The 72,089-nt window shown below is 45.9% G+C and overlaps 2 protein-coding genes across 8 annotated transcripts; one reads left to right on the forward strand and one right to left on the reverse strand.

Annotated features, from left to right (window-relative positions):
* The first annotated feature begins 22,084 nt into the window (after positions 1 to 22,084).
* Positions 22,085 to 26,567, forward strand: LOC109768469 (U3 snoRNP-associated protein-like YAOH). Its single transcript, XM_020327184.4, has 7 exons — positions 22,085 to 22,604; positions 22,781 to 23,117; positions 24,304 to 24,528; positions 24,870 to 25,083; positions 25,376 to 25,548; positions 25,667 to 25,732; positions 25,973 to 26,567. Exons 1-7 carry the CDS (start codon positions 22,159 to 22,161, stop codon positions 26,066 to 26,068), a joined length of 1,557 nt encoding a protein of 518 aa, XP_020182773.1. The 5' UTR covers positions 22,085 to 22,158; the 3' UTR covers positions 26,069 to 26,567.
* Positions 26,568 to 26,973: 406 nt separating this feature from the next.
* LOC109768467 (uncharacterized) lies at positions 26,974 to 31,647 on the reverse strand. 7 transcript variants are annotated; one of them, XM_073499775.1, is made up of 13 exons: positions 31,409 to 31,647; positions 30,380 to 30,467; positions 30,227 to 30,292; positions 29,970 to 30,143; positions 29,755 to 29,889; positions 29,515 to 29,657; positions 29,341 to 29,426; positions 29,119 to 29,244; positions 28,875 to 29,033; positions 28,692 to 28,790; positions 28,337 to 28,483; positions 27,750 to 27,856; positions 26,974 to 27,497 (listed from the first exon to the last, which is right to left on the reverse strand). In XM_073499775.1, exons 8-12 carry the CDS (start codon positions 29,164 to 29,166, stop codon positions 27,773 to 27,775), a joined length of 537 nt encoding a protein of 178 aa, XP_073355876.1. In that variant the 5' UTR covers positions 29,167 to 29,244; positions 29,341 to 29,426; positions 29,515 to 29,657; positions 29,755 to 29,889; positions 29,970 to 30,143; positions 30,227 to 30,292; positions 30,380 to 30,467; positions 31,409 to 31,647; the 3' UTR covers positions 26,974 to 27,497; positions 27,750 to 27,772. The 7 variants fall into 6 exon arrangements, 4 of the variants coding, with proteins under 4 accessions (XP_073355876.1, XP_073355875.1, XP_073355878.1 ...); XR_012184041.1 differs by having other exon boundaries at positions 26,974 to 27,856; XR_012184040.1 differs by having other exon boundaries at positions 30,227 to 30,467.
* Between the last annotated feature and the right edge of the window lie 40,442 nt (positions 31,648 to 72,089).

The following is a 72,089-nucleotide window of genomic DNA, read 5'->3' on the forward strand; positions in this document are numbered from 1 at the left end:
CAGAACAAGGGAGTACCTTGCTCTGATACCAATTGAAAGTGCGTTAAGTCGACTAGAGGGGGGTGAATAGGCAATTTTTAAGAATTCTTCACTGAGGAATTTCAGGGTGAGGAAATTCCTAAGTGAAGAACTACTTGCAGCGGAATAAGTACTCAGATGCATACATAACATAACATAACATAAACATGGACATCATGATGAAATGAAAACAGACACAGAGTATAGAAATTGTAAGCACATGATAAAACAGGATGAAGAAAAACAGACTGAAGCAATTGAACTGAGGAAATTGAGAAAGTCTTCTAATTTTTGGTTTCGATGTGCAAAAGCAAACCATTTCTATCGGAAACACTCCTATAATGAATTCCTTAGGAACCTTCATTATAAATGGAATATACCGAATTGTGATCAATCAAATATTGCTAAGTCCTGGTATTTACTACCGCTCGGAATTATATCATAAGGGAATTTCTATCTACACTGGCACTATAATATCATATTGGGGGGAGATCGGAATTAGCAATTGATAAAAAAGAAAGTCTTCAGTCAAAGTCTTTAAACAGATATGAACAAGCACACAACATAGTAATGAGGAAATGGAAGGGTTGAGGAAATAGAACCAGTTAGCTCGGTGAAGACAATGATTTGATAGACCAGTTCCAACTGTTGTGACAGTTGTACGTTTGGTTGGAGCGGCTAGGTATTTAAACCTGAGGACACACAGTCCCGAACACATAGTCCTCACTGTATTCTCCTTGAGCGAAGGTCACACAGACCTCACCCAATCACTCGTGGTAAGCCTTCAGGTGACTTCCAAACCTTCACAAACTCGGTCACTCGGCGATCCACAATTTCCTCTTGGATGCTCTAGACCATGACACCTAACCGTCTGGAAGATGCGCAGTCTTCAAAGGTAACAAGCATCGGATCCACACAGGAACAATTTCTTCAGTGATGCTCAATCACTTGAGTTTGTAGGTGTTTGGGTTTGGGTTTTCCTCACTTGATGATTTTCGCTCAAAGTCCTCGGAGGATGGGATGCTCTCAATGACAAGTGTCAGTGTCGGGTGGTAGGTGCGACATATGCCAAAGGATGGCTAATCATTGTGGGAGCCAGTAAGACATCGCCGGTGCCTGGAAACGGGATAAGGCGAAGACATGCACGCCGGCGGATCTTACCCAGGTTCGGGGCTCTCTGTGGAGATAACACCCCTAGTCCTGCTTGGCGGGGTCTCCACATGATCACTAGATCGATATGAGTAGCTACAAGAGGCTCCTTGAGCTGTTCGGTCAGAGGAGGAAGAAAGGCAAGGCTAGCTCTTCTCCTCCCTCTACGTGGTGTGTGTAACTCTAAGAGATCAACCTTCGAACCCCTTTGCATGGGAGCCCTGGGGGGTTTATATAGGCCTACCCCCCAGGGGTACAATGGTAATCCGCCTGGATGCGGGTCCAGGCCATCAGTGTCTGTATCCGCCTGCTTCTCCGCCGGCTGCTGGGGCCCATCGACTGGTGGGTCCCGCCGACTGCCAATCACTGTAGCGTCATCCTGATGACGTGGGCTTCGCCGAGGTAAGCGTGGCTACAGTGCCGCCGTCCGGCGGGCTCTCACTGTAGCCTTACCTGGTCTTGTCTCGTTTATGGTGCACATACTTTGAGGGAGGGGAGTAGCCGGCTACTGGGAGCCGACTATACCCCTGGCCGACTGGAGGAGGCCTGGCCGCCTTCGAGTGTCTCTCTGGCTGAAGGGGCCCGCCGCCTGTGGGCCATACTGACAGCCTGTCATGGGCGTCATGATTCACGTGGCAACAGTGCCGCGCCGGACGGGGGATGGTCAACCCGTACGGCGCACTGTAGCCACGCGTGCTCCGGGATTCGAGGGTGGCAGGCTTCACTGTAGCCACGCCCCGTCTCGTCGTCGTTATGAGGATGCAAACTTTGAGGGAGGGGAGTAGCCGGCTACTGGGAGCCGGCTACACCCCAGGCCAACTGGAGGAGGCCTGGCCGCCTTCGAGCGTCTCTCTGGCTGAAGGGGCCCGCCGCCCGTGGGCCATACTGACAGCCTGTCGTGGGCGTCATGATTCACGTGGCAACAGTGCCGCGCCAGACGGGGGATGGTCAACCCGTACGGCGCACTGTAGCCACGCGTGCTCCGTGATTCGGGGGTGGCAGGCTTCACTGTAGCCACGCCCCGTCTCGTCGTCGTTATGAGGGTGCAAACTTTGAGGGTGCAGTCTTGGCCGGCTTCTTGGAGGCGGCCCTCTCTAGGCTGGCTTCTTGGAGGCGGCCCTCTCTTGGCTGGCTTCATGGAGGCGGCCCTCTCTTGGCCGGCTTCTTGGAGGCGGCCCTCTCTTGGCCGGCTTCTTGGAGCCGGCCCTCTTGTGATTCTCTTCGGGAAGGCTTCTTAGGGCTGGGCCGTCTTCCTGTAGTCGGTTCGTGGGACAGCCGGCTAGGGGAAGGCGGCCCTGTCTTTTGGGGGCTTGAAGGCTCGATCGTCCTGATAATTTTCAAAGAGCCATGGGGAGTCGGTTAGGCTACCCGTGGCCATTTACTCCGACAGTAGTCCCCGAAGCTGGTTGGGCTTCGAGGCTGAAATGAGGACGAGAAGCTCAATCAGCTTCCTATCTTGAAGAGCCAGCAGCTAGGAGCCGGCTTCGATCAGGTGCGCCGTCTTGGTGAGGCTTTGAAGTCTGAAGGCGGGAGCCGGTCTATGCCCACGCCGGGTTGTGGGTCGGCCGCTCGCGCGATGTGGCGCTCTCCAGCTGGAAAAGCCTGCCAGCCCACGCACGTGACGGGACACCGCCGCAGGCCGGGGCCCACTACTCCCACGCCTGGGCCTAGGCGCGGATTTTCTGTGGCCCGGGACGGGCCGCTCGCCTTCCGGCGGCAGTTTCTGCACGCCGTTAGGGCGCAATAATCACGGGATGTGGGAGAGTGGGCGCAGTTGATCCCACGTTCCCCCCACGCCTCGCCTCCTCGGCTTCGCCGCACGAGGCTATAAGTAGGGGAGGAGGGGGAGCGGCAGACGCTCGCACGCTCACCCTCGCTCCACCGCCCTCCTGCTCTTCTTCTTTGCTGCAGCAGCCCTCCGCCGCCGCGCCAATCTTCGCACTTCCCCGCAACTTCGCCGCCGCGGGGTCGTGCTTTCCTTGCTGCCGCGCCCTATCTTGCCAGCTTCTTGCCATCATGCAGCACGGCGGAGACTGGGACGGCTCCCTCGTCCATGCGGACCATGTCGATTTCCTCCGCAAGACGCGGCGGTTGCCCGGCGAGGATCGGGTGCTGGTTCGTCTTGCGCCGGCGAGGGAGATCACGCCGGCGCCGGAAAAAGGCGAGCGGGTAGTCTTCCGCTCGCATTTCCTGCGCGGCCTTGGCCTGCCCGCGAGCTCCTTCTTCTGCGCCTTTCTCTAATTCTATCAGCTCCAGCCGCACCACCTCACTCCAAACACGGTGGTGCTGCTGTCGGCCTTTGTCACCCTGTGCGAGGGCTTTCTTGGCGTCCTCCCCACCATCGAGCTCTGGGGGGGATTCTTCCAGACCAAGCTCGGCACCCGCATGTAGGGCGTGCCGGCTCAGAGCGGCGCCTTCATCGCGATGCGGAGGCCGGCCGCCGACAACCCCTTCCCTGCCATCACGCTGATCCAGTCGGTGAAGCTCTGGCAGAAATCATACTTCTACGTGAAGAACGTCGCCCCGCAAGGCGACTACGTCAACCTGCTGGCTTATGAAGCCGGCCCGCCGGCTGGGAGGCGGCCCCAGTGGTCCTATCGGGCCAGGACGCTGACGCAGGCTGGAGCCGCCGCCGTTGCCCGACTCCGGGTAATGATCCAGTCTGAGGGCCTGACGGGGGCTGACCTGCTGGCCGCCTTCGTGGTGCGTCGGGTGCTCCCGCTTCAGAGCCGCCCTCATTTGATCTGTCAAATGAGCGGCCAGCTCGATCCGAGTCGGATGTGCACCAAAGATATGCCTCACGACGAGGTAGCTCACATGGTAAATTATCTCGCGAACTGTAAGCTCTCCGCGGAGTGGCAGTTTGGCAAGGAGCCGTACTCCCGTGCCAATCCCCCGCCTACGGTACGCTTTCTTTATCTTCTCTTCTTTAGTTTTGTCGCCGAGTTTTTCTTGGCCGGCTCTGACTAGCCGGCTTTTCTTGGTAGAACCCCCTCCTCCAACCGGCGGCCGAGACAGCGGGGGCGGATCGCTGATTTCTCCCCGACCGGGTGGCGCATGACTTGGAGAACCCCGACTTGGGGGCGGCCGCGTTGGAGGACAACACCGAGGCGGGAGGCGGCGAAGCAGGCGACTCCGGGCTTGGGGCCAGTTTCGCCAACTGGCCAGATGATGATGAGGCGGAGATTGTTCCACGCCGCCAGCCGGCGACCGATCGTGGCGCGGGCTCGTCTGCCGCGCCGACTGTCCGAGGCGGCGGGCCGAAGCGCCGGGCTGCGTCGGGCCTTTTCGGCAGTCGACCGAAGAAGCCCAAGAGCGGGGCGGCGGCAACCAGGCGGGAGGAGGCGGCTGCGAAGGCGGCCCACTTCCGTAAGGTGGTGAAGGAGCCACAGAAAGTTTCGGCGTAAGTGTCAATCTTCTCGCATATCCCTTCTTCTTTTCTTGACATGCTTCTGAGCCCTTGTCATGACTCAAAAAACATGGCTCCACTTTCTCTTGAGCGAGTCGCCGCCGCCTCCGTGGTTGGGGAGGCGGGAGGATCTACAAGCACCCGCCGCGTGGATCCCCGCACCGAGCTTCAGGCGGCTACGGAGCGGAATGCGCGGGAGGCGCGGGAGGAGCGGGAGGCGGCAGAGCTGAGGGCGGCCGCTGCCAAGGCGGCACAGGAGGCGACGGAGGAGTCGGCGAAGGCGCAGGCTGACGCGGCAGCCAAGGCTCAGGCGGAGGCTGAAGCCGCAGAGGCAGTAGCGGGGGCCTTGCTTGTCACCCCCCCTGCGTGCCGTGGCGCCCGAAATTCCGGAGGCCCCACCGGAGGAAGCCGGCAGCGACCTGCCGGGGATGGAGAGGGAGGAGGGCGACGTCGTCGTCCAGGAGAGGGAGACGGCACCGCCATCGCCGCCTAGGGCGGACCGAAGCAGCCGGCCTAGCGCGCCGCCTGCGCAACCGGCTGGGGGCGAGCCGGCTGCAAGGGCCGACCTCGAGGTTCGTTTACCATCGCGCCGGCGCGCCGGGAAGGCAACTTCGGCGCCGGACCCGCAGAAGGCCGCGGGCTCTAGCTCGTCGGCCCAGGATCTGGAGGCGGCCAGCGCCAGCTCGGAGTGGATGCCAGGCGGCGGGACGGCCGTGCTGAACGCAGCAGCGCAAGAAGTCCGAACTCGGCTTCAGTCCCAGGCCGCCATGCCGAGGCAGTATAATCAGGAGTTCCTCACGACACGGTCGGCCGTTCAGGTGAGTCTTCCCGCTTTTGTTGTTTCTTTGATCTTGATTTCTTCCGTGGGGGCGCGTCAGCGCACCCACTGGGTGTAGTCCCCGAGTTCCGAGTCGGCTGCTGAGCAGGCGGCTTGGAACTTCTTGGTAGACTTTGTTTTCTATCTTGCTCTTATTCGCTCTCTGTCCGACTTGCAGGACTACCACAACCTCCGTGCGGCTGCCTTCAACTCCCAGGCTCAGGAGCTGACCCAGAAGATGGCTGATCTAACTGAGAGCCAGAGTAAGTGCTTCTCCTTTCATCTCACGTGGGGGCGCGTCAGCGCACCCACTGGGTGTAGTCCCCGAGATTCAGGCCGACTGCTGAGCAGTCGGGCTGGATCTTTCCTGGCGACTTCTTCCTCATTGCTTTTTCTTCTTTGCCTTATCTGCAGAGGCCAATGCCGACCTGAGGGAGCAGCTGGGTGTGGCTCAGACCGCCCTTCGCGCCAAGGAAGCCGAGTTCAGCGCCTTGGCCCAGGAGCGTGACCGCCTGGCCAAGAGGCTGGCCGACCAGGAGGAGAGCCACAAGGCGGCCCTGAAGGCGGTGCAGGACAGCGAGGCCGCCCTCCAAGCCGAATACGAGACCGAGGCGGCGAACTGGGCGGATGCTAGGCAGTCGCTGATCAGCGGCTTCGGCCAGATCGAAGACTTGATTGACGGTAAGCCGCCTTCTTCTTAGTTCCTTGCTTGCCGCTTGCCATTTGGTCCATTTTTGACTTTGTATTTTTTTTCTCTTTCTGCTTCCTTTCTCTCTTGTGCAGAGTACTTCCCTGGTTACTCTACTACTGCCAATCAGGCCATCGAGGCCCGCCACAAGGTGCAGAGGCAGGCTGGGCTGTGATCGCGCCGAATGCTCGTCGGTCGCTTGAGGAGCAGCTCTTGGTGATCCAAGCCCGCCTCCAGCCGGCTCACCGCATGCTTCGCCGTCTTCAGCGCATCGAGGCGCAAGTGCTGGCCGCCCTCTGGCCCGGCGAGGTGGTTCCCCGTACCCCCAATCGGACTGCCGACTGGCTGGAGGTAGCGGTTGGCCGCTTCGAGGCCTGGAAGGCTTCTGCGGCCCGATGCGGCGCCAGGCGGGCGCTGGAGTTTGCCAGAGCCTGGTACCCTGGGCTGAGCTTGGACCAGCTGGCCACCTGGCGGCAGGAGGCCGACGCGGAGTTGGAGGCGGTGCGGCCGGCTATTATCCAGCACGCCTCGGCGATCACCGATTACACCGAAACCAGCGCCTTTGCTCCTGAGGTGGATGACAACGGCGTTGCTCAGCCGGAGGAGTGGTTCGGGCTGAACCCGGCCGATGGGGAGGACTCGGCAGAGGAGATCGACTCTAGCGACGAGGGCGAGGAGAAGGAGGGAGAGGACGGTGAAGACACCGTGCCAGATGGCGGAGCAACCGGCCAGCCTCAGCTTGACCGCGCCTCCAGCAACGAGGCGCGCGCAAGCGCGCCGCCTGCAGCCGGTGATGACCAAGCCGAGACCCGCCAGCCAGCCACTCCTTCACCGACCAGCCCGGCTCGCCTGCTGCACCCTTAGCTTGATCTGTCGCCTTTGCTTTCCTGTCTGTTGCTCTTTGAACAATATTTATGTTAAGTTTGCGCAGTTCCACCCACTGGGGGTGTATTCAGACTATGTTTTACTGCCGGCCTGTTCAAGGCTTTTTGTGTAAATATAATCATGCATGTGTTTGGCTTCCCATAGTTCTTACTTTTCATCCTTTGGCTATTTCCTTTGCCGCCCTCCCTTGGTCGCCGCCTTCCCAGCCGGACAGCTGCTCTGCAGTCTGTGGCTGGAGAAGTGCTTGGCCGATTGGGAGGGAAAGTACTCTAGCTTATTTGGATTGTAGCAACGTGAATGGGAAGCCGGCCAGCCGGCTGTTCTGACAGCCGGCAGGCGTGGTGGGAGGCCGGCTTGTGTTATATAGGTTCGTTAGTCCTTAGCCGTTTTTCATGTGGGCATCCTTTCCTGCCTTTGGCTCTTGCCAGTCGGACAGTCGGTTCTTCGAGCTGTGACTTTCAACAAGAGAGGGCTCGGGTGCCGGCACACTACTTGTCTGACTGCAGGTAGAACTTTAATATAACTCAAGGCGGCAAGTCCCCGGGCCGACTGGTCGAACCCGGTGCCGGACAGAAAATCAAATGAAATAGTACAGACATAAGTATGACACTCGTCATACATAGATAAAAGATGGCAGTCCCCGAGTGCTCCTCGGGGGGGCCATAGTCTTGTACTTAATACAAAAAGGTAGCGTGGTACATACTGCTTTTAACTGTAAAATCTCCGGAGGAGATTGGCGTTCCATGGTCGTTCCGACTCCTTGCCGGAATCATCTCTCTTGCGTGCCTTCGGCTTCTGCGCGTCGATGAGGTAGTAGGAGTCGTTGCCTAGGGCCTTGCTGACGACGAAGGGGCCTTCCCAAGGGGCCGAGAGCTTGTGCTGGCCGGCTGTTCTCTGGATCAGCCGGAGCACAAGATCGCCTTCTTGGAAGGACCTTGGCTTGACCTTCCGGTTGTGGTAACAGCGCAGACCCTGCTGGTAGATGGTGGACCGGCTGAGTGCTAACAGCCGGCCCTCTTCCAGCAGGTCGACGCCGTCTTCTTGTGCTTCCTTGGCCTCCGCCTCCGTGTACATGGTGACCCGAGGCGAGTCGAACTCGATGTGAGTTGGGATGACAGCCTCGGCACCATATACAAGGAAGAACGGAGTGAAGCCGGTCGACTTGTTCGGGGTAGTACGCAGACTCCAGAGGACAGCCGGCAGCTCATCGAGCCAGCAGCCGGCCGAACGCTCCAATGGTACGACCAGTCTTGGCTTGATGCCGGAGAGGATGAGGCCGTTTGCTCGCTCGACTTGGCTGTTTGACTGCGGGTGGGCAACGGACGCTAAGTCCAATCGGATGCCCAGTGTCGCACAGAAACGCGCCAGTGCTCCCTTGGCAAAATTTGTGCCATTGTCGGTGATGATGCTATGTGGTATGCCATACCGGGTGGTGATATCTGTGACGAATGTCACGGCAGTCGGCCCATTCAGCTTCTTGATCGGTTTCGCTTCGATCCACTTGGTGAATTTGTCCACGGCGACAAGCAGATGTGTCATGCCGCCGCGTGCCGTTTTGAATGGGCCCACCATGTCCAAACCCCAAACGGCAAAGGGCCAGGTGAGGGGGATGGTTTTGAGTGCAGAAGCCGGCAGGTGTTGCTTGGAGCTGAAGACTTGGCACCCTTTGCAGTACTTGACTAACTCCGTGGCATCTCCCAAGGCAGTCGGCCAGAAGAACCCATGGCGGAAAGCTTTGGCGACAAGTGATCTTGAGGCCGCGTGGTGGCCACATTTGCCTTGGTGGATGTACCTTGAGGATTGTTATGCCCTTCTCTGGCTCGACGCAGCGCTGGTAGACTCCAGTGATGCTGCGCCTAACGAGTTCTCTGTTGACTATCGTGTATGCTCCAGCTCGGCGTTGAACTTGTCTTGCCGAGGTCTCGTCAGCCGGCAGCTCTCTATTCACCAGAAAGTTGAGGATGGGTTGGGCCCATGATGGAGCTGCGACTTCTTCTACTGTCAATACGGCTACTGCGACCAGGGTGTGCGGGTTGGGTGGTGAAGAGTTGGAGTCGGGTGCCGCTTGCTGTGTCGTTGCAGTCCTCGGGCCGACTGCTGCAGTCCCCGGGCCGGGTTTCGAAGTCCCCGAGCCGGGTGCGACTACGGCAGTCCCCGGGCCGCCTGTCGAAGTCCCCGAGCCGCCTGCTGGGTTCCCCAAGTTGGATCCGACTGTGTCAGGGTCATGCGGTACGAAGATGGACTCTGATTCTGGAGACGGCTTGACAGACGGCTTGAGGAGTCGTTGGAGAGAGATGCCGGTTGGTATAGCTTGACGGGTGGAGCCGATTCGTGCCAGGGCATCTGCTTGGTCGTTGTCGGCCCGTGGCAAGTGAAGGAACTCGCACCCTTCGAAGTACCCGCTAATTTTCTGCATGAGGAAGCGGTAGCTCGCCATGTTTGCGTCCTTGGCGTCCCAGTCGCCATATGATTGTTGGACAACCAAATCCGAGTCTCCATAGCATAGGATCCGGCGGATGCCAAGCTCTTTGGCCAGCCGGAGTCCATGTATGAGCGCCTCGTACTCGGCCACATTGTTGGAGGCGGCAAAGTGGATTTGCAATGTATATCTGAGTTTATCGCCCTTGGGAGAGGTGAGGACGATGCCGGCTCCCAAGCCGGTGCGCATCTTGGACCCGTCAAAGTGCATTCGCAAGTGAGTGGAGTCGGGAGCCGGCGGGAGGTACTGGGTCTCGGCCCAGTCGACAAGGAAGTCGGCCAATGCTTGGGACTTGATGGCGGTGCGGGGCTGGTAGAAAATCGTGTAAGGAGCCAGCGCAATGGCCCACTTGGCCACCCGGCCGGATGCATCCCGGCTGCCTATGATCTCGGCCAGCGGGGCAGTGCATACGACCGTGATGGGATGCTCTTGAAAGTAGGGCTTCAGCTTCTGGGCGGCGAGGTACACACCATAGCACATCTTCTGCTAGTGTGGGTAGTTTTGCTTCGAGGTGGACAACACTTCGCTCAAATAATACACTGGCCTCTGGACTAACTGAGCTCGGCCTTCTTCTTGGCGTTGGACCACAATGACTCTGCTGACCACTCGGCTAGTCGCGGCGATGTACAGGAGCATGGACTCTTTCTCAGTCGGCGCCGCCAAGACAGGCGGCGTGGTCAGCATCTTCTTCAACTCATGAAAAGCTTGGTCCGCTTGGTCGTTCCACTCGAAGTGGCTGGATTTCTTCATGAGTCGGTACAGGGGGAGCCTTCTCTCCTAGCCGGCTGATGAAACGGTTTAGGGAGGCCAGGCACCCAGTAAACTTCTGGACGTCTCGTAGCTTGGTAGGAATCGCCATTCTCTCGATGGCCTTGATCTTCACTGGATTGCACTCGATGCCGCGTTCGGAGACCAAAAAGCCTAGGAGCTGGCCGGCTGGCACTCCGAACACGCATTTCTCGGGGTTGAGCTTGATCTGGAACCGGCACAAATTGGCCAATGTTTCTCTGAGGTCTTCCAGCAGGGTGCCGCGCTTCTCCATCTTCACCACGATATCGTCTACGTAGACATGGGCATTTCTGCCGAGTTGCTTGAGGAGGCATTTCTGCATGCAACGCTGAAAAGTGGCACCGGCATTTCTCAAGCCAAATGTCATAGTCAGGTAGCAGAAAGCTCCGAATGGCGTGATGAAAGAGGTCTTCAGGCGGTCGGCTGGGTCCAACTTGATCTGGTGGTAGCCAGAGTAGGCATCCAAGAAACTCAACAGCTCGCATCCGGCTGTGGAGTCTATCACTTGATCAATCCGAGGCAAGGCGAACGGATCTTTGGGGCAGGCTTTGTTCAGGCTAGTGTAATCTATACACATGCGCCACTTGTTGTTCTTCTTCAACACTAGAACCGGGTTGGCAAGCCATTCCGGGAAAAACACTTCCATAATGAAATTGGCTGCCAAGAGCCGGGCTATCTCTTCACCCACAATTCTTCTCTTCTCTTCCGATAGCCGGCGGAGAGGTTGCTTGACTGGCTTCGCGTCAGCTCGAACGTGCAGCTTGTGCTCGGCGAAATCCTTCGGAACACCTGGCATGTCCTTTGGGGACCATGCAAAGATGTCCCGATTCTCACGGAGGAAGTCAACGAGCTCGCCTTCCTATTTACTGTCCAGGTTTGCACCAATGACAGCAAACCTCTCCGGGTTCTCCGGGTCCAGGGGTATCTTCTTCGTTTCCTTGGCCGGCTGAAAGGAACCTTGAGCGTCATACTCCTTGGGGTCGGGGGACAGGGCCGGCTGCTTGCCGGCCATGGCCACGACTCGGTCCAGCATCTTCTTCTCTTCAGCAATCACGAGGGACTCGGCTAGCCGGCTGCAGCACACTCGGAAGATTTCTTGTAGTCTCCGGCTATGGTGATGATCCCCTTCGAACTCGGCATCTTCATCTTGAGGTAGGCGTAGTGGGGCACAGCCATGAACTTGGCCAGGGCAGGTCGGCCAAGCAATGTGTGGTAAGGGCTCTCTAGATCCACCACTTCAAACCAAACTGCTTCTCGGCGGAAGTGATCCTTGTCTCCGAAGAGAACATCTATCTTGATCTTGCCGATTGGTGAGCAGGATAGGCCGGGTACAATGCTGTGGAACACAATCCGGCTTGACATGAGGTGCTTCGTCTTGATGTTCAGCTTCTCCATGGTGTCGCGGTATAGTGTGTTGATGCTGCTTCCGCCATTGATCAGCACACGGGAGAAACGGGCAGCCCGCCTTTCCGTCGCAAGGGTGGCATCTAGCACCAGCGCATAAGAGCCGGGAGACGGCATCACCTCTGGGTGATCGGCCCGGCTCCAGCTGATGGGCTTCTCTGACCAATGCATATACTCTGGGTTGCTAGAGGCGACCGCGTTGACTTCCTGGTGTTGTCGGCGCCGACTGTGCCTGTCTTTAGTTTGGCTCGTGAAGACGACGTAGGCGGCGTGTTCGTCTGGGAACTCATCTTGAATGGCTCCGACAGTTGGTCGAGGAGCCGGCTGCTGAGGGGCTGGAGGCGGCTGGCCGGCTGGTGGAGGCGGCAATAGCCCTTCGCCCTTGGAGATCCGTGTCAGCCAATGGCACTTGCGGGTTGTGTGGTTGGACGGCTTCGCACCGTTGTGGAACTTGCAGGGGGCATCAAGGGTTTGCTCGTAGGAGAAAGCCGGCTGCCAAGCCGGCCTGCCGCCCTTCTGCTTCTTGGGCATGGGCCGCCCTTCGGGTTGTTCATCTTCGACAGTGGCCACTTGCCGACTGGTGGAAGGCGGCATAGGGCCCTTGCGCTTGTGGTCGTACGGGCGTCGACTGGAGTCACCAGCCGGCGTCTTGGGAGCCGGAGCGAGCACCTTTCCAGATGCATCTACTCGAAGCTCGGTCTTCATCGAAGAGTCGGCTGTGGCATACTTATCTGCTATGATCAGCAGCTCGTCGAGGGTAGTCGGCTCATCGCAGAGGAGTCGGTGCTTGAGGAGGGTGCCCTCTCGGCACCCGGCGATGAAGTACTCTATGGCCTGAACCTCGTGCACCCCTTCGCAGGAGTTGCGGAGCTCGGCCCAGCGCATGAGGTAGTCGCGAGTTGATTCGCCGGGCCCTTGGACGCACAAGGAGAGCTGGCGGGGCTTGGGAGGCTGCTTGTATGTGCTGGTGAAGTTGCGGACGAAGACTTCCGCGAAGTCTAGCCAGCTGTTGAGGCTGTAAGGCTTGAGGCTGTTTAGCCAAGTGCGCGCGGTGCCTTGAAGCATGAGCGGGACGTACTTCACGGCAATGCGCCTGTTGCCATTCACTATGCGGACTGCGGTGGAGTAGTCGATCAACCAGTCTTCCGGCTTCACGGAGCCGTTGTATTTTGGCGTGTCTCTTGGGAGCGAGAACCCTTTGGGGAAGGGCTCGTCGCGGATGCGGGGGCCAAAACAAGGCGGGCCGACATCATCTTATTCTTCTAGCACCATGGATCGCGCTAGGCGGTCGATCCAGTGGCGGGCGTCATTCTCGCCGACTCCTTCGCGGTGGCCTAGCCGGCCTCCGAGAGTCGGATGCGTGACAGGCGGCGGGGTGGGATATCTTTCCCCACGAGGCGGGGGAGGAGGCGGATTGCCTCGTCGTTCCATGGCTCGGGGGCGGCCGTCTGTGTCGCGCTCGATGGTGAGCCGAGTCCGCCTGCGGCTAGCAGCCGGCTCGTTGTCTTTTCTTGCGCGGGCGCCGTCCGCAGGCAGCGTCCGGGACGTGGCGCCGTGCTCTAGGCGTGGGGGGAGACTTTCAGCGCGGGCGCTGGCTTCATGCCGCTCTGCGGCCGCGTCGATCAGCTGCTGGATGCGCGTGGTCATGTAGGGGAGCTCGTCGGCCCCTAGCCCATTCAGCTCGTCTATGGCCGCCTGGGCGGCATGCAGGTTCTCGAGGGGCATGGCGTAGACTGGGCGGTCTGCTCCCAGCATGCTGGCGATGGCCGCGCCGCGCTTCTTGACGATGCCGGCTCGGCTTGGCCTGCCAGGAGGCAGCGTACCAAAGGCGGCGCGGTCAACTTCGCGCTGGTGAGCCTCGGTGAGGCGTCTCATAGATGCTATCTTCTGGCCCTCCGCGACGAGGGCGAGGCGGCGTGCCTCCAGTGTCTCGGCGTCGGCGTCGGCCGGGATGGGGACGGACAGATTGTGTACCGCCGCTTGTAGGGCGTCATGGGCGTTCTCGCCCGAGGCGGTGCCGTGGCTGATGACCAGCACCTCAGTGACGGTGCTGCCGGCACTGTCGGCTCGAGGGAGAGGGTCGTCGATGATCACCACATTGGAGGGGAAGGCATCAAGCGATGCCGTGTCGGAGTCGACAAGCATCGGGTCGGTGGAGCCGACCGACTCCAAGTCCGCAGCAGGCTCGCTGGAGACGTAGAGCTGGTCGAGGAGGCTGACGAGGCGGCTTTCGGGGCAATCTGTGCCCGCGTCGGATGCAGGCTCGTCGAAGATGCGAACCTCGCCAAGGAGATCGGCGAGGCAGCTCGCCGCGCAGGCGTCATCGGCGCCTTGCAGCGCGTCGGGGCAAGCGCCATCGGGCGTGCCGGGCTGGCTACGCTCGCGGGGAAGGAAAAGGGTTCCCGTCCAGAACAGGTCTCCAGACGAAGGTGCACCTGGCCCCACGGTGGGCGCCAAATGTCGGGTGGTAGGTGCGACATACGCCAAAGGATGGCTAATCATTGTGGGAGCCAGTAAGACATTGCCAGTGCCTGGAAACGAGATAAGGCGAAGACATGCACGCCGGCGGATCTTACCCAGGTTCGGGGCTCTCCGTGGAGATAACACCCCTAGTCCTGCTTGGCGGGGTCTCCACATGATCACTAGATCGATATGAGTAGCTACAAGAGGCTCCTTGAGCTGTTCGGTCAGAGGAGGAAGAAAGGCAAGGCTAGCTCTTCTCCTCCCTCTACGTGGTGTGTGTAACTCTAAGAGATCAACCTTCGAACCCCTTTGCATGGGAGCCCTGCGGGGTTTATATAGGCCTACCCCCCAGGTGGTAATCCGCCTGGATGCGGGTCCAGGCCATCAGTGTCTGTATCCGCCGGCTGCTGGGGCCCGCCGACTGGTGGGTCCCGCCGACTGCCAATCACTGTAGCGTCATCCTGATGACGTGGGCTTCGCTGAGGTAAGCGTGGCTACAGTGCCGCCGTTCGGCGGGCTCTCACTGTAGCCTTACCTGGTCTTGTCTCGTTTATGGTGAACATACTTTGAGGAAGGGGAGTAGCCGGCTATTGGGAGCCGGCTATACCCCAGGCCAACTTGAGGAGGCCTGGCCGCCTTCGAGTGTCTCTCTGGCTGAAGGGGCCCGCCGCCTGTGGGCCATACTGACAGCCTGTCGTGGGCGTCATGATTCACGTGGCAACAGTGCCGCGCCGGACGGGGGATGGTCAACCCGTATGGCGCACTGTAGCCACGCATGCTCCGGGATTCGGGGGTGGCAGGCTTCACTGTAGCCACGCCCCGTCTCGTCGTCGTTATGAGGGTGCAAACTTTGAGGGAGGGGAGTAGCCGGCTACTGGGAGCCGGCTACACCCCAGGCCGACTGGAGGAGGCCTGGCCGCCTTCGAGCGTCTCTTTGGCTGAAGGAGCCCGCCGCCCGTGGGCCATACTGACAGCCTGTCGTGGGCGTCATGATTCACGTGGCAACAGTGCCGCGCCGGACGGGGGATGGTCAACCCGTACGGCGCACTGTAGCCACGCGTGCTCCGGGATTCGGGGGTGGCAGGCTTCACTATAGCCACGCCCCGTCTCGTCGTCGTTATGAGGGTGCAAACTTTGAGGGTGCAGTCTTGGCCGGCTTCTTGGAGGCGGCCCTCTCTAGGCTGGCTTCTTGGAGGCGGCCCTCTCTTGGCTGGCTTCATGGAGGCGGCCCTCTCTTGGCCGGCTTCTTGGAGGCGGCCCTCTCTTGGCCGGCTTCTTAGAGCCGGCCCTCTTGTGATTCTCTTCGGGAAGGCTTCTTAGGGCTGGGCCGTCTTCCTGTAGTCGGTTCGTGGGACAGGCGGCTAGGGGAAGGCGGCCCTGTCTTTTGTGGGCTTGAAGGCTCGATCGTCCTGATAATTTTCAAAGAGCCATGGGGAGTCGGTTAGGCTACCCGTGGCCATTTACTCCGACAGTCAATTTCTCTCGGAGTAGCCAACCAGCTAGTGGTTGTAGGGGGCGGCTATTTATAGCCTAGGGAGCAGCCCGACAGGATAAGACATAAATGCCCTTCAATGATATGACCGTTAGGTGGATAAGATATTTTGGGACAGCTGGCGCATAACACAACAACGGTCGGAAATTTGAGGTTCAAATTCCTCAGGGCTATCATGTTCCTCACTTGAAGGCAATCCGCACTGGCGAATTCCTAACTCCTCAGTCAGAACAAATTCCTCAGAGACCAGAAGTACTTCGTCTCTGTCACTGAAGAAATTGACTGAACTGCATGAGATTTCCAATGGCTTCACTCAAAAGGATTGGTAGGTGTAGGATTTTGAGATGAGCATCACTTGGAAGCTTTTCCTTAGTTTTTCCTCGACCCCCTTTAATAGTATGGTGTTTCCCATGACTCAAGAAAGAGAAAAACTAAACTATGAAAACAAAGTCTTCATGCTTCATATTCCTTGCATGAATATAGAGTCTTCACGGTCACACCAATTTCCTCACTTTCAAAGTCTTCAGAAATTCTTCAGAAATCCAAAGTCTTCAGTTTAAGACATTCATTTTTAGGGGTCGACTTTCTCTGTGAATATCAAACTCCTCATAGACTTATAGACCTGTGTACACTCACAAGCGCATCAGTCCCTTAACCTAAGTCTTCAATACACCAAAATCACTAAGGGGCACTAGATGCACTTACAAAATAGAACAATCATTATTCTCTGATTTAAATGAATAACCGTCTCGCATCAAACAAGATCCAGATATAATGTTCATGCTTAACGCTGGCACCAAATATTCAGGTCTAAAACTAATCCTGAAGGTAGATGTAGAGGTAGCGTGCCGACGGCGATCACATTGACTTTGGAACCATTTCCCACGCGCATCATCACCTCGTCCTTAGCCAATCTTCGCTTAATCCGTAGCCCCTGTTTCGAGTTGCAAATAGGAGCAACAGAACCAATATCAAATACCCAGGCGCTAATACGAGCATTAGTAAGGTACACATCAATAACATGTATATCAAATATACCTTTCACTTTGCCATCCTTCTTATCCGCCAAATACTTGGGGCAGTTCCGCTTCCAGTGACCAGTCCCTTTGCAGTAGAAGCACTCAGTCTCAGGCTTAGGTCCAGACTTGGGCTTCTTCACTTGAGCAGCAACTTGCTTGCCGTTCTTTTTGAAGTTCCCTTTCTTCCTTTTGCCCTTTTTCTTGAAACTAGTGGTCTTGTTAACCATCAACACTTGATGCTCCTTCTTGATTTCTGCCTCCGCAGCCTTTAGCATTGCGAAGAGCTCGGAAATTGTCTTATCCATCCCTTGCATATTATAGTTCATCATGAAGCTTTTGTAGCTTGGTGGCAGTGATTGAAGAACTCTGTCAATGACACTATCAACCGGAAGATTAACTCCCAGTTGAGTCAAGTGATTGTGGTACCCAGACATTCTGAGTATATGTTCACTGACAGAACTATTCTCCTCCATTTTGCAGCTGTAGAACTTGTTGGAGACTTCATATCTCTCAATCCGGGCATTTGCTTGAAATATTAACTTCAACTCCTGGAACATCTCATATGCTCCATGACGTTCAAAACATCGTTGAAGTCCCGGTTCTAAGCCGTAAAGCATGGCACACTGAACTATCGAGTAGTCATCAGCTTTGCTCTGCCAGACGTTCATAACATCTGGAGTTGCTCCTGCAGCGGGTCTTGCATCGAGCGGTGCTTCCAGGACGTAATTATTCTGTGCAGCAATGAGGATAATCCTCAAGTTACGGACCCAGTCCGTGTAGTTTCTACCATCATCTTTCAACTTAGCTTTCTCTAGGAATGCATTTAAAATTCAAAGGAACAGTAGCACGGGCATTTATCTACAACAACATAGACATGCAAAATACTATCAGGTACTAAGTTCATAATAAATTAAAGTTCAATTAATCATATTACTTAAGAACTCCCACTTAGATAGACATCCCTCTAATCATCTAAGTGATCACGTGATCCATATCAACTAAACCATGTCTGATCATTACGTGAGATGGAGTAGTTTTCAATGGTGAACATCACTATGTTGATCATATCTACTATATGATTCACGCTCGACCTTTCGGTCTCAGTGTTCCGAGGCCATATCTGCATATGCTAGGCTCGTCAAGTTTAACCCGAGTATTCTGCATGTGCAAAACTGGCTTGCACCCGTTGTATGTGAATGTAGAGCTTATCACACCCGATCATCACGTGGTGTCTCGGCACGACGAACTGTAGCAACGGTTCATACTCAGGGAGAACACTTGTACCTTGAAATTTAGTGAGAGATCATCTTATAATGCAACCGTCGTACTAAGCAAAATAAGATGCATAAAAAGATAAACATCACATGCAATCAAATAAGTGATATGATATGGCCATCATCATCTTGTGCCTTTGATCTCCATCTCCAAAACACCGTCATGATCACCATAGTCACCGGCTTGACACCTTGATCTCCATCGAAGCATCGTTGTCGTCTCGCCAACTATTGCTTCTACGACTATCGCTATCGCTTAGTGATAAAGTAAAGCAATTACATGGCAATTGCATTTCATACAATAAAGCGACAACCATATGGCTCATGCCAGTTGCCGATAACTGTTACAAAACATGATCATCTCATACAACAATTTATATATCATCACGTCTAGACCATATCACATCACAGCAAGCCCTGCAAAAACAAGTTAGACGTCCTCTACTTTGTTGTTGCAAGCTTTATGTGGCTGCTACGGGCTTCTAGCAAGAACCGTTCTTACCTACGCATCAAAACCACAACGATTTTGCGTCAAGTGTGTTGTTTTAACCTTCAACAAGGACCGGGCGTAGTCAAACTCAATTCAACTAAAGTTGGAGAAATAGACACCCACTAGCCACCTGTGTGCAACGCACGGCGGTAGAACCAGTCTCATGAACGCGGTCATGTAATGTCGGTCTGGGCCTCTTCATCCAACAATACCGCCGAATCAAAGTATGACATGCTGGTAAGCAGTATGACTATTATCGCCCACACTCGTGCATATAACATCTACGCATAGACCTGGCTTGGATGCCACTGTTGGGGAACATAGTATTTCAAAAAAATTTACCTACGATCACGCAAGATCTATCTAGGAGAAGCATAGCAACGAGCGGGGAGAGTCTTCCCACGTACCCTCGTAGACCGAAAGCGGAAGCGTTTAGTAACGCGGTTGATGTAGTCGAACGTCTTCACGATCCAACTACCGAACACACGGCACCTCCGCGATCTGCACACATTCAGCTCGGTGACGTCCCTCGAACTCTTGATCCGGTTGAGGCCGAGGGAGAGTTCCGTCAGCACGACGGCGTGGTGACGGTGATGATGAAATTACCGGCGCAGGGCTTCGCCTAAGCACTACGACGATATGACCGAGGTGTGTATCTATGGAGGGGGCACCGCACACGGCTAAAAGATCAACTTGTGTGCCCTAGGGTGCCCCCTTGCCCCCGTATATAAAGGAGGGAGGGGGAGGCCGGCCGGCCCTAGGGGGCGCGCCCAAGGAGGGGGCGCGCCCAAGGAGTCCTAGTAGGATTCCTCCACAAGGAAGAGAGGGGGAAGGAAGGAGAGGGAGAGGGAGTGGGAAAGGGGGGCGCCCCCCCTTTCCCTTGTCCAATTGAGACTGCAAGGGGGGCGCGGCCTGCCCTGGTTGCCCTCCTCTCTCTCCAACAAGGCCCATGGTGGCCCATTAGTTCCCCCGGGGGGTTTCGGTAACCCCTCCGACACTCCGTTTTTACCCGAAACTATCCGGAACACTTCCGGTGTCCGAATAACATGGTCCAATATATCAATATTTATGTCTCGACCATTTCGAGACTCCTCGTCATGTCCGTGATCTCATCCGGGACTCCGAACAACCTTCATTCATCAAATCACATAAACTCATAATACAAATCGTCATCGATGTTAAGCGTGCGGACCCTACGGGTTTGAGAACTATGTAGACATGACCGAGACACCTCTCCGGTCAATAACCAATAGCGAAACCTGGATGCTCATATTGGCTCCTACATATTCTACGAAGATCTTTATCGGTCAAACCGCATAACAACATACGTTGTTCCCTTTGTCATCGGTATGTTACTTGCCCGAGATTCGATCGTCGGTATCATCATACCTAGTTCAATCTTGTTACCGACAAGTCTCTTTACTCGTTCCGTAATGCATCAGCCCGCAACTAACTCATTAGTCACATTGCTTGCAAGGCTTATAGTGATGAGCATTACCGAGAGGGCCTAGAGATACCTCTCCGATACACGAAGTGACAAATCCTATTCTCGATCTATGCTAACTCAACAAACACCATCGGAGACACCTGTAGAGCATCTTTATAATCATCTAGTTACTTTGTGACGTTTGATAGCACACTAAGTGTTCCTCCGGTATTCGGGAGTTGCATAATCTCATAGTCATAGGAACATGTATAAGTCATGATGAAAGCAATAGCAATAAACTAATCGATCATAGTGCTAAGCTAACGGATGGGTCTTGTCCATCACATCATTCTCTAATGATGTGATCCCGTTCATCAAATGGCAACACATGTCTATGGCTAGGAAACTTAACCATCTTTGATTAACGAGCTAGTCTAGTAGAGGCATACTAGGGACACTCTGTTTGTCTATGTATTCACACATGTACTAAGTTTCCGATTAATATAATTCTAGCATGAATATAAACATTTATCATGATATAAGGAAATATAAATAACAACTTTATTATTGCCTCTAGGGCATGTTTCCTTCAAAACCTAGAAAAACGAAAAATGACCAGCTTAAAAAAGAGAGTGAATTGTGGGTTCGGAGAATCCCAAGTCATGTATTCCAAATTACTATAAACAATTATTTGGGCACCTCGTGTTCAACTTCATGTCTATGGATGAAGACACCATAGTGGATATCACACAACTCTCCTCGGAAGAGAATGATGTGTTGTCAGCACCTTTTACGAAAATGGAGGTGTATGCGGCCATCTCACAAATGAAGAATAGCAAAGTGGCAGGCCCATATGGTTTCCAGGCAAAAAGATATTGGAGATGTTGGGGACTATCAATGGGGACATGATGCCAATTTTTGAGGACTTACTCAACGGAAATCTTGGGTTGTTTAAACTCAACTTTGGCACGGTCACTTTGCTTCATAAGAAGGAGGATGTGGCGTGGATTAAGTGATTTCGTTCATTTTATTTGCTAACTGTTAGTTTCTTTTTTTATCGAATGGATAAAAATAGGCTAATAGTGATAGCACACATTGTGGTACATCCTACTCAAACGACTACCATGTCTGGCCAACACATCCTTGAGGGGGGTGGTCGTCCTTCATGAAACTATATTCATGAGTTGCACTCTAAGAACCTTGAGGAGATGAATTTTAAAGTGGATTTGTGAAACCCTATGATAAAGTCATTTAGGGTGGTACCGTCGGGATGAAAATCAGTGACGACGTATCGAGCACTATTTTAAAACCTGGGAAGGAGTCGCGGCCAGAGGATCCTATGACGCCAATCCTATTCAACATTGTTGTTGATCTGTTGGTGGTCATTATAGCAAAGGGTAAGCGGGATGGCCAGGTGGGTGGTCTCATCCAGGAAATCTATTGACGGGAAAGGGGTATCATTCTCTGGTAAGCGGGTGATACTATCATTTTTATGGAGCACGACGTGAACAAGACAGATAGTATGAAACCAATCGTTTGCCTTTTCTAGCAAGTGTGCAGACTTAAGATATTTTTCCAAAAAAGTGAACTATTCTGCTTTGAGCACGTCAAAGAGGAAGAGCATCATTCTAAACAACTTTGGCTATGAGGTCGGTAAGCTCCCGTTTGCTATCTTGGAATATCGATTCATTTTCGAAGGCTTACAGATAAAGAGTGGAAATGCATTATAAACAAGTTCAAAAAAAGTTCGGTCATTGGAAAGGAAAACTGATGTAATATGGCGAACGATTTGGTCCTGGTGATTTATGTGCTCACAAGCTTAGTCGTTGGAACGACGACGGCAAGGTGGGTGTCGTTCTTAGGCAGGGTAAGGAAGAGAGGAGCAGAGGAGGTAAAACAATGGCCTAGGGATGGTGTTTGGATGAGGCATGCATGTCCGGACTGATGTGGCAGACAATCCGACCAATCCCATTTATCCCTTACAAGTGGGATTGTCTGAAAATATCTAGACTTGTTGAGATAGACAATTGGGGAAGAGCAAGACATGTCCTGCCCTTATCCCAAGTTGCTCCTGCATTTTTTTAGGTCTAGTTTTTTAGGGGAATTGTTTTAGGGCTAGTTGCTTCCGCATAAATAAAAGAGGATCTGTGATCCTCAAAAAAAAAAAGAGGGAGAGCGCGCGAATCTGTAACCACACAAATGGGCCTAGTTTCCTGCCCAGCATCCCACTGGCCCACAAAAAGCCCACGAAACGGTGCTAACTGGGCGGTCGGACTCCGGCGCAAAACCCCGCCGCAGAAAGGAATCCTAAAACCCTAACTTACCACCCCCTTCCTCCCCCCCACCACACCGACCAATGGCGCCGCGCGGCAACCGCAGCAGCAAGAAGCCGCCGCCGCCGCGGGGCAAGGGCAAGGGCAAGCGCCCCTCGTCCGCCGCCGCCGGAGACGACCCCTTCTTCGAGTCGGAGCCCAAGCGCCGCCGCGCCCGCGCGGACGAGGACATCGAGAGCGGGGACAGCGACGACGACGCCCTCGCGCTGGGCGGCGCCGTCGTGGGCGAGGATGAGGAGGAGGAGAAGGAGGACCTGGAAACGGCCGGGGAGAAGAGGTTGCGGATGACCAAGGAGTACCTGGAGAGGATCACCGACGCGGTGAAGAGGAACAAGGAGGAAGAGGAGGAGGAGGACGACGAAGATGACGACGAGGATGATGGTTTGCCCGGGGGGAGGCGGGTCGCCAAGCTCCTCCGGAAGAAGCAGCTCGTGGAGAGCGGCAGGCAGCGCCTGAGCCTTGCCGCAAGGTGAGCAGCAATTCTCTGCGAATTTAATCTTTTATAAAAAAATTAGTGTCCTTCCATTTTGCAACCCGGTTGTTTTGATGCTATATAGGCACCTCCCTTAGACTGCCTTGCTCAAATCAAAATGATGCAGTAGGATTTTTGACCTTATGTATGTGACAAGGCATTGCAATTTGCAGGGTGTTACCGCCGGGACAGCAGGATGGATTCAAATTTATAGCCAAGCACCGGCAGCCAGTGACTGCCGTTGCTCTGTCTAAGGACAGTGACAAGGGCTTTTCGGCGTCCAAAGATGGAGTTATCCTCCATTGGGATGTCGAGACCGGGAAAAGCGAGAAGTATTTGTGGCCAACTGAAAAGGTGTTGGTTTCGCACCATGCTAAAGCTCCTCTGTCTAAAAAGAGAAGCCAGCAGGTGCTTGCACTGGCTGTTAGTTCCGATGGGCGATACTTGGCCACTGGTGGCTTCGATAGGCATATCCATTTGTGGGATGTTCGAACACGGGAGCACATACAGGTGTGGTACTCATCTTTCGATGATATAAGAGCTAACCATATTATTCAGAGAAATGCTTGCAAGTTTGATTCCTTTTTCTCGAACAAGCACCCTAATGTGTCATTGTATATTACAAGAAACTGTCAAGATGCCGCAGAATTTGTAACGGCCCAACCAAAACAAGGCAAACAAAAACTGAAAAACAGAAGGTCCCGACAGAAGCAAACCAAAACAATGATAAAAAGCAAAATTGTACAGCTAGCTAGCAGGAACTATCATGCTTGTAAAAATTGAAAATTGATTTTCTTTATTAATTTGTGTGACGGAATGGGTAGCTTATATTATTTCCATGTATGTGTGTTGTATATCAGAGTCATACTGGCTAATAACCCAAAACAAATCAAGGCAAACCACTTATATTCATCCGAGATGTTTCTCTTGAGCTGTTATCGCCTTCTCAATGTTATTTAGACAATATAAGCTATCAAACATTGTTTTGTTACTGCGCTCATAGTTTTTCTGGAAGGTGGAGTACAATCACAAAGTAGCAAGGAATAACGTTATATATCTATACATGTTGCATTTGCCAAGGCTGTTTGTAGAAAAGTACCCCCCCCCCCCCCCCCCCCATGTCACGTGTTCACTACCTACGAGACCCAAGATATTGTTGTCAGTATTGATCAATGTAGAATGCTGTAGCCCTTCGTAGATATTTGTTTGGGGTCTGCTACTGACCGGATGTATTCTTAGGTCAATTCACACGGAACTTGAGTTCCATATCAGGATCCGTTGACAAGTGTAAGCTGTTTGTTTGTGATTCAGAGAGCAGCATTTTCAGTTGGATTGTGGATGTTCTTTCGTTTAATGTCAGTGTGTATAGCTTACTTTTGCCTTGTAATATTCTGTCAGTCTGTATTTATCAAACTTCAAATACATATAACCTATTGTCCAATGCTAAATTGCCAATGATGGCCTTTCCCTCTTTTGGGCGCTTCTTATTTCTTTGGCCCCTGCACTAGCTTATCATGCAAGATCCATGATCCTTTTGGATCCACTCTTTACCGTTGTGCACATCTTTCTGGAAGTAACATATACTATCACTATTGATGCCCTCATGAGTCGGAGTTAATTTTACTACTATTGATGATGTTAATTGTTTGCCCTGCTTATGTAATTTAATTCAGTATTGTTTTCTGCTGTTCTGCAGGCATTCAGTGGACATAGAGGGCCAGTATCCTGTCTTGCTTTTGGCCTGGACTCTTCGGAGCTATTCTCTGGTTCTTATGATCGTTCAATAATGCAGTGGAATGCTGAAGATAGAACATACATGCACTGCCTATATGGTCATCAAGGTGAAATATTGACAACTGATGCACTCAGCAAAGATAGACTTCTGACTGTAGCACGGGATAGAACAATGCATCTTTGGAAGGTAATTTGCACTTAGCTCTGTTTCGTTTGCTGTAGCTTCTACGCTTAATATGTTTGTGCTACTATCAGATAACGCTGTGTTTTTCAATAAATAGGTGAGACACTGTGTGATTATCTGCATGTCTAGCTGTTTTCAATAAATAGGTAGCCTGATAAGACCTCATGTAAGGTTTTGAACAATGTGTGAACATGTAAATGACACTTTCATCTTTGTTTCATGCAACCAAGGAGAGATGCTTTAATTCTCGAACAGACATGCCTTTCTCTGTTAAGAAATGTAGGTGAAAACCTTGTAATGTCAGGACTTACCTTCCCATTTAATAAGCTTCCATTTCTTGGCAGATACCGGAGGAGTCACAGTTAGTCTTTCGCGCGCCTGCTGTGTCTTTGGAGTGCTGCTGTTTTATCGATGACAAGGAATATTTGTCTGGATCAGATGACGGAAGCCTCGAGCTTTGGAGTGTTATGAGAAAGAAGCCTACTCACATAATAAAAAATGCCCATCCAGCATTAGCTCCTAGTTCACTTGACAGTGCTGATGAAAAGTTGCCCAAAGGTAAAAGATACTTTCTCAATTCCGCTGCTCTCTTTCTGCGATAAAAAAAGAATCATTTCTTTTGATGCAAGGTATGGTAGGATTTTATCATTATTTGTTTAGCTTCTTATAGTGATTGGAAACTATGCAAAGATGTTATTTAACCAGGCAATATTAGTCATATTTCCCTTTTTCACCATGCGTTGGTAGTTTGGTACTTGTGGTCAATGCAGAGAGAACATTGCCTTCCTGTATGCTCCCTCATTTCAACAACTGAGATTATGTCATGTTTATTCCTCGTGCAACTATGCAGAAAATGGAATTTGTAAGCCTCAAAGCCTTTCATCAGCTCATTCATGGATTAGTGCTGTTGCTGCAAGAAAAGGTTCTGATCTGGCTGCGTCTGGAGCAGCAAATGGTGTTGTTCGCCTTTGGACAATTCAACCTGATTCAAAAGGGATGCAGCCATTGTTCGACTTGCCACTGGTATTGAACTCGCATTATTCTACTTCACCCCGGTGGTCATTACTTACTACCATAATGAGTACACTATCTTTTCTGTATGACCCTTTTGTAAGTCTGATCTGCAATTTGTCATGGGCAGGATGGCTTTGTCAATTCTCTTGCAATAGCAAAATTGGGACGCTTCATTGTTGCTGGTGTTGGCCGAGTAAGAGTTTTTCCCATCTTTTTTAGCTGGTGAAATTTGGTTGCGCGCGTAGTATGATCCAGAGGCTGAGAGAGTTGTCACTTTTTATATTGAAAAAATTTCACGATATGCAGACATGATAACACTAATGATGGTCATTCTTATGTTTGCTCTCAAGATATTTCGTGTAGCAGCACGAAACGAATTATCATACACTATTGTATCTTCAACAGCATGACTTGATTATCTCCATTTTCTTAGGAACCTCGTCTTGGGAAATGGGGCCGTGTCGCAACAGCAAAGAATGGGGTTGCAATTCACCGGCTTAGTCTACAAGATGACTCTGAAGATTTGTAAGGTAGATAGCCTGTGCATTGAGGAACACCCTGCGGCTTGTTCATACACTGTCAAGACGAAAAAAATTGTACCAACACCATGAGTGTCAGTCACACTTGCAGCTGAAAGATACAGGAAGGTTGAACCGCAAGCTTCACGCATGCTATAGTTCTATGATGCACCAGCTTTACCGTTTGGTTCAGTGAAGCAATTTCTGTGTGCAAGCACGGATGGAGAGGTGTTGGAATGATTGGATGTAGAATGCGTGATTTCTGGGGAATGTCATGTCCAGTTTTCTTCTCTGTTTCCATTGTAGACGGCAGGTGCAGGTTTGAAACCCTATTCTTTTGCGCCCTGCCTGAAATGATTGTCACAGGAAATTGTTGAGGTAGTTTTTTGCAGGGAAACATTTTTGTGGTTTTGGCTTTGGCGGGAGACATTCTATGTAATAGCAAATTTTGATGGCTGGTAGCGGTCTTTGGTGAAACTGAAATTTATGTTCTTTCCTCTTTGATACAAATATGATGGTAGATATATCTCAGACGTAATTGGGTCCACAAGTAGCCATTTTGTTTTCAAAAAAGTACAAGTGTAATCTTATAGTGAGACTAGGATAGCAGATGTGTGTACTGGGGACTTCGTAGAGAACCCCAAAGAAATGTGTAATATGTCTTAGATGTAGTTTTAGTTACCCTTCTGTTTCTATTTTTGCAGTAGGTAATCTGCCGTAGGTTTTCATATCAACAGGACACATAGAACAGATTCTATAAAGCAAACGAAAAGATAATGCCGCATGTGGATCATAGAAACACTGCAAACTTCAAATAAACATCAAACCATCCAACAACAAACTAAAAGATAAACCAATCGGCCAACAGAAAATATGTTACTTGGCCGTAACCCCTAAGCAAACGCAAACGTTCCAGTTTAAAGAACAGTGGGAACATCATGTTTCCATTAACCAAGATGTATCCAGTCACATCATCACCGAACACTGATTAGACCATCATGGTTCCATCAAACAGTTTTTTTTAGCAGAACCCTATCCGATCTCATTTACAGGAACCAAGGTCTGTTTACCCGCACCATGAGGCCAGTCTCAGACTGGAAACCCTCACATATATCATCAGACTGCACAAGACTCAAAACTCCCAGCTAGAAACATTTAGAGTTACCTTGCATTGCTGGGTTGCAAAGAACCACAGCACATCAAAACCGGATCATGCAAGATCCACACACGTAGCCAGTCTCAAGACTGGAAACCTTCGCATATATCATCAGACTCCAAACATAACCAGAAACAGCTAGGCTAACTACACTAGATCATTCAAACAGTAACCAGAAGTTGCGACAGGTGTATCCCAGAGACATTGTGATCGAAGACACTCAGCTTTACTGCGAAGGCCCACTTGTACTCGCTGTATTCTCTTCAGATAACCTTTTCACCATTCTGTAAAGATTGAATGTGAATTAACAGTTACAGAACATAAACACAAACTGATATGTAGTCACAAAACTACATAAACATTAACTGATATGTAGTCACAAAACTACATAAACATTGACTGATATGTAGTCACAAAACTACATAAACATTAACTGATATGTAGTCACAAAACTACATAAACATTAACTGATATGTAGTCACAAAACTACATAAACATTAACTGATATGTAGTCACAAAACTACATAAACATTAACTGATATGTAGTCACAAAAGCATCTTATGTGTGGAGTCCGATGAATTCCTGGTTGTCCGGTTCCAGGGCAAGACAAGCCTTTATAGCTAAAAGAGCCTTATCATATTGCTGCAAGGAATACAAACGACCAATCATCAAAACTAATGTATCCGATTTAGAGCATTACACATGTAAGTTCAAAATTGACGGTTTGGGAATAATGTATGTCGACGGCGTCTATATGGGAAATACTGCATATAAAATAAATAGATCCAGAAGCATAAATGGTTACTGCCCAGCAGCAACTGCCTTGGCAACGCCGCCTCAGTAACAGTAAATCAATTCAACAGCACAATTTTATGTAAATGTAAGCATACTAGCAATAAACTAATCCCAAATCACAAGGATATACAGCTTTTATAAACTATTCCCAATGCAAATCTGGTCATCCAACAGAAGTCCAAAACTAGTACACAAACTGGGCATCCAGCATTCCTGCGAAGTGCCTAGTTAGCATATTAACAAGCTACTTATTTTACCATGATACTGTTAAGAAAACAAGATACAGCTTATTGTGTAATCGGTATAACAAAATACTGCATGACCAACCTGTTTTGAGAAATAAGCACTTATGTACGTAGAAATACATTCCACTGTTATTTCATATTCAGATGACGTTATTCCAAAGTGTACACAGAGGTCGCATAGACTGCTGATGTTGCTCCAGTCCCATTCATCCATATCAGATTTTAAAGCCTGCCACATAAAGGAAATATAGTTCAAGTCTTCATGATACATCACAATTTGTACTGATGCAATGATTGGAATAAGGATGCAATGGCGACAATTCTACGTGTTTATAGGACTCAGTTTCATGGGTGCATCGCCATATTCGAATTGTAACATGACTGAAACTGGCAAGCCGACACTTTGCTACTCAGGAAATCCATACTTTTGGACATACCTTGCAAAGATAGGTCGCGACAACAACATTTCTAGCTTCCAGTTCAACAATTATTCTGGGGCGCAGCTGCTGGACTTTATTTGCTTTCCTCAAACGGTCCTAAAGCATAACGGATTTGTGAAATGTAAATAAATTATGCCACAAGAAAAACGGAAGCATTGAACACTGAAGTCAAAACAATACCTGATGCAAGAACTCTTCTGTCTGGACATGGCTGAGTAAATTTGCAACGGTCCAGTCCTCTATGCCAGCTATCTGTTCTGTTCTATCAAATAAAAGGTCGATGACCAGATTCCATTTGTTTTTGGCGGCGATGACCAATGCTGGTTCTTCAAGAAAATCCTATATTTTTAAGAGATACATGTCAAAAGGAGAGAAAACAACATAACATGACACCTAATAAATCCACAAAGAGACCGACGAAGACCTGGTCCAATATGTTCACATCTGCTCCATGGTTTAAAAGCGTTTTCATAAGAGCATGAGCTTCAGCCTCATTGGTTTTAACCAATGCCACTTTAGTGAACAAGGGAAGAGTACCCACATCAGATACCTTTCAAATGGCAAAATTATAGAAGAGCAAATATGAATTAGTGTGAAACTATGAACAGGGAAAACATTATAAATATAATAAGTAAAATGTTATTACCCCTGCAAGAAAGTTCTGACAGTCAACTGAAGTGCCGAACAGGAACAAATAAGTGGCGTGAAATTTCCAGCACTAGCAATGTTTACCTATTAGCAAATAAACGCAAATATAAACCACATTACAGAACCGAGTAAAGAAAACTATCTGATGCATAGTATGAAAAAAAAAAGCCACCTCATTGGGGAAATCCTGGTGAATAGCTTTAATAGCCCCAAGACTTCCTAAAAAGGCAGCGCTGTGGATAGCCTTCCCAAAACAAGTATTCCCCTCAATGGTTGCTCCCAGCCTCATCAGTTCAAGTAGAGCATCAGTATTATCTGAAAGGAAAACACAAATGAATATTCATAACATGACGGCAACAAGAACCAGAAATTTGAAATGGTGACAAATGCGTCACCACAGAAGCAGTCATACCATAGAAAACTGCCAAATGCAATGGAATTAACCCTGAATTATCTGTTGCATTCACATCAACGTGATGAGTGTTCACCAGACTGTCCATCAGAGCAATGTTTCCATCTCGGGCAGCAAAATGCAGGGGAGTTCGTCCTATAATTACTAGACCACATGAGAGAGCATTTCTAGATTATTGCATAAAACAATAACAACTAGTAATGTAGGAAGCCTACCAGCCACGTCATGAAGCCTAGAGCTTGGGTCGGAATGAAGATATTCCAGTAAACAAGTGGCAAGCAAGTTGTTTTTCTCCAGTAAAGCATAGCTGAGCACACCCACACCTTGAATCGGATTGTTTGCAAAAATGTTTACGTATTTCTCACTCTCTCCCATAGTCTTGGCCTCCTCTGCATTTTTTCAAAATTAAGAAAATAAGTAACCAGAACTACATGCTAGAACTCTGTTAAAAACTAATCATAACATCTTATACCTCTAATACTCTTTTTCTCCCTCGTAGTAGTGGCATAGAGTGTAGCGGTTATGAGTTTTTGGACCCCTTTAAAGAATGGATTGTGCGTGAGAGAGAGAGAGAGAGATGGAAAGAGGAGAAAATATAGTGTAAGTGGTAGAGATTGATTATTACTAAGCTGATCCTTATCTTCCTGAGTCCTGGGATTACCCCCATGCCTGCGACCCCTCCTCGCCCTTTGAGGAGGCATCTTTCTTAGAACCTGATACAGCAGAAACACAGAAACATATAAGCTGAGTAAACGCAAAATGAGTAACAATGGAAAGGTATTGTTACAAAATCACTACTATGAACAGCAGCATATAAACCGATAAAAACTAAACCACACAAATATAAGGGCATGTATAGCCATGTTGCGATAAATGCTAACCTAACTGTATGATTAATAGCAGATGTCTACTACTATTACTGATCAAGGCCAAGTGTACTCAAATACTCCTTTACTGTCTAAATAAGAACTAATATGTGCATTCAAGATAGTCCACATAATAGGAGTTGTTTGAATAAGAACTAATATGTGCATTCAAGATAGTCCTCATAATATACCAGCATTAACTGCCACCTTTACTGTCTGAATACTAGATCACTTCTATTATGGTCATAGCCAAGTGTATAATATCCAAGCATTCCCCTTATGATCTATAATGCATACATTATAACATAACAGATACATATGTATCAAACTGAAGCAAAATTTAATAAACCACATATCAACCAATTGAAGTCGCAAATTCGCATATCCCGAAAGACTTGAAACATAATAAGTGCACGTACGACCCCTGTCACGTCCTAGATCAGGAGTCTCAATTCACAAATTGGAGGATAGAAGGACGACGCCCTAAACGTAGACCAGATTGCAAAATCGAAGCATGAACGGGGAAGATCACCAGGTCAGATTCGCATTCACGGCAGGAAACTGATCTCGAAATGCCATCCGCGGCGCGAAACTGATTTCGAAATGCGATCCACGGCGGGAAACTGATGTCGAAATGCGACCCGCGGCGCGAAACTGATGTCGAAATGCAATCCGCGGCGCGAAACTGATATCTAAATGCGATCCGCGGCGGGGAACTGATCTCGCAAGGGGATTTGTGGCGCGTAAACCAACACTCGCAGAAGATTGAGGAGGCGAGGAAGACACACCTGCGGGGGCTGGCGACTGCGGCAGACGCGATCGAAGAAGAGAAGCGACGAGATCCTCGATCACGTCGTCCCGGCCCGGCGACGAGATTGAAGTACGGTTTCTGCGCCGCGGATAAAGGTTTAGGGAGGGGAGGGGAGGGGAGGCGAGGCGAGGCGAGGGGACTGGGAAGGTGCGGGTGTTCGACCCACGGACGCGGCTCGTGTGCTCCGCCTGGTTCCGGTTGCGCCTAACCGGAAACTACGTTTGGTCTTTCCCCTTTGTCACGTATAGAAAACTTGCGTGCAGAGCACGTCTACCTTTTCCTTTTGCAGGGAAGAGTTATTTTTGTATATTATACTGAAAATGGTAGGAGTATTTTTAAACTTCAAAAACATTTCAACGAATACATAATACTCCTCTGTATTACTAAAAAATATAATACTTTTTTTTTACATTGTCATAGTGTTAAAAAAGTTTTTTAATTAAGTTTGAGAGGTAGTAGGTTACAATTAAATCATAAATTTATCTGCATCTACATCACTGATTGTATTTTTTGTTGGTAGCTCACCAAGCTGGCCGCTTGATATAGTAATAGGATTTTTTGCCCGCTGTTATTTAATAAGAGGGGCTGGCCATACATTACAGTATATGCCCTAACTTAAGATCTAACTCCGGAGGCAACATCCTTTTACCCACTGCAACTATGCCGATATGGTGTTAAGTTGTAGGCAGTTTATTGTGCCTCTGTTGTGATCCTTTTTCCAACCAACATAATCCAGGCTTGAAATACATTGCTTTTGATGGATAAAGATGATGCGACAACCAGATGAACAAAGAACATAATAGTTAATGTGTTGTCTTTCACTTTGAATCAAATTGAAGGAGATATGTATAAGGTATTTAAAGTTATTTTCATAATTATTCTTATATATCAGAGTATACAATCTTATGTATATATTGAAATAAGAAGCATTATTGTTTCTAATGAAGTTGTGTTCTCCTATTTTAGTCCAACACAATGAACTATCTCATCATCCAATTTTGATAAACAATACAATACATTGTTTTCACTTTTAAATATACTTTCAGATGAAAAATGCTTGTTGTTATTAATAATAAGTAACCTGGAGATGTCTACTACACAACTTGTTCTTGTAGACTTATGTTGGGCCTCCAAGCGCAGAGTTTTGTAGGACAGTGACAATTTTTCATAAAGTGGATGACCTAAGGTTTATCAATCCGTGGGAGGCGTAGGATCAAGATGGTCTCTCTCAAACAACCCTGCAACCAAATAATAAAAAGTCTCTTGTGTCCCCAACACACCAAATACAATGGTAAATTATATAGATGCACTAGTTCGGCGAAGAGATGGTGATACAAGTGTCGTAATGATAGTAGATATTGCTTTTTGTAATGGTAACAATAAAAAACAGCAAGGTAGTAAGTAACAAAAGTGAGCACAAACAGTATAGCAATGCTTGAAAATGAGGCCTATGGTCCGTACTTTCGCTAGTGCAATCTCCCAACAATGCTAATATAATTGGATCATATAACCATCCCTCAACGTGCGATGAAGAATCACTCCAAAGTTCTTATCTAGCGGAGAATATAAGACGAAATTGTTTGTAGGGTACGAAACCACCTCAAAATTATCCTTTTCGATCGATCTTACCCAAGAGTTCGTACTAAAATAACACCAAGTTATCCATTCCGATCGATCTATCTAATAGTTTGTACTAAATAACACCATATGATACACATCAACCAACTCTAATGTCACCTAAATACTCCAATGTCACCAGGAGTATCCGTGAGTTGATTATACGATATGCATCAAACAATTTCCGATTTATAATACTTAATCCAACACAAAGAACCTCAAAGAGTGCCCCAAGATTTCTACCGAAGAAACAAGGACGAAAATGTGCATCAACCCCATGCATAGATTACCCCAATGTCACCTTAGAAATCCGCGAGTTGAGTGCCAAAACATATATCGAGTGAATCAATATGATACCCCATTGTCACCACTGATATTCATAGCAAGACATACATCAAGTGCTCTCGAATCCATAAAAGTATTCAATCTGATAAAACGAAATCTCAAAGGGAAAACTCAATTCATCACAACAAGATAGAGAGGAGAAAACACCATATGATCCAACTATATTAACAAAGCCCGCGATACATCAAGTGTTGGGGAACGTTGCATGGAAAACAAAAAATTTCTACGCACACGCAAGATCTATCCATAGAGATGCATAGCTACGAGAGGGGAGAGTGTGTCTGCGTATCCTCGTAGACCGTTAAGCGGAAGCGTTTTTCAACGCGGGTGATGTAGTCGTACACCTTCACGATCTGCCCGGTCAAGTACCGAACGTACGACACCTCCGCGTTCAGCCACGTTCAGCTCAATGACGTCCTCGCCTTCTTGATCCAGCAAGACGGGCGTAGTAGTAGATGAGTTCCGGCAGCACGACGGCGTGGTGACGGTGGTGGTGAAACTATCCGCGGGGCTTTGCCAAGCACAACGGACGTGGACGGAGGAGGAACTAGAACTAGAGGAGACGGGGCACCGCACACGGGTTGGGGATCGTGGTGTGTGTTGCTCCTCTCCCTCCTCTCATATATATAGGTGGGGGAGGGGACGCAGCCTAGGGCGCCCCGAAGATGGCCGACGCCCGCCCTGGGCTCCTTCCCTAGCCGCGCCCCCCTTTCCTTTCTTGTGGGGTGGAGGAGAAGGTAGGAGGGGGGCCGGAGGCTCCCTTGCCTTAGGTGCCCCCCTTTCCTTCCCTATAGGGCCGGCGGCCAGGGAGAGGGCGTGCCAGACCCTTGTGGGCTGGTGTGTTCCTCCCCTTGGCCCATTAGGCCCATATACTCCCTATATGTCTCCCGGAACCCCTTCCGGTGACCCAATGAATACCCGGTGCATTTCGAAACCTTTCCGGAGACCAAATAGCATCGTCCTATATATTAATCTTTACCTCCGGACCACTCCGGAGCTCCTCGTCATGTCCGTGATCTCATCCGGGACTCTGAACAACATTCGGTCGCCAATTCACATAACTCATATAATACTATATTGTCAACGAACGTTAAGCGTGCGGACCCTACGGGTTCGAGAATGATGTAGACATGACCGAGACGCTTCTCCAATCAATAACCAATAGCGGGATCTGGATGCCCATTTTGGTTCCTACATATTCTACAAAGATCTTTACCGGTCAAACCTTTATGACAACATACGTATTTCCCTTTGTCTGCCGGTATGTTACTTGCCTGAGATTCGATCGTCGGTATCTCCATACCTAGTTCAATCTCGTCACCGGCAAGTCTCTTTACTCGTTTCGTAATACATCATCTCGTAACTAACTCCTTAGTCACTTTGCTTGCAAGCTTCTTGTGATGTTGTATTACTAAGAGGGCCCAGAGATACCTCTCTGTCATACGGAGTGACAAATCCCAATCTCGATTCATGCCAACTCAATATACACCTTCAGACATACCTATAGAGCATCTTTATGATCACCCAGTTACGTTGTGATGTTTGATAGCACATAAGGTATTCCTGCGGTATCCGGGAGTTGCATGATCTCATAGTCGAAGGAATATGTATTTGACATTAAGAAAGAAGTAGCAATAAACTGAATGATCATATGCTGAGCTAATGGATGGGTCTTGTCCATCACATCATTCTCCTAATGATGTGATCCCATTATCAAATGACAACTCATGTCTATGGTTAGGAAACCTTAACCATCCTTTGATCAACGAGCTAGTCTAGTAGAGGCTCACTAGGGACACGGTATTTGTTTATGTATCCACACATGTATTTAAGTTTCCGGTCAATACAATTCTAGCATTAATAATAAACCTTGATCATGAATAAGGAAATATAATAACAACAACTTTATTATTGACTCTAGGGCATATTTCCATCAGTCTCCCACTTGCACTAGAGTCAATAATCTAGCTCACATCGCCATGTGATTAACACCCAAAGAGTTCACTAGAGTCAATAATCTAGTTCACAACCCCATGTGATTAACACCCAAAGAGTTCTAAGGTGTGATCATGTTTTGCTTGTGAGAGAGGTTTTTAGTCAACAAGTCTGCAACATTCAGATCCGTGTGTACCTTGCAAATATCTATGTCTACAATGCTCTGCATAGAGCTACTCTAGCTAATTGCTCCCATGTTCAATATGTATCCAGATTAAGACTCAGAGTCATCCGGATCAGTGTCAAAACTTGCATCGACGTAACCCTTTATGACGAACTCTTTATCGCCTCCATAACCGAGAAACATTTCCTTAGTCCTCTTTAGGTACCTAAGGATAAGTTTGACCACTGTCCTGTGATCCACTCCTGGATCACTATTTTACCCCCTTGCCAGACTCATGGAAAGACACACATCAAGTCTGGTACACAGCATGGCATACATAATAGAACCTATGGTTGAGGCATAGGGAATGACTTTCATTCTCTCTCTATCTTCTGCCATGGTCGGGCTTTGAGTCTTACTCAACTTCACACCTTGCAACACAGGCAAGAACCCTTTCTTTGATTGGTCCATTCTTGAAAACTTTGTCAAGGTATGTGCTTTGTGAAAGTCCTATTAAGCATCTTGATCTATCTCTATAGATCTTGATGCCCAATATATAGGCAGATTCACCGAGGTCTTTCATTGAAAAATTCTTATTCAAGTATCCTTTTATGCTATCCAGAAATTCTATATCATTTTCAATCAACAATATGTCATCCACATATAATATGAGAAAATGCTACAAAGCTCCCACTCAGTTTCTTGTAAACGCAGGCTTCACCATAAGTCTGTATAAAACCATATGCTTTGATCACCTCATCAAAGTGTATATTCCAACTCCGAGATGCTTGCACCAGTCCATAGATGGATTGCTGGAGTTTGCACACTTTGTTAGCACCCTTAGGATCGACAAAAATTTCTGGTTGCATCATATACAACTCTTCTTTAAGAAATTCATTAAGGAATGCAGTTTTGATGTCCATTTGTCAGATTTCATAATCATAAAATGCGGCTATTGCTAACATGATTCGGACATATTTAAGCATCGCTATGAGTGAGAAAGTCTCATCGTAGTCAACCCCTTGAACTTGTCAAAAACCTTTTGCATCAAGTCGAGCTTTATAGACAGTGATATTACCATCAGCGTCCATCTTCTTATTGAAGTTCCATTTATTCTCAATGGCTTGCCGATCAACGGGCAAGTCTACCAAAGTCCAAACTTTGTTCTCATACATGGATCCTATCTCAGATTTCATGGCCTCAAGCCATTTGTCGGAATTTGGGTTCATCATAGCTTCTTCATAGTTCATAGGTTCTCCGTGGTCTAATAACATGACTTCCAGGACAGGGTTACCGTACCACTCTGGTGCTGTACGTGTTCTGGTCGACCTACAAAGTTTAGTAGTAAGTTGATCTGAAGTTTTATGATCATCATCATTAGCTTCCTCTCTAATCGGTGTAGGCATCACAGGAACGGTTTTCCCTGGTGTGCTACTTTCCAATTTGAGAGAAGGTAGAACTACCTCATCAAGTTCTACTTTCCTCCCACTCACTTATTTCGAGAGAAAGTCCTTCTCTAGAAAGGACCTGTTCTTGGCAACAAAGATCTTGCCTTCGGATTTGTGGTAGAAGGTATACCCAATGGTCTTTAGGGTATCCTATGAAGACGCACTTCTCCCATTTGGGTTCGAGCTTATCAGGCTGAAGCCTTTTGACATAAGTGTCGCATCCCCAAACTTTAAGAAACGACAACTTAGGTTTCTTCCCAAACCATAGTTCATACAGTGTCGTCTCAACGGATTTAGATGGTGCCCTATTTAACGTTAATGCGACTGTATCTAATGCATAACCCCAAAATGATAAAGGCAAATTGGTAAGAGACATCATAGAACACACCATATCTAATAAAGTACGGTTACGATGTTCAGACACACCAGTATGATGTGGTGTTCTAGGTGGCGTGAGTTGTGAAACTATTCCACATTGTTTTAAATGAATGCCAAACTCATAACTCAAATATTCACCTCCACGATCAGATCGTAGAAACTTTATTTTCTTGTTACGATGATTCTCTACTTCACTCTGAAATTCTTTGAACTTTTCAAATGTTTCAGAATTGTGTTTCATCAAGTAGATATACCCATATCTACTCAATTCATCTGTAAAGGTTAGAAAATAACGATACCCGCCGCGTGCCTCAATACTCATCGGACCGCATACATCGGTATGTATTATTTCCAATAAGTCATTAGCTCGCTCCATTGTTCCGGAGAACGGATTTTTAGTCATCTCACCATGAGGCATGGTTCGCAAGTATCATATGATTCATAATCAAGATTCCAAAAGTCCATCCGCATGGAGTTTCTTCATGCGCTTGTTGCACTATCATTATCAACTTTGCATCTTTTGGCATCAATATTATGAATATGTGTATCACTACGATTGAGATTCAACAAGAACAGACCATTCGTCACAGGTGCATGACCATAAGAGATATTACTCATATAAATAGAACAACCATTATTCTCTGACTTAAATGAATAATCATATCGCGATAAACAAGATCCAGATATAATGTTCATGCTCAATGCTGGCACCAAATAACAATTATTGAGGTCTAAAACTAATCCCGAAGGTAGATGTAGAGGTAGCGTGCCGACGGCGATCACATCGACCTTGGAACCATTCCCGACGCGCATCGTCACCTCGTCCTTAGCCAATCTTCATTTATTTCGTAGCTCCTATTTCGAGTTACAAATATGAGCAACCAAACCAGTATCAAATACCCAGGCGCTACTATGAGCATTTGTAAGGAACACATCAATAACATTTATATCAAATATACCTTTGTTCACTTTGCCATCCTTCTTATCCGCTAAATATTTTGGGGCAGTTCTGCTTCCAGTGACCATTTTCCTTGCAGTAGAAGCACTCAGTTTCAGGCTTGGGTCCAGCTTTGGGCTTCTTAACTGGAGTAGCAATTTGCTTGCCATTCTTCTTGAAGTTCGCTTTCTTTCCCTTGACCTTTTTCTTGAAACTAGTGGTCTTGTTAACCATCAACACTTGATGCTTCTTCTTGATTTCTACCTTCACGGCCTTAAGCATTGCGAAGAGATCGAGAATTGTTTTCTCCATCCCGTGCATATTATAGTTCATCACAAAGCCTTTATAGCTTGGTGGCAGTGACTGAAGAACTCTGTCAATAACACTCTTAGCTGGAAGATCAATTCCCAACTGAGTCAAGTGGTTGTGGTACCCAGACATTCTGAGTATGTGTTCACTGACAGAACTGTTCTCCTCCATCTTACAACTATAGAACTTGTTGGAGACTTCATATCTCTCAACCCTGGCATTACCTTGAAATATCAACTTCAGCTCTTGGAACATCTCATATGCTCTGTGGTGTTCAAAACGTCTTTGAAGTCCCGGTTCTAGGCCATAAAGCATGGCACACTGAACTATCGAGTAGTCATCAGTCCACGTTTGTCAGGCGTTCACAACATCTAGATTAGCGGGAGCGGGTGGGTTACCTAGCGGTGCATCAAGGACATAATTCTTCTGTGCAGCAATGAGGATAATCCTCAAGTTACGGACCCAGTCCGTGTAGTTGCTACCATCATCTTTCAACTTAGCTTTCTCTAGGAACGCATTAAAATTCAAGGGAACGGTAACACGAGCCATTGATCTACAACATAGATATCCAAAAACTATTAAGACTAAGCTCATGATAAATTAAGTTCAATTAATCAAATTACTAATGAACTCCCACTTAAATTAACATCCCTGAAGTTATCTAAGTGATACATGATCCAAATCAACTAACCCATGTCCGATCATCACGTGAGATCGGGTAGTCATCAATGGTGAACATCTCTATTTTGATCATATCTAGGTGGCTGCTATGGGCAACTAGCAAGAACCATTCTTACCTACGCAAAACCACAACGATGATTATCAAATTTTCTGTTTTAACCTTCTTCAAGGACCGGCCGTAGTCAAATTCGATTCAACTAAAGTAGGAGAAACAGACACCGGCCAACCACTTTTTTGCAAAACAGGTTGCATGTCAGTCGGGGGAACCGGTCTCATGTATGTGGACATGTAAGGTTGGTCCGGGCCGCTCCATCCCACAATACCGCCGAATCAAAATAAGAAGTTGGTGGTAAGCAGTATGAACATCAGCGCCAACAACTCCTTTGTGTTCTACTCGTGCATATCATCTACGCATAGACCTGGCTCATGATGCCACTGTTGGGGAACGTTGCATGGAAAACAAAAAATTTCTACGCACACGCAAGATCTATCCATGGAGATGCATAGCTACGAGAGGGGAGAGTGCGTCTACATACCCTCGTAGACCGTTAAGCAGAAGCGTTTATCAATGCGGTTGATGTAGTTGTACACCTTCATGATCTGCCCGATCAAGTACCGAACGCACGACACCTCCGCGTTCAGCACACATTCAGCTCGATGACGTCCTCACCTTCTTGATCCAGCAAGACGGGTGCAGTAGTAGATGAGTTCTGGCAGCACGACGGCGTGGTGACGGTGGCAGTGAAACTATCCACAGGGCTTCACCAAGCACAACGGACATGGATGGAGGAGGAACTAGAACTAGAGGGAGACGGGGCGCCACACACGGCTTGAGGATCGTGGTGTGTGTTGCCCCTCTCCCTGCTCTCATATATATAGTTGGGAGGAGGAGGGGAGGCAGCCTAGGGCGCCCCCAAGAGGGTCGGCGGCTGCCCTGGGCTCTTGCACTGGCCGCGCCCCCCTTTCCTTTCTTGTGGGTGGAGGAGAAGGCAGGAGGGGGCCAGCGACTCCCTTGCCTTAGGCGCCCCCCTTTCCTTCCCTATAAGGCCGGCGGCCAGGGAGAGGCGCCCCCCTCGAGTAAGCAAAACGAAATATGCACAAGACAGTAACACTCACTTGAAGTTGTAAGGAAAGAGTATTTTCCCTTTGTTTTGATTTTGAAGTAACGATTGTAGCAAGTTGTCCTCAGTATCTTCGACTCTGTTTTGAACCGACCATTCATTTATGGTATTTGGGTTAATGAACCCAATGTCACAGATTTGTGCTTTTTTGCATTCGATGATCTGCAATATGCATAGTAAAGTGAGGATAATTATATACATGCAGTGAAAGAGCTGAGCTATAGAGACTTAATTACAGAAGTAATACTTATAGACAGTAGCAAGTCATGAGTTGTTTGTCGAGGGCGTCTTGATTGTATAACTGGAATAACTCCACAAATTGAACAGGCAACACCTCAGTTCCAACGAGGTCGTGCTCCTCTTTAATTCCCAGCATCAAACTATCCTTCCGAGTCCCAGACTTGTAGGTATCCATGTACCATTCATGCAATCTTTGCATCATCATTGTTAGAGGAGGATGATCAGGTTTGACGAGAGGCTTCCCGTACTCGTATCTGAAGATATCTACCTCTAACATTTCAAACTGTACATCATCACTCAGGTAATCAGCAGGATTGGTACCAGGCACTAGCCCCAGATGATTAGTGGTGATATCGCTAGACACCTTGAGTGGGGGCCACGATTGCTTCGCCTGTTCGCCGAGCTGGGGAATTGTTTTCCCATTTCTTTGTTGTGCTAATCTTGCATCACTGGAAGTACTTCCTGACCGTTGCGCTTCCTTATATGCCCTTTCAATAATGCGCTCATAGTTGGATTGCGGCGGAGGCGGTGGTGGTCGCTTAAGGGCATTCAGAGTGCGCTTCACTTTCACCGGATCTAACGTTTCCTTCCGAGGTGGAGGTTTCCGTGCAAAATGGTCCCTCACTTGGGCAGCACAGATGTCCGTGTTTTCCTTGTCGGTCCTCTCATATGGTAACTTTTCTGGAGCCTTGAGACATGGACCGTATTTGAATTGATTCCCGCCTCTGCTTGTACTACTAGCAGCCGGAGCGGCGGCGTCTCTCTTCCGCCGTTGCTGACGCGGCGGAGTCCGCTGACACGCCGGAGGAGGCGGAGGAGGAGCCAGAGTGCCCTCACGCGCCGGAGGAGGCGGAGTGATCCGACACGCGGAGGAGGAGCCGGAGTGCCGTCACCCGCCGGAGGAGGCAGAGTGCCCTGATCACTCGTCGGAGGAGGAGGCGGAGTGCCCTGACTCGCCGGAGGAGGAGGAGGAGGGGGCGTCCAGTTTGGAAGCTTGATGTACTCCTTCCTCCATAGACAGGTACTCCTTAAAGCATTCACCAGATGATTCTCCCCTTCACCTGTAGGGTAGTCAATCTCCAGCTCCTCAAATCCCTCCATTATTTCATCCACCATCACAATAGCATAGCCATGTGGAATCGAACGACAATGAAAAGTTCTGTTAGCTTGAGGAGGTGCAACAGAGCCGACAACCGCCTTCAAAGTCTAGCTCTGCCATTTCGTCATTAGCTCGCAATGTTGAGCCTCCGTGATAGTATCCACGGGGTAGCAAGGAGCCGTGAAATCAGGCTGAACGAGCTCCGTGGAAGCCACACTGCTTTTCTGCTGATATGGTGGGGTAGCTTCTGGGGCATCGTCGAAGCAAGAATCTTTGTGCCGCTGAGATGGTTGGCTGGTAGCTGCAAGTTCCTCTAGCTTTGCTAGTCTTGCATTGAGCTTCTGCATTTCGCTCACTTCCTTTTTCCTCTTTCTTTCTCGGGTTCTGTAACCACCGCTATCGGGAAACCCAACCACCCATGGAACGGAGCTTGGTGTGCCTCCTATTCGTCCAGGGTGCTCAGGATTCCCGAGGGCCTCTGTCAGCTCATCCTTCTCTCTGTCGGGAACGAACGTCCCTTCTTGCGCTACCCTAATATATTTCTGAAGCTTCTTGATGGGTATTGCAAGTTGCTCCTCCGTCCAATGACACTCCCCTGTTTCTAGGTCCAAAGTTTCCCCAACCCCGAACAACCAAGTCTTTGAACGATCTGGCCAGTTCAATGTCACTGGTTGGACCCCTTTAGCAAGCAGGTCTTGCTCAACTTTGTCCCACAATGGCCGAGCTTTGTAGTAGCCACCTGACCCCGTGTGATGGTGATCCTTCTTCTTTGCAGCATTTTCTTGTTTGTCACTGACCTTTTCTTACCCTTATCCGATTGCTTGTACGCCACAAATGCGGGCTAGTGATCTTTTATCTTCTCATATCAGCCGGTGAATTCTGGAGTCTTCCCTTTGTCGACAAACTTTGTGTTCAACACTTTATTCCAGTTCCTGAATAGATCTGCCATCTTCTTAATAGCAAACTTCTTGACCTTTGGCTCTATAACTGGGTTATTCAGATCCTCCTTTGGCGGTAGGCTGAAATTTGTCATCAGCGAGGTCCAAAGATCACCTTTCAGTCTATCCTGAACATACGAAACTTTAGGGTCGTCATTATTCTTATTCCATTGCTGGACGCTGATCAGGACCATGTCCCTAACAATAGGTCCGCACTGATGTACAAATGCGTCCTTGGTCTGATTGGGAGCAATCGGTTGGCCATCATTCGCGATTTCTGTGATCCTGAACTTTTCATCCCGGCGCAATCTTTTCATCAGGCCTCGTCTCCTTACGGAAGTTTGGCTCGATCCGGAGGGCTATAAAAGAATAAAGAAGTGTTAATATATGTACATACCAAAACAATTAATGCATCAAGTCAGCACATGCTTAATTAATGTATATACCTCGCCGGACTTTGCAACAGCTCCCTCCTCCGTTCGGTCACTGGAGCCATCATCATGATCTCCTTCCTCCTCCATTGTTGGATCACCGGAGCCGTCATCCTCTCCTTCCCGACCATCGGTGTCATTGTGAAACGACAAGGGATCACCTCCAGCGAGGATTATATCCTCCAACAATTGTTCTTGTTCGTAGTCTCTTTCCATAGTTTCTACAAATATTACAACATGCATGGCAATATACAAACATGAGAGATGGATTAATTAGTGGCAAACATAGACCTAGCTAATCGCAACAAGGAATCATATGTATATAGGAGCAATGGATTAGTTGTGGACCGCCTCTCTCATGCATGTCCGACCACTAGTAGAAAACAGGGCTTTGGTTCGGCCAGAAAGAGCATTAATCCCGGTTGCATTACGAACCGGGTCTAATGTGAGCATTAGTCCCGGTTCGAGCGGCTAGGGCACCGTACAGGCATTAGTCCCGGTTCAAATGGGACCTTTAGTCCCGGTTGGTGCCACGAACCAGGACTAAAGGGTGCGATGCCCACCAACCGGTACTAAAGGTCTAACCTTTAGTACCGGTTGGTGCCACGAACCGGTACTAATGGTCCCATTTTCAAACTCTACCCCCCCCCCCCCCCCCCCGTGGTTCGCCTTTTCAGTTATGTAAAAAGCAAAAGAAAATGATAAAAACTTCAAAAATTAAAATCCTTCCAGATGTAGTTATGTTACTACATGTACTAGTTAGGAAAATTTAAAAACTTAAATTTGGACATGTTATGCAAAAAGTGCAGGGAAAATGTAAAACGGCTATAACTTTTGCATACGATGTCAGAAAAAACGTATAATATATCAAAATGTTCAGCACGAAAATCCGCATCCGATTTTGACAACGTACGGCCTGTTTGGAAATTTTTAGATCCTCAAATTCTAAAAGGAAAAAAAGTTATGCTCAAATTTCAATTTTTTTTGATTTTTGGTTAAAACAGGTCAAACTTTGGTCAAACTACTTATCCAAGAAGTATTAGTGTTACTAAATAATTTTTCAATAATATTAGTGTTACTAAATATTATTACAGTTTTTTAAATTTTGGTCAAATCTGGTCAAACTGTGGTCAAATCTGGTCAAACTGTGGTCAAACTATGGTCAAACTACTTATTCAAAAAATATTAGTGTTACTACATAATTATTCAAGAATATTGGTGTTACTAAATAATTATTTCAATTTTTTGAATTTTGGTCAAATTTGGTCAAACTACTTATTGAAGAAATATTAGTGTTACTAAATAATTATTGTTTTTTAGAATAATAGATTCAAACTCAAACAGTGAAACGTGTGACTGTGTGCTCAAGCTAAACTCCTGAGGGTTAATAGGATTGACATCTTACTGTTGTCAGGAAAACAACAAGTGCAGACTTGGAAACGAGGGGGAATAGAACCTGAAAGTTAAGCGTGCTCAGGCTGGAGTAGTGAGAGGATGGGTGACCGGCCGGGAAGTTAGATGATTTGGAATGATGATGGGTGATTAGAGATTAGAGGTTAAATTGAGCAGTGATGAGGGGTGATTAGAGATTAAATTGGAAAATAATTCAGAAATTTGAAAATTGAAAAAAAATTCAAAAAAATTCCAATTTAAAAAAAAATCAAAAAAATTCATAAAAATACCTTTAGTCCCGGTTGGTGTTAGTGTTACCAACCGGGACTAAAGGTGGAGCTCCAGACAGCGACCACGAGGACGGCCTTTAGTCCCGGTTCGTGTAAGAACCGGGACTAAAGGGGGATGCTTTAGTAACGACCCTTTAGTCCCGGTTCCAGAACCGGGACTAAAGGCCCTTATAAACCAGGACAAAAGGCCCTTTTTCTACTAGTGGACGTCCCCCCTCATGTCGAAGTTATTAGGCCGGGGTTATACTTTCAGGAGAGGACACTCTGCAAAAAATAATCGCTATGCAGGGAGGGGGTAGATCGACAACGCTCTTTCTTCTAGGGTTTGGGTGGCCTAGAGACTTGGTAAATTTGGGTGGCCTCGACAACGCTTCTAGGGTTTGGGGTGGACTCGACAACGCTTCTAGGGTTTGGGGTGGCCTCGACAACGCTCTTTTAACTTGGTAAATTTGGGTGGCCTTGACAAGTCGGTACGATGGCCTCGACAACGCTTCTAGGGTTTGGGGTGGCCTCGACAATGCTTCTAGGGTTTGGGGGAAGTGGCCTCGACAACTCTTCTAGGGTTTGGGGTGGCCTCGACAACGCTTTTTCAGTCCCGGTTTGGGTGGACTCGAGAGTTGGTTGGGCGAGAGGGGGTTGATCGACGTCCCCCTTCATGTCGAAGTCATCGGAGTTTTCTATATGAACCAAAAAAATCCACATGACATGTCCGATGAGCGGTTCGCCTCTCTCTCATGCATGTCCGACGTCCCCCCTCATGTCGAAGTTATCGGGGAGGGGGTAGATCTGCAGGGACGTCGCTCTTTCTTCTAGGTTTTGGGTGGCCCTTGAGAGTTGGTCGGGCGAGCGTACCGGGAGTAAGTAACATTTTAACTCTTTTTCAATATATGAACATTTTAACTTAGTAACTTAGTAAATTTTAACTAATTTCTATGAAAAAAATTCTATGAATAAAAAAACATCATATGATCATTTTCTATATACATCCATCCATCCATCCACATCCATGCATACATATGAACAAAAAACATCATATATATGATTATCTATTAACAGAAAAAACATCATATGATCATGTATGAACAAAAAATCATATGAACATTTTCTATATATATACATCCATCCATATCCATCCATTCATCCATACATACACATACATATATACATGGACCAAAAAATGCTATATACATACACACATATATACACATACATATATACATAGACACACACATATATACACATACATATATGCATATGAACATACATACACATAAAAAATTCTAACTTTTGCAAAATCTTTGCAAATTCTAACTTGATGCTGCGCAACGCAGGGGCGGTGCAGGCAGGGGCGGCGCGGCGGCAGCATAGAGCAGGGGTGAGGTAGGGCAGGGGTGGCGCGCAGCGTCGCAGGGGAAGGGGCCAAGGCAGCCGGAGCTCACTGCGGGAGGTCGGAGAGCGGGCGGCCGGAGAGCGCGGCCGGCGGCGTTGGGGCGCGGGTGGGGGGAGGGGAGGAGGACGAGAGGAGGGGAACAGTGTTCGAAAACGTAGCATGCAATTTCAAAAAAAATTCCTACTCTCACGCAAGATCTATCTAGGAGATGCATAGCAAGGAGAGGGGGAGAGTGTGTGCACGTACCCTCGTAGACCGAAAGTGGAAGCGTTAACTTAACGCGGTTGATGTAGTCGAATGTCTTCTCGAATCAACCGATTAAGTACCGAACATACGGCACCTCCGAGTTTTGCACACGTTCAGCTCGATGACATCCGTCGAACTCTTGATCCAGTAAAGGCACGAAGGAGTCGATGAGTTTCGTCAGCACGACGGCGTGGTGACGGTGTTGGTGATGTTATCCGCGCAGGGATTTGCCTAAGCACTACAACAATATAACTAGAGGAGTAAACGGAGGAGGGGGCACCGCACACGGCTAAAACAACCGTTGTCCTTTGGGGTGCCCCCTGCCCCCGTATATAAAGGAGGAGAGGGAAGGAGGCCGACCCTTGGGGTGCGCCAAGTGGGGGGGAGTCCTACTAGGATTCCCAATCCTAGTCGCCCCCTTCCTTTCCAATGGAGGGGGAAGAGGGAAAGAGAGGGAGAGGGAGAAGGAAAGGGGGGCCACGCCCCCTCCCCCTTGTCCAATTCGGACTCCCTTGGGGGGGGCACCTCTTGCGGCCTGCCTCCTCCTTAATACGTCTCCAACGTATCTATAATTTTTGATTGTTCCATGCTATTATATTATCTGTTTTGGATGTTTAATGGGCTTTAATATGCTATTTTATATTATTTTTGGGACTAACCTATTAACCGGAGGACCAGTGCCAGTTTCTGTTTTTTGTCTATTTTAGAGTTTTGCAGAAAAGGAATACCAAATGGAGTCCAAACGGAATGAAACCTTCGCGATGATCTTTCTTGGACCGAAAGCAAACCAGAAGACTTGGAGTTGAAGTCAGAAACGCCACGAGGCGTCCACAAGGCAGGAGAGCGCGCCCAGGGGGTAGGCACGCCCCCCACCCTCATGGGCCCCTCATAGCTCCACCGACGTACTTCTTTCACCTATATATACTCTTATACCCTAGAAACATCAGGGGAACCATGAAACCACTTTTCCACCAACGCAATCTTCTGTACCCGTGAGATCCCATCTTGGGGCCTTTTCCGGCAATCTGCCGGAGGGGGAATCGATCGTGGAGGGCTTCTACATCAACACCATTGCCTCTCCGATGAAGCGTGAGTAGTTTACCACAGACCTTCGGGTCCATAGTTATTAGCTAGATGGCTTCTTCTCTCTCTTTGATTCTCAATACAAAGTTCTCCTCGTGGAGATCTATTCGATGTAATACTCTTTTGCGGTGTGTTTGCCGAGATCTGATTAATTGTGGATTTATGAACAAGATTATCTATGAATATTATTTGGTTCTTCTCTGAATTCTTATATGCATGATTTGATATCTTTGCAAGTCTCTTCGAATTATCGGTTTAGTTTGGCCTACTAGATTGATCTTTCTTGCAATGGGAGAAGTGCTTAGCTTTGGGTTCAATCTTGCGGTGTCCTTTCCCAGTGACAGTAGGGGCAGCAAGGCATGTATTGTATTGTTGCCATCGAGGATAAAAATATGGGGTTTATATCATATTGCTTGAGTTTATCCCTCTACATCATGTCATCATGCTTAATGCGTTACTCCATTCTTATGAACTTAATACTCTAGATGCATGCTGGATAGCGGTCGATGTGTGGAGTAATAGTAGTAGATGCAGAATCGTTTCGGTCTACTTGACACGGACGTGATGCCTATATTCATGATCATTGCCTTAGATATCTTCATAACTATGCGCTTTTCTATCAATTGCTCGGCAGTAATTTGTTCACCCACCATAATACATGCTATCTTGAGAGAAGCCACTAGTGAAACCTATGGCCCCCGGGTCTCTTTTCTATTATATTACATCTCTTTTCCATTATATCGCATCTCGTTTACTATCTTGCAATCTTTACTTTCCAATCTATACAACAAAAATACCAAAAATATTTACTTTACTATCTTTATTAGATCTCACTTTTGCGAGTGACCGTGAAAGGGATTGACAACCCCTTTATCACGTTTGTTGCAAGGTTCTTGAATGTTTGTGCGGGTACTAGGTGAATTGTGCGTCGTCTCCTATTGGATTGATACCTTGGTTCTCAAAACTGAGGGAAATACTTATGCTACTTTGCTGCATCACCCTTTCCTCTTGAAGGGAAAAACCAACGCAAGCTCAAGAGGTAGCAAGAAGGATTTCTGGCGCCGTTGCCAGGGAGATCTATGCCAAGTCAAGCCATACAAAGTACACATCATAAACTCTTCTCCCTCGCATTAGATTATTTGCCATTCGCCTCTCGCTTTCCTCTCCCCCACTTCTAAAACAATTTTCGAAAACGTTTTCCTTTTCTTCGCCCCTCTTCCGTTCGCCTCTTTTCGGTTGCTTCTTGTGTGCTTGTGTGTTGGTGTGCCTGTTTGCTTTGATGTCTTTGCCAAAAATTCTTGATCCTCACCTTAGGAGGTTGGAAGAAATTTAAAACAACGTTAGAACTTTATGTCTGCAATTTGAGCACAGTAATTTCTTCAGAAACGAGTTTAAAGAACAAAAAAGTTTGATGGAGTACATGAATAAAGAGCTCGATGATATGACTAAGGAATTTTATGGTTTGAAATATCAATTTGCTCATCTTGAAAATTTAGTAGGCCAAATTTCGGATAAACAAGCCACCTTAGTTAATAAGATGGCTGCTAAACCGGAAGATCTACATAATAATGATGAAGATCTAAAAGTGGTTGATGTGACTCCTATTAAATCTTTGTTTTCCAATATGAATCTTGATAAAGATGGGACTGGAGATGAGTCAACTTTAGTTAAAAGGCGTCCCAATGATTCGGAATTTTTAGATCTAGATGCAAAAATTGATAAAAGTGGGATTGCAGAGGTCAAAACTTTACATAGCAATGAACCCACTATTTCGGATTTCAAGGGATTTAATTATGATAATTTTTCTTTAATAGATTGTATTTCCTTGTTGCAATCCGTGTTATATTCTCCTCATGCTTATAATCAAAATAAAGCTTTTACTAAACATATCGTTGATGCTTTGATGCAATCTTACGAAGAAAAGCTTGAACTAGAAGTTTCTATCCCTAGAAAACTTTATGATGAGTGGGAACCTACTATTAAAATTAAGATTAAATATGATGAATTTTATGCTTTGTGTGATTTGGGTGCTAGTGTTTCCAAGATTCCAAAAACTTTGTGTGATGTGCTAGGTTTCCGTGAATTTGATGATTGTTCTTTAAATTTGCATCTTGCGGATTCCACCATTAAGAAACCTATGGGAAGGATTAATGATGTCCTTATTGTTTCAAATAGGAATTATGTGCCCCTAGATTTCATTGTTCTTGATATAGATTGCAATCCTACATGTCCTATTATTCTTGGTAGACCTTTCCTTAGAACGATTGGTGCAATTATTGATATGAAAGAAGGAAATATTAGATTCCAATTTCCATTAAGGAAAGGCATGGAACACTTTCCTAGGAAGAAAATTAAATTGCCTTATGAATCTATTATGAGAGCCACTTATGGATTGCATACCAAAGATGGCAATACCTAGATCTATTCGCGTTTTTATGCCTAGCTAGGGGCTTTAAACGATAGCGCTTGTTGGGAGGAAAACCAATTTTATTTTTGTTATTTGCTTTTTGCTCCCGTTTAGTAATAAATTCATCTAGCTTCTTTTTAGATGTGGTTTTATGTTTTAATTAGTGTTTGTGCCAAGTAGAACCTTTGGGAAGACTTGGGTGAAGTCTTTGTGATCTTGCTGTAAAAAACATAAACTTTTGCGCTCACGAGAATAGCTGTCATTGTTTTACTGGAGAGTGCTTTTGGGTTGATTCTTTTTGCAGATTATTAATAGACAAATTCCTCACGCCCACCAAGTTATTTCAGAATTTTTAGAGTTACAGAAGTATTAGAAAGTTACATATTGCTACAGACTGTTCTGTTTTTGACAGATTCTGTTTTTCGTGTGTTGTTTGCTTATTTTGACGAATCTATGAGTAGTATCGGGGGGTATGAACCATAGAGAAGTTGGAATACAGTAGGTTTAAAACCAATATAAATAAAGAATGATTTCATTACAGTACCTTAAACTGGTGGTTTATTTTCTTATACTAACGGAGCTCATGAGATTTTCTGTTGAAGTTTTGTGTTGTGAAGTTTTCAAGTTTTTGGGTAAAGATTTGATGGATTTTATAATAAGGAGTGGCAAGGCCCTAATCTTGGGGATACCCAAGGCACCCCAAGGTAGAATTCAAGGACAACCAAAAGCCTAAGCTTGGGGATGGCCCGGAAGGCATCCCCTCTTTCGTCTTTGTCTATCGGTAACTTTATTTGAGGCTATATTTTTATTCACCACATGATATGTGTTTTGCTTGGAGCGTCTTGTATGATTTGAGTCTTTGCATTTTAGTTTACCACAATCATCCTTTCTGTACACACCTTTTCGGAGAGACACGCATGAATCGGAATTTATTAGAATACTCTATGTGCTTCACTTATATCTTTTGAGCTAGACAATATTGCTATAGTGCTTCACTTATATCTTTTTAGAGCACGGTGATGGTTTTTATTTTATAGAAATTATTGATCTCTCATGCTTCACTTATATTTTGGGAGTCTTTTAGAACAACATGGAAATTTGCTTTGGTTATAAAATTAGTCCTAATATGATGGGCATCCAAGATGGGTATAATAAAAACTTTCATATAAAGTGCATTGAATACTATCAGAAGTTTGATTCTTTATGATTGTTTTGAGATATGAAGATGGTAATATTAGAGTCATGATAGTTGAGTAATTGTGAATTTGAGAGATACCTGTGTTAAAGTTTGTGATTCCCATAGCATGCACGTATGGTGAACCGTTATGTGATGAAGTTGGAGCATGATTTATTTATTGATTGTCTTACTTATGAGTGTCGGTCGGGGACGAGCGATGGTCTTTTCCTACCAATCTATCCCCCTAGGAGCATGTGCGTAGTACTTCGTTTCGATTACTAATAAATTTTTGCAATAAGTATGTGAGTTCTTTATGACTAATGTTGAGTCCATGGATTATACGCACTCTCACCCTTCCACCATTGCTAGCCTCTCTAGTACCGCGCAACTTTCGCCGGTACCATACACCCACCATATACCTTCCTCAAAATAGCCACCATACCTACCTACTATGGCATTTCCATAGCCATTCCGAGATATATTTCCATGCAACTTTCCACCGTTCCGTTTATTATGACACGCTCCATCATTGTCATATTGCCTCGCATGATCATGTAGTTGACATCGTATTTGTGGCAAAGCCACCGTTCATAATTTTTCATACATGTCACTCTTGAATCATTACACATCCCGGTACACCGCCGGAGGCATTCACATAGAGTCATATTTTGTTCTAAGTATTGAGTTGTAATTCTTGAGTTGTAAGTAAATAAAAGTGTGATGATCTTCATTATTAGAGCATTGTCCCGGTGAGGAAAGGATGATGGAGACTATGACCCCCCCACAAGTCGGGATGAGACTCCAGACTAAATAAAAAAAGAGAAAAAGAGGCCATAAAAAAGAGAAAAGGCCCAAATAAAAAAAGAGAGAAAAAGAGAGAAGGGGCAATGCTACTGTCCTTTTACCACACTTGTGCTTCAAAGTAGCACCATGATCTTCACGATAGAGAGTCTCCTATGTTGTCACTTTCATTTACTAGTGGGAATTATTCATTATAGAACTTGGCTTGTATATTCCAATGATGGGCTTCCTGAAAAATGCCCTAGGTCTTCGTGAGCAAGCAAGTTGGATGCACACCCACTTAGTTTCTTGTTGAGCTTTCATACACTTATAGCTCTAGTGCATCCGTTGCATGACAATCCCTACTCACTCACATTGATATCTATTGATGGGCATCTCCATAGCCCGTTGATACGCCTAGTTGATGTGAGACTATCTTCCTCCTTTTTGTCTTCTCCACAACCACCATTCTATTCCACCCATAGTGCTATATCCATGGCTCACGCTCATGTATTGCGTGAAGATTGAAAAAGTTTGAGAACATCAAAAGTATGAAACAATTGCTTGGCTTGTCATCGGGGTTGTGCATGATTAAATACTTTGTGTGATGAAGATAGAGCACAACCAGACCATATGATTTTGTAGGGATAGCTTTCTTTGGCCATGTTATTTTGAGAATACATGATTGCTTTGTTAGTATGCTTGAAGTATTATTGTTTTTATGTAAATATTAAACTTTTGTCTTGAATCTTTCGGATCTGAACATTCATGCCACAATAAAGAAAATTACATTGATAAATATGTTAGGTAGCATTCCACATAAAAAATTCTGTTTTTATCATTTACCTACTCGAGGACGAGCAGGAATTAAGCTTGGGGATGCTTGATACGTCCCCAACGTATCTATAATTTTTGATTGTTCCATGCTATTATATTATCTATTTTGGATGTTTAATGGGCTTTAATATGCTCTTTTATATTATTTTTGGGACTAACCTATTAACCGGAGGACCAGTGCCAGTTTCTGTTTTTTTGCCTATTTTAGAGTTTTGCAGAAAAGGAATACCAAACGGAGTCCAAATGGAATGAAACCTTCATGATGATCTTTCTTGGACCGAAAGCAAACCAGAAGACTTGGAGTTGAAGTCAGAAACGCCACGAGGTGTCCACGAGGCAGGAGGGCGCTCCCAGGGGGGTAGGCACGCCCCCACCCTCGTGGGCCCCTCGTAGCTCCACCGACCTACTTCTTTCGCCTATATATACTCTTATACCCTAGAAACATCAGGGGGAGCCATGAAACAACTTTTCCACTGACGCAACCTTCTGTACCCGTGAGATCCCATCTTGGGGCCTTTTCCGGCGATCTTCTAGAGGGGGAATCGGTCACGGAGGGCTTCTACATCAACACCATTGCCTCTCCGATGAAGCGTGAGTAGTTTACCATAGACCTTTGGGTCCATAATTATTAGCTAGATGGCTTCTTCTTTCTCTTTGATTCTCAATACAAAGTTCTCGATGTTCTTGGAGATCTATTCGATGTAATACTCTTTTGCGGTGTGTTTGCTGAGATCCGATTAATTATGGGTTTATGAACAAGATTATCTATGAATATTATTTGGTTCTTCTCTGAATTCTTATATGCATGATTTGATATATTTGCAAGTCTCTTCGAATTATCGGTTTAGTTTGGACTACTAGATTGATCTTTCTTGCAATGGGAGAAGTGCTTAGATTTGGGTTCAATCTTGCGGTGTCCTTTCCCAGTGACAGTAGGGCAGCAAGGCACGTATTGTATTGTTTCCATCGAGGATAAAAAGATGGGGTTTATACCATATTGCTTGAGTTTATCCCTCTACATCATGTCATCTTGCTTAATGCGTTACTCTGTTCTTATGAACTTAATACTCTAGACATGCTGGATAGCGGTCGATGTGTGGAGTAATAGTAGTAGATGCAGAATCGTTTTGGTCTACTTGACACGGACGTGATGCCTATATTCATGATCATTGCCTTAGATATCATCATAACTATGCGCTTTTCTATCAATTGCTCGGCAGTAATTTGTTCACCCACCGTAATACATGCTATCTTGAGAGAAGCTACTAGTGAAACCTATGGCCCCTGGGTCTCTTTTCTATTATATTACATCTCTTTTCCATTATATCGCATCTCGTTTACTATCTTGCAATCTTTACTTTCCAATCTATACAACAAAAATACCAAAAATATTTACTTTACTATCTTTATTAGATCTCACTTTTGCGAGTGACTGTGAAGGGATTGACAACCCCTTTATCGCATTGGTTGCAAGGTTCTTGATTGTTTGTGTAGGTACTAGGTGACTTGTGCGTCGTCTCCTACTGGATTGATACCTTGGTTCTCAAAACTGAGGGAAATACTTATGCTACTTTGCTGCATCACCCTTTCCTCTTCAAGGGAAAAACCAACACTAGCTCAAGAGGTAGAACTCCTCTCCACTATGGCCCAATGATGCGTCCATTTTGCACCATGCTTTTATATCGATATTTATTGCATTATGGGCTGTTATTACACGTTATGTCACAATACTTATGCCTATTCTCTCTTATTTTACAAGGTTTACATGAAGAGGGAGAATGTCGGCAGCTGGAATTCTGGGCTGGAAACGGAGCAAATGTTAGAGACCTATTCTGCACTACTCCAAAAGTCCTGAAACTCCATGAAAGTCATTTTCGGAATTAATAAAAAATATTGAGCGGAAGAAGTTCCAGAGGGGGGCCACCCACCGTCCACGAGGGTGGGAGCCGTGCCTTACCGCCTGGGCGCGCCCCCCTGCCTCGTGGGCCCCTAGCAGCCTTCTGGTGACCATCTTCTGCTATATGAAGTCTTTTACCCTGGAAAAAATCATAAGCAAGCTTTCGGGACGAAACACCGCCGCCACGAGGCGGAACCAATCTAGGTCTCCGGCGGAGCTGTTCTGCCAGGGAAACATCCCTCCGGGATGGGGAATTCATCACCATCGTCATCACCAATTATCCTCTCATCGGGAGGGGGTCAATATCCATCAACATCTTCACCAGCACCATCTCCTCTCAAACCCTAGTTCATCTCTTGTATTCAATCTTTGTCTCAAAACCTCAGATTGGTACCTGTGGGTTGCTAGTAGTGTTGATTACTCCTTGTAGTTGATGCTAGTTGGTTTATTCGGTGGAAGATCATATGTTCAGATCCTTAATGCATATTAATACCCCTCTGATTATGAACATGAATATGATTTGTGAGTAGTTACGTTTGTTCCCGAGGACATGGGTGAAGTCTTGCTATAAGTAGTCATGTGAATTTGGTATTCATTCGATATTTTGATAAGATGTATGTTGTATTTCCTCTAGTGGTGTTATCTGAACGTCGACTACATGACACTTCACCATTATTTGTGCCTAGGGGAAGGCATTGGGAAGTAATAAGTAGATGATGGATTGCTAGAGTGACAGAAGCTTAAACCCTAGTTTATGCGTTGCTTCGTAAGGGGCTGATTTGGATCCATATGTTTCATGCTATGGTTAGGTTTACCTTAATACTTCTTTTGTAGTTGCGGATGCTTGCAATAGGGGTTAATCATAAGTGGGATGCTTGTCCAAGGAAGGGTAGTACCCAAGCACCGGTCAACCCACATATCAAATTATCAAACTAACAAACGCGAATCATATGAGCGTGATGAAAACTAGCTTGACGATAAGTCCCATGTGTCCTCGGGAGCGCTTTTCTCTATATAAGAATTTGTCCAGGCTTGTCCTTTGCTACAAAAAGGATTGGTCCACCTTTCTGCACTTTATTTACTTTCATTGCTTGTTACCCGTTACAAATTACCTTATCACATAACTATCTATTACCGATAATTTCAGTGCTTGCAGATAATACCTTACTGAAAACCGCTTGTCATTTCCTTCTACTCTTGTTGGGTTCGACACTCTTACTTATCAAAAGGACTACGATAGGTCCCCTACACTTGTGGGTCATCAAGACTCTTTTCTGGCGCCATTGTCGGGGAGTGAAGCGCCTTTGGTAAGTGGAACTTGGTAAGGAAAAATTTATATAGTGTGCTGAAATTTACTGTCACTTGTTACTATGGAACATAATCCTTTGAGGGCTTGTTCGGGGTATCTTCACCCTGACCAGTAGAGCAAAGATTTTCTCCTCAACCTACTGAACCTACTGAAAATGTTTACTTTGAAATTCCTTCGGGTATGATAGAGAAACTGCTAGCTAATCCTTTTACAGGAGATGGAACATTGCATCCCGATTTGCACCTAATCTATGTGGATGAAGTTTGTGGATTATTTAATCTTGCAGGTACGCCTGATGATGTTGTCAAGAAGATGGTCTTCCCTTTATCTTTGAAGGGAGAGGCATTGACATGGTTTAGGCTCTGTGATGATATGGGATCATGGAACTACAACCGATTGAAATTGGAATTTCATCAGAAGTTTTATCCTATGCATCTTGTTCATCGTGATCGTAATTACATATATAATTTTTGGCCTCGCGAAGGAGAAAGCATCACTCAAGCTTGGGGGAGGCTTAAGTCAATGCTATATTCATGCCCCAATCGTGAGCTCTCAAGATAAATGATTATTCAAAATTTTATGCTCGACTTTCTCTCAACAATCGCTCCATGCTCGATACTTCTTGTACTGGCTCTTTTATGATGAAGACTATTGAATTTAGATGGGATTTATTGGAAAGAATTAAACACAACTCTGAAGATTGGGATCTTGACGAAGGTAAGGAGTCAGGTATGACACCTAAGTTTGATCGTGTTAAATCTTTTATGGATACCGATGCTTTTCATGAATTTAGCACTAAATATGGACTTGACTCTGAGATAGTAGCTTCTTTCTGTGAATCATTTGCTACCCATGTTGACCTCCCTAAGGAGAAGTGGTTTAAATATAATCCTCCCACTGAAGTAAAAGTAGTTGCACCTATCAAAGTTGAAGAAAATACTATCACTTATAATGATCCTATTGTTCCTACTACCTATATTGAGAAACCACCTTTCCCTGTTAGGATAAAGGATCATGCTAAAGCTTCAACTGTGGTTCGTAAGAGTAATACTAGAACACCTACACTACGTGAGCGAATTAAAGTTGAAACTAGTATTGCTATGGTTAAAGATCTCTTGGCTGATAATATTGATGGGCATGTTATTTACTTCTGTGATGAAGCTGCTAGAATTGCTAGACCAGATACTAAGAATAAACATAGACCTGTTGTTGGCATGCCTGTTATTTCTGTTAAAATAGGAGATCATTGTTATCATGGCTTATGTGATATGGGTGCTAGTGCTAGTGCAATACCTCATTCCTTATACAAAGAAATTATGCATGATATTGCACCTGCTGAGATAGAAGAAATTATGTTACAATTAAGCTTGCCAATAGAGATATTATTTCACCAGTTGGGATTTTAGAGATGTTGAAGTCTTGTGTGGGAAAGTTAAATATCCTGCTGATTTTCTTGTTCTTGGTTCCCCACAAGATAGCTTTTGTCCCATTATATTTGGTAGACCCTTCTTGAATACTGTTAATGCTAAGATAGATTGCGAGAAGGATATTGTTACTATTGGTTTGGGGGATATGTCTCATGAGTTTAATTTTGCTAAATTTCGTAAACAACCCCATGATAAAGAATTGCCTAGTAAGGATGAAATTGTTGGTCTTGCTTCTATTGCCGTGCCTCCTAATGATCCTTTAGAACAATATTTGCTAGACCATGAAAATGATATGTTTATGAATGAAAGAAGGGAGATAGATGAAGTATTCTTTAAACAGGGACCTATTTTGAAACACAACTTGCCTGTTGAAATTCTAGGGGATCCTCCACCACCCAAGGGTGATCCCGTAGCTTAAACCATTACCTAATACTCTTAAATATGCTTATCTTGATGAAAAGAAGATATATCCTGTTATTATTAGTGCTAAGCAAGAAGAGGAGAAATTATTGAAAACTCTGAAGAAGCACCATGCTGCTATTGGATATACTCTTGATGATCTTAAGGGCATTAGTCCCACTCTATGCCAACACAAAATAAAATTGGAGAAAGACGCCAAACCAGTTATTGATCACCAACAACGGTTAAATCCTAAGATGAAAGAAGTAGTAAGAAAAGAAATACTAAAGCTCCTGGAGGCAGGTATAATTTATCCCGTTGCTGATAGTCAGTGGGTAAGTCCTGTCCATTGTGTCCCTAAGAAGGGAGGTATTACTGTCGTTCCTAATGATAAAGATGAATTGATCCCACAAAGAATTGTTACAAGTTATAGGATGGTAATTGATTTCCGCAAATTAAATAAAGCTACTAAAAAGGATCATTACCCTTTGCCTTTTATTGATCAAATGCTAGAAAGATTATCGAAACATACACATTTTTGCTTTCTAGGTGGTTACTCTGGTTTCTCTCAAATACCTATGTCAGCGGAGGATCAGGAAAAGACCACTTTTACTTGCCCTTTCGGTACTTTTGCTTATATACGTATGCCTTTTGGTTTATGTAATGCACCTGCTACCTTTCAAAGATGCATGATGGCTATATTCTCTGACTTTTGTCAAAAAAATTGTTGAGGTTTTCATGGATGATTTCTCTGTTTATGGATCTTCTTTTGATGATTGCTTGAGCAACCTTGATCGAGTTTTGCAGAGATGCGAAGATACTAGTCTTGTCTTGAATCGGGAGAAGTGCCACTTTATGGTTAATGAAGGCATTGTCTTGGGGCATAAAATTTCTGAAAGAGGTATTGAAGTTGATAAAGCTAAAGTTGATGCTATTGAAAAGATGTCGTGTCCCAAGGACATTAAAGGTATAAGAAGTTTCCTTGGTCATGCCGGTTTTTATAGGAGGTTCATTAAGGACTTCTCTAAAATTTCTAGGCCTCTGACTAATCTCTTACAAAAAGATATTCCTTTTGTCTTCGATGATGATTGTGTAGAAGCATTTGAAATACTTAAGAAAGCTTTGATTTCTATACCTATTGTTCAGCCACCTGATTGGAATTTAGCCTTTGAAATTATGTGTGATGCTAGTGATTATGATGTAGGTGCTGTTCTAGGACAAAGAGTTGATAAGAAACTAAATGTTATTCAATATGCTAGTAAAACTCTAGACAGTGCCCAGAGAAATTATGCTACCACTGAAAAAGAATTTTTAGCAGTTGTATTTGCTTGTGATAATTTTAGACCTTATATTGTTGATTCTAAAGTAACTGTTCACACTAATCATGCTGCTATTAAATATCTTATGGAAAAGAAAGATGCTAAACCTAGACTTATTAGATGGGTTCTCCTACTACAAGAATTTGATTTGCATATTATTGATAGAAAGGGAGCTGAGAACCCCGTTGCAGACAACTTGTCTAGGTTAGAGAATGTTCTTGATGACCCACTACCTATTGATGATAGCTTTCCTGATGAACAATTAGCTGTCATAAATGCTTCTCGTACTGATCCATGGTATGCTGATTATGCTAGTTACATTGTTGCTAAATTTATACCACCTAGTTTCACATACCAGCAAAAGAAAAAGTTCTGCTATGATTTAAGACATTACTTCTGGGATGACCCACACCTTTATAAAGAAGGAGTAGATGGTGTTATTAGACGTTGTGTACCTGAGCATGAACAGGAACAGATCCTACGCAAGTGTCACTTCGAGGCTTATGGAGGACACCACGCTGGAGATAGGACTGCGCATAAGGTATTGCAATCCGGTCTTTATTGGCCTACTCTCTTCAAGGATGCCCGTAAGTTTGTGTCGTCTTGTGATGAATGTCAAAGAATTGGTAATATTAGTAGACGTCAAGAAATGCCTATGAATTATTCACTTGTTATTGAACCATTTGATGTTTGGGGCTTTGATTATATGGGACCATTTCCTTCCTCTAATAGGTATACACATATTTTAGTTGCTGTTGATTATGTTACTAAGTGGATAGAAACTATTCAAACTAGTAGTGCTGATCATAACACTTCTATTAAGATGCTTAAAGAAGTTATTTTTCCGAGGTTTGGAGTCCCTAGATACCTAATGACTGATGGTGGTTCACATTTTATTCATGGTGCTTTTCGTAAAATGCTTGCTAAGTATGATGTTAATCATAGAATTGCATTTCCATATCACCCACAGTCTAGTGGTCAAGTAGAATTGAGTAATAGAGAGCTTAAATTAATTTTGCAAAAGATTATTAATAGATCTAGAAAGAATTGGTCCAAGAAACTTGATGGTGCATTATGGGCTTATAGAACTGCATATAAAAATCCTATGGGTATGTCTCCATATAAAATGGTCTATGGAAAAGCATGCCACTTACCTCTTGAACTAGAACATAAGGCATATTGGGCCATTAAAGAGCTCAATTATGATTTCAAACTTGCCGGTGAGAAGAGGTTATTTGACATTAGCTCAGTTGATGAATGGAGAACCTAGGCTTATGAGAATGCCAAACTCATTAAATAAAAAGTTAAAAGATGGCATGACAAAAGGATACAAAAGCGTGAGTTTAATGTAGGTGATTATGTGTTGCTATACAACTCTCGTTTAAGATTTTTTGTAGGAAAAATTCTCTCTAAATGGGAAGGCCCTTACGTTATCGAGGAGGTCTATCGTTCCGGTGCCATAAAAATCAACAACTTCGAAGGCACAAGTTCGAAGGTGGTGAACGGTCAAAGGATCAAACATTATATCGCAGGTAATCCCATAAATGTTGAAACTAATGTTATTGAAACCGTAACCCCGGAGGAATACATAAGGGACACTTTCCAGAACGTTTCAGACTCCAAAAAGGAATAGGTATGTGGTACGGTAAGTAAACCGACTCCAAAACAGTTCTAATAGCAATTTTTCTCCATTTTGGAATATTTAAGAAAATAGGAAAATAAGAAGTAGTCCGGGAAGGACACGAGGCATCCACGAGGGTGGAGGGCGCGCCCCCTGCCTCGTGGGCACCTCGTGTGCTCTCCGGACTCCGTTTTCTTGCACGATACTTCTTTTGGTCGGTAAAAATTCATTATATAATCTCCTAAAGATTTTGACCACCGTATCACGCAAATATCTTCTGTCTTTGTTTCGAGCTGTTTTTCTGACAGATCTAGATCACCATGACGTCTTCAAGCGCCCCCAAGGACAAGTTTTTCGAGAAGGTCATCAACCCCTACCCCACGGAGGTGCTGCAACACCCTCAAACCATTGAGATGCGTGAGGGGGTGCTACACATCCACGATGTTGAGGGACCAAGGAGGACCGGAAGCATGGAGACAAGACTCGAAGCAATGGAACAACAAGTTTTCAAGTGCCAAGGGATGGTGGAACGCAGACTCAACGCCAACCAGATGATGATCGCGGAGTTCACCAACAACCACAAGCTGGATGCCAAGAACATTGGGGAGACCATCTTCAAGCTTCATGAGAAAATTGAGCACCTCCAAGCCCAGATCTATGACCTGCAAAACCAAAACTGTGAGTATGAATATAGATTAAAGAGGATGAGTTTGCCTGCAGATTTGAGGATCCCGGAGACTCGATCATCCTTCTATGATGGTGAGCCTATGCCTTGGAAGACGAACGACAAGCCTATATCATCAACAACTCCATCATCACCACCTCCGAAGAAAGAGACATAATTGCATGGGTATGGGCACTCCCCTTGGCAACTGCCAAGCTTGGGGGAGGTGCCCCGGTATCGTATCACCATCACACTCCTATCTTTACCGTTTTTCTTAGTTCAATCCTTTTAGTAATATCTTGATCTAGTAGAATAAAGTTTTTAGTATGATCTAGTTTTGAGTTTTGCTTTATGATCCCTCTATGTAATCGAGTCCGTGAGCCATATATAATAAAGATTAGTGTTGAGACAAGGGCTTTGCTATCTTGCTATGATCTTGAGGGAATAAAAGAAAGAATAAAAAGAAATAAAAGAGATCATATTGATCTTATGGAGAGTAATGACTTCGCATATAAAGAGTATGATGAATAAAAGTTGTTGGGAGTTGACAAACATAGTTTTGGTCATCATTGCAATTAATAGGAAGTAATAAAGAAAGAGAGGTTCTCACATATAAATATACTATCTTGGACATCTTTTATGATTGTGAGCACTCATTAAAATATGACATGCTAAAGAGTTGATGTTGGACAAGGAAGACAACGTAATGGGTTATGTTTTCTTATATCCGAAATAAAGTATATTGTCATGGATCATCCAACATGTTGAGCTTGCCTTCCCCCCTCATGCTAGCCAAATTCTCTGCACCAAGTAGAGATACTACTTGTGCTTCCAAATATACTTAAACCCAGTTTTGCCATGAGAGTCCACCATATCTATGTATGGATTGAGTAAGATCCTTCAAGTAAGTTGTCATGTTGCATGCAATAAAAATTGCTCTCTAAATATGTATGACTTATTAGTGTGGATAAAATAAGCTTTATACGATCTTGTGATATGGAAGCAATAAAAGTGACATACTGCATAATAAAGGTCCGTATCACAAGTGGCAATATAAAGTGACGTTCTTTTGCACTAAGATTTCGTGCATCCAACCATAAAAGCACATGACAACCTCTGCTTCCCTCTGCGAAGGGCCTATCTTTTATTCTTGTCTTATACATTATGCAAGAGTCATGGTGATCTTCACCTTTCCTTTTCACATTTTATCCTTTGGCAAGCACCTTGTGTTGGAAAGATCCTGATATATATATATATATATATATATATATATATATATATATATATATATATATATATATCCAATTGGATGTAAGTTAGCATGAACTATTATTGTTGACATTACCCTAGAGGTAAAAGGTTGGGAGGTAACACTATAAGCCCCTATCTTTCTCTGTGTCCGATTAAAACTCCATACCCATAAGTATTGCGTGAGTGTTAGCAATTGTGAAAGACAAAATGATAGTTGAGTATGTGGACTTGCTGAAAAGCTCTTATATTGACTCTTTTCGGTGTTATGATAAATTGCAATTGCTTCAATGACCAAGATCATAGTTTGTTAGTTTTCAATGAAGTTTCTAATTCATACTTGACATTGTGAATAGATTGTTACTTTAGCATAAGAAATCATATGACAATATATATGTTGCTGTTATAAGAATAATCATGATGCCCTCATGTCCGTATTTTATTTTATCGACACCTCTATCTCTAAACATGTGGACATATTTTTCGATATCGGCTTCCGCTTGAGGACAAGCGAGGTCTAAGCTTGGGGGAGTTGATACGTCCATTTTGCATCATGCTTTTATATCGATATTTATTGCATTATGGGCTGTTATTACACGTTATGTCACAATACTTATGCCTATTCTCTCTTATTTTACAAGGTTTACATGAAGAGGGAGAATGCCGGCAGCTGGAATTCTGGGCTGGAAAAGGAGCAAATATTAGAGACCTATTCTGCACAACTCCAAAATTCCTGAAACTCCACGAAAGTCATTTTTGGAATTAATAAAAAATATTGAGCGAAAGAAGTTCTAGAGGGGGGCCACCCACCGTCCACGAGGGTGAGGGGCGCGCCCTACCCCCTGGGCGAGCCCCCTGCCTCGTGGGCCCCTAGCAGCCTTCCGGTGACCATCTTCTGCTATATGAAGTCTTTTACCCTGGAAAAAAAATCATAAGCAAGCTTTCCGGACGAAACACCGCCGCCACGAGGCGGAACCTTGGCGGAACCAATCTAGGGCTCCGGCGGAGCTGTTCTGCCGGGGAAACATCCCCGCCACGAGCATCAACACTCATTGGACCGCATACATCAGTATTAATTATTTCCAATAAGTCACTAGCTCGTTGCATTGTTCCGGAGAACGGAGTTTTAGTCATCTTGCCCATAAGGCATGGTTCGCAAGTATCAAATGATTCATATTCAAGTGATTCCAAAAGTCCATCTTTATGGAGTTTCTTCATGCGCTTTACACCTATATGACCCAAACGGTAGTGCCACAAATAAGTTGCACTATCATTATCAACTTTGCATCTTTTGGCATCAATATTATGAATATGTGTATCATCACGATCAAGATTCAATAGAAATAGACCACTCTTCAAGGGTGCATGACCATAAAAGATATTACTCATATAAATAGAACAACCATTATTCTCTGATTTAAATGAAATAACCGTCTCGCACTAAACGAGATCCAGATATAATGTTCATGCTGAACGCTGGCACCAAATAACAATTATTCAGGTCTAAAACTAATCCCAAAGGTAGATGTAGAGGTAGCGTGCCAACGGCGATTACATCAACCTTGGAACCATTTCCAACGTGCATCGTCACCTTGTTCTTAGCCAATCTTCGTTTAGTCCATAGTCCCTGCTTCGAGTTACAAATATGAGCAACCGAACCGGTATCAAATACCCAGGCACTACTACGAGAATTACTAAGGAACACACCAATAACATGTATATCAAATATACCTTTGCTCACTTTTGCCATCCTTCTTGTCCGCCAAATACTTGGGGCAGTTCCGCTTTCAGTGACCAGTCCCTTTGCAGTAGAAGCACTCAGTTTCAGGCTTGGGTCCATTTTTAGGTTTCTTCCCGGGAGTGACAACTTGCTTGTCATTCTTCTTGAAGTTGCCCTTCTTTTTACCCTTGCCCTTTTTCTTGAAACTAGTGGTCTTGTTAACCATCAACACTTGATGCTCCTTCTTGATTTCTACCTCCACGGCCTTTAGCATCGCGAAGAGCTCGAGAATAGTCTGTTCCATCCCTTGCATATTGTAGTTCACCACGAAGCCTTTTGTAGCTTGGTGGCAGTGATTGAAGAACTCTGTCAATGATACAATCATCTGGAAGATTAACTCCCAACTGAGTCAAGTGATTATGGTACCCAGACATTCTGAGTATGTGCTCACTAACAGAACTATTCTCCTCCATCTTGCAGCTATAGAACTTGTTGGAGACTTCATATCTCTCAACTCGGGCATTTCCTTGAAATATCAACTTCAACTCCTGGAACATCTCATATGGTCCATGACGTTCAAAACGTCTTTAAAGTCCCGATTCTAGGCTGTAAAGCATGGCACACTGAACTAACGAGTAGTCATCAGATCAAGCTTGCCAGGCGTTCACAACATCAGCTTCTGCTCATGCGGCAGGCCTTGCACCTAGCGGTGCATCAAGGACATAATTCTTCTGTGCAGCAATGAGGATAATCCTCAAGTTACGGACCCAGTCCGTGTAGTTGCTACCATCATCTTTCAACTTAGCTTTCTCTAGGAACACATTAAAATTCAAAGGAACGGTAGCACGGGCCATTGATATACAACATAGATATGCAAAAAAACTATCAGGACTAAGTCCATGATAAATTAAGTTCAATTAATCATATTACTTAAGAACTCCCACTTAGATAGACATCCCTCTAGTCATCTAAATGATACGTGATCCAAATCAACTAAACCATGTCCGATCATCACGTGAGATGGAGTAGTCTTCAATGGTGAACATCACTATGTTGATCATATCTACTATATGATTCACGTTCGACCTTTTGGTCTCCAGTGTTCCGAGGCCATATCTGTATATGCTAGGCTCGTCAAGTTTAACCCGAGTATTCTGCGTGGGCAAAACTGGCTTGCACCCGTTGTATTTGAACGTAGAGGCTATCACACCCGATCATCACGTGGTGTCCCAGCACGAAGAACTTTCGCAATGGTGCATACTCGGGGAGAACACTTATACCTTGAAATTTTAGTGAGGGATCATCTTATAATGCTACTGCCGTACTAAGCAAAATAAGATGCATAAAAGATAAACATCACATCCAATCAAAATATGTGACATGATATGGCCAGCATCATCTTGTGCTTTTGATCTCCATCATCGAAGCAACGTCATGATCTCCATCGTCACCGGTTTGACACCTTGATCTCCATCATAGCGTCGTGGTCGTCTCACCAACCATTGCTTCTACGACTATCGCTACCGCTTAGTGATAAAGTAAAGCAATTACATAGCGTTTGTATTTCATACAATAAAGCGACATCCATATGGCTCCTTCTAGTTGCCGATAACTTGTTACAAAACATGATCATCTCATACAACAATTTATATCACATCATGCTTTGACCATATCACATCACAACATGCCTTGCAAAAACAAGTTAGACGTCCTCTACTTTGTTTGTTGCAAGTTTTACGTGGCTGCTACGGGCTTCTAGCATGAACCGTACATACCTACGACACAAAAACCACAACGGTGATTTATCAAGTTTGCTGTTTTAACCTTCACAAGGACCGGTCGCAGTCAAACTTGATTCAACTAAAGTTGGAGAAACAGACACCAGCCAGCCACCTTTATGCAAAACTAATTGCATGTCTGTCGGTGCGGTCTCATGAACGTGGTCATGTAAGGTTGGTACGGGCCGCTTCATCCAAAAATCACTACAAAAAATACACTTCCATGATGATACGTGTTTGTCACAGTAGGTCACGTTTTCTGTCATGCATGTACATCCATGGCATTTTTATGACAGAATCAAGATAGTCATACCTGTGCTGTCGTAGAAGTGTTCCATGACATTACCAAAATTATCATCACGGAAGTGTCCACTTCCATGACGATAAATCACGTGTCACAGAAGTGCTTTCGTCAAGGGTGACCAACACGTGGCATCCAACGTAACGGAACGCCGTTAAGCTATCAGGTCCGGTTTTGGATCCGATAACCCGTTAACAGCCCCGACCAATGGGGATTTTCCACATGTAAAATCATCATTGGCTGGAGGAAACACGTGTCGACTCACCATTGGGACAGATGTCATCCACTCATTGGACCGAAGGCGCCTATGATACGTCGACACGTGGCACGGCCCAACAGAGGCCCATTCCTGTGAAAAGGTCGGCCCGTTTGACTTGGTCAAAAGGTGGCGGGCCGGCCCACGAAAGCCTGTTAACGGCCTGTTCACATATAGCCCATTTACAGCCCGCTAACCCAGGGCCCGTTACGACCTATCTGAATTAGGCCCAGTAGCGTCATCTGGGCCGTCCAATATGATTCTAGCCCGTTTTAACTTCTGGCCCATGTATGGCCCATGACGTCTTTTGGCCCATATGAGGCCCTTTGTAACTCTTGGCCCATTAACGGCCCGTGGTGAAACTGGCCCGTAATGAACAGTGTATCACTTTATACCCACTAACGACCCATTATTCCATTGGGCCGTTTCCAGCCCAAGTTATCTTTCGGCCTTCTCAGGGCCCATTTATTATTGGGCTCATTTCCAGCATTCGGTTACTTACGGCCCGTTACTGTCATTTTCTGCTTGTGGGCCAAATTCAGCCCATCGTTACAGTCGGCCCGTTTATGGCCCGTTAATACGTTGGGCAGTTTTCATGTAAAATAAACCTGTTGGGCTGTTTTCATAGAGTTATCAAATACGGCCTATTAATGGCCCGTTATGGTCCACGAATAGTACGGCCCATGATTGGCGAAATGATTATACGCCCCGTAGAAGGCCCATGGATCCTATGACCCGTAGAAGACCAATGGGTCCTACGGCCCATAGAAGGCCCATGGATCGTACAGCCCGTAGAAGGCCCATGCACTACAAAAAAAAATACACTTCCATGATGATACGTGTTTGTCACAGTAGGTCGCGTTTTTTGTCATGCATGTACATCCATGACGATTTTATGACAGAATCAAGATAGTCATACCCGTGCTGTCGTAGAAGTGTTCCATGACATTATCAGAATTATCATCACGGAAGTGTCCACTTCCATGACGATAAATCGGGCGTCACAGAAGTGCTTTCGTCAAGGGTGACCGACACGTGGCATCCACCGTAATGGAACGCCGTTAAGCTGTCGGGTCGGGTTTTGGATCCGATAACTCATTAACAGCCCAGACCAATGGGAAATTTCCATGCGTAAAATTCTTATTGGCCGGACGAAACACGTGTCAGCTTGTCAGTGGGTCAGATAGGCGCCTATGATATGTCGACACATGCCACGGCCCACCACTGGCCCATTTAGCTTACAAAGCCGGCCCGTTTGACTTGGTCAAAAGTTAACGGGCTGGCCCATGAAAAGCCTGTTAACGGTCTCTTCGCAAATAGCCCATTTTACGGCCCGGTAACTCACGGCCCGTTAGGCCCTAATGGAAATCGGCCCAACAACGTCATGTGGGCTGTCGAATATAACACAAGCCCATTTCACTTTCGGCCCATGTATGGCCCACGACGTCTTTCGGCCCATATGAGGCCTTCATATCTTTAGGCCCTTTAGAGGCCCACAGTGACTCTAGCCCATAATGAACAGTAATTTTCTTTGTACCCGTTAACAGCCCGTGATTCACATGGGCCGTTTCCAGCGCGTGTTAGCTTTCGGCCTATTGACGGCCCAAACGTTCTTGGGCTCCTTTCTGGCCCTTGATTACTTCCGGCCCGTTACTGGCCTGTTCCCCTAATGGGACAAATTCGGCCCATGGCAAGAGCCAGCCCGTTTCTGGCCTGTTAACCCATTGCGCCGTTTCCAGCCCGTCCTATATTCTGGCCCATTAACGACCCGTTATGCCTATGAAAGAATTAAGCCTTTGCTGTCCTTCGGCCTGCTAACGGCCCATTACCGTGCTGGGCCGATACCAATTACGCCCGTTTATGGCCCATGTAGACCCATTTATCCGACGGCCCGAGGCCCACCGATTATAGGCCCATTTATCGACGGCCCGTAGGAGAGCCATGGATCCTACGACCCGTATATGGCCCATGGTAGTTGCGGCCACTAGCAAACCAGGGAAAAAGAAGACTAGGAAATAAACAAGGCCGAAACTAACGCTAGGCTATTAAGGGGATTACACAGATTACATCCACTCGTCATCAAAGATCGCCACCAGTGCAAATATAGGGAACACCCTACACTATACAAAAATGGCTTGCTGTTTTCTTCAGCCGGTGGCTGCACGTTAAGAACAAATTTTGTATCGCACCAAAACAAATTAAAACTATATAACAAAAGGAAGGTTGGCATAAAACTTAATAGTCTAGCAGATAAATGCACCACCAGAAGTTCAGAAGCTCAGTTCATTTGACCTGACTGTTACGTTTTCATGTTGTATTGTCTGATGGAGCACCATAACACTCGCCTTCATTTCTCCTAGGCTCTTGAACAACATAGCAAATGTCTGATAGTCTGGTTTCAAAACCATGCATATCTTGACGACATCGAACAATGCCTCTCCTTGTTTCACAAAGGGTCTCTGTTAGGGAATGGACTTGTGTCTGGAGCGCAAATACAACATTGCTTTGAGCTTGCATATCCTGATCATGAGGCAGTTTGGATGAGATTGCCTTAATAACCAACCCAGTATTACGCAGGAACGTGCTTTTGGCACTGTTAGTGGACAGGTACTGACCCACTACAACAAGAGCTGACATTGCGGTTATAGTTGCCTCGCCACCTTCAGAAGGTGGCGGTTTCACCATTTTTTCCATAGCTTGCTGAAAAGTTGAGTTTTTACATTAGTAGTACCACAACAGAAGATATTGAGGCAGCAAAACCAAACAAAATAGCTTTGGTCTATATACAGAACTTATTCTGGTGAACCCATGTAAAATATTAGTTGTATTTTATTGCAACGTGCATAATAAAACCAGGTTCCAAACATATGACCATGTACCATCGCTAATGTATTGTCTATTTCTTCACATTGTATTGAGGGCTAAGGATAAAGAGACGAAGTTTATAATATGGTAAGCATAGTATGACATCATTCATATCACAAAACAACTGAGAACAGACAAACAGGCAATTGTAACATTGTGTGGGCAAGTCCAGCACGGAACTAGATTACAGGTCAAGATCAAAGGAACATCACTCCTCTCTTTTAAACCTTGTAAGGTGCAATGATACGCTAAGAAAATTGTGTATAAAATTGAAAAGAGTAATAGACATTGGCTGCAAACCATGCAGTTCAAGGTACAAGTCAGAGTAAGTAGTAGTTAAAAGGCATGAAGATTAAGGACTTACAACAGCGGCTTTGACTGGTGTAGTCATGCCCTTCTTCTTGCTGGTGTGACAGTCCTTGAAGATTTCGAGAGCATTTGGTTCAGGTACTTTTTGGTCCTTGCGGGCTTTCCTCTGCATTTGGAACAAGTCAATATAGATCTGATAATATGGTACAGCGAAAAGAGTGAAACAACAACTAATTACAAGAGCCTCGCAGTGTGCAATATAGCTACGAGATCCTATCGTCTGTTGGAATTTCACTTTCGTACGGTTCGCCTTGTTCTTTGAACAGTTCACCTACAAGAAGATAGATTTGTTTGGCACATGCGTAAATAGGACTTCAACATGTGATCTGATCACATATATATAATGTACCTGATACTTCGGATCAGACTAGTGTTTAACGAGGCCCCTCCAGTCTTCATCCGATATATTTTCCACTGGAGATGTTTGGGAAAGTTCACTGTTAGCCTTGCCTTCAAAGTGAGTTTTCCTCAAGTTATACCGATACTGTCGCAGAGCAGACTTGAAAACATGGGTGCAAGCTTGTCTGGTTGCATCATCTTGGCTATCCAACTTGAACCTCATCTGTTGAAAATTATGGGAGTCTCATTATCAACAACCTAGAAAGTATGGGACAGAGCAAGACGATATTACTAGTTTCCATACATAACCATACTTACAGATAAATGGTCGAGGAAGGTGTTGAACTAGGTTTCGTCTTTGTCATTCCTGTACTAAATCCATGTTGGGAGGATACGTACATGACACCTAACGGCAACCGCTGCCTCTGATACTAACTTGGTTGACTCTGTAGCATCACGTGGCCTTTTTAAACCTGCCTCAAAACGGATCTCCATTCTTCCTCCTCTAGATTTAGTTAACCTCTCGAGCATTATCCTTGATGTTTGTTTCCTCTTGCGCCTAGGTGCTAGTCCAACAACGAACATAGGAAGTGTTAGTGTACATCAAACTATGAGACTACATATAAAGAAGCATGCAACTGTAACTTGACTCCAGCAACTACCTTCTTTCTGTTGAAGCTCACAAGGTTCATCTGATCTTGCCAACTCGTCTTGTGTCAAGAGTGCTTGGGAAGTAGTGTCAGGTGGCAAGGGAGCTTGGGAACGTGCTGCTAGCTCAGTTGACGCACGGGTAACTCGTGCAGCTGGTAGTACTGTGGTAGGTGTTGCAAGAACTAGGGCTGTCTCTGCTTGTTTGGTGGCAGCTATTTGTTTCTGTTTGGCTTTTTTTGCAGCTCGTGTAGCATGGGATACCCTGTTTGTAGAATTTTCCGCTGGACTTTGACCTTCTATTGCACCATCAGTACCAGCAGAATCTGCAGGATTCATCCGCTTCTCATTCCCTGCCATTCTGTGTTTCTTCCTCTTTCTCTGTGCGATGTTAAGTCAAGCCGACAAGAAAAACGAATAACAATTTAGTTCTTCAGAACAAATTGATGCGTGATGCAGATGAACTAAACTTTGATGTTAGACAACCACATGATAGGAGGATGTAATATGTATGAAAAACAGGATGGAAGAGATAACCAGAACTATGATGTGTAAACTAAGCAGAAGACATTTCACCAAATTAGAAGCAATGCAATGGAAGGTAGACACCATATGAAAGATGCTACAAATATCGCTCTGCCAAGTTAACAGTGTCTCATCATAAATGGCGTTTAAACAAATGTGAAGCAGTACAAGAAATAAATCATATGCAAGATGCAAACAACATCACACTACCAAGTTAGAGGTCTCTCGTCATTAGTGCCATTGCATATTCACAGCATTGCATATTCACAGCTTATGATGTGTAAACTAAGGAGAAGGCATTTTAACAAATTAGAAGCAATGAAAGCTAGACTCCATATGAAAGATGCAACGAATATCACTCTACCAAGTTAAAACTGTCTCGTCATAAGTGCCATTTCAACAAATTAGTAGTACAAGCTAGAAAAGAATGCGAGATGAAACCTATATCACACTCTGAAGTCAAACGTGTCTTATGATAAGTGATTGTTGCAGGTTAGACAACAGTAGTAATTTGATGTAAGAACATGGTGTGATAGACAGATATTGTATGTTCTAGAAACTGGAACACGTGTCTTATTCAAGTATAATGTGTAAAGTAAGCAGATGAAATTCAACAAAATTAGAAGCAATACAAGCTAGACATCACACATAACACACAACCACATATAACAGTGCCAAGTTAGAGGGAGCACCGGTGATGATGCACTAGGGGAGACGTGCTCATCATAA

The sequence above is a fragment of the Aegilops tauschii genome, chromosome 5, assembly GCF_002575655.3.
Source record: "Aegilops tauschii subsp. strangulata cultivar AL8/78 chromosome 5, Aet v6.0, whole genome shotgun sequence".
Classification (NCBI taxonomy): Eukaryota; Viridiplantae; Streptophyta; class Magnoliopsida; order Poales; family Poaceae; genus Aegilops; species Aegilops tauschii.

Bases quoted from the DNA above. Each gene is read 5' to 3' on its own strand.
- LOC109768469 (XM_020327184.4), top strand. From the start codon at position 22,159: ATGGCGCCGCGCGGCAACCGCAGCAGCAAGAAGCCGCCGCCGCCGCGG. The intron at 22,605-22,780 runs GTGAGCAGCAAT...TGCAATTTGCAG, and splicing joins CGCCTGAGCCTTGCCGCAAG to GGTGTTACCGCCGGGACAGC. The intron at 25,084-25,375 runs GTAAAAGATACT...GCAACTATGCAG, and splicing joins TGATGAAAAGTTGCCCAAAG to AAAATGGAATTTGTAAGCCT.
- LOC109768467 (XM_073499775.1), bottom strand. From the start codon at position 29,166: ATGAAAACGCTTTTAAACCATGGAGCAGATGTGAACATATTGGACCAG. The intron at 28,484-28,691 runs GTATGTCCAAAA...TTTATGTGGCAG, and splicing joins TCGCGACCTATCTTTGCAAG to GCTTTAAAATCTGATATGGA. The intron at 27,857-28,336 runs GTTGGTCATGCA...TATTCCTTGCAG, and splicing joins GTGCTTATTTCTCAAAACAG to CAATATGATAAGGCTCTTTT.